This window comes from Aptenodytes patagonicus, chromosome W (assembly GCF_965638725.1).
Source record: "Aptenodytes patagonicus chromosome W, bAptPat1.pri.cur, whole genome shotgun sequence".
NCBI lineage: Eukaryota > Metazoa > Chordata > Aves > Sphenisciformes > Spheniscidae > Aptenodytes > Aptenodytes patagonicus.
The window spans coordinates 218,176-281,585 of NC_134981.1; the positions used below are offsets into that span (position 1 = coordinate 218,176).

A 63,410-nucleotide genomic window follows, 5' to 3' on the forward strand; every position below is an offset into this window, starting at 1 on the left:
ACTCTGTACAGATGCAAGGAGCATCATAGGATGCAAGGATCAAGCATAGACTTGATCTATAGTTAAATCAAGAGCTCTGCTACTGCCTCCTTGGCCTGTGGTCGGTTCACTTTTGGCACAGCTGAATCTAACATCTTTTTAGAAAATGTCCTGGCCTAAGTGAAACTGCTTCTGGAAGGGTCTGGGAGCTCTCATAAAGCCAGATTCCTCAGCCTTAACTCAGGTGAGGTGAACACGGAACGGCAGGGGTGAAGATGAGGAGGGAGAGCAGGAACACCTTAAAAACCTCTGTCTGCTTCCAGATTGAGGTATGGCTCTGTTCTGAGAGCCACAGCTGTAAAGTGCTGGAAAGCTTAGAGACTGATGGTAATTCCTCTACGGAGGAAAGGTCATGTCGCTTCTGTGCCTTCCCAATGCATTTTAATTCCTAAACAGTTCTGATTTTTTTTTCCTCAAAGTTTATCTGCAGCTTTTAATTTCTTGTCACCTCAGTGTCTTGGAACTATTTATGACTTTTCCATGATCTCTCTTCTGTAACTATATTACCTGGGAAGATCAGCAGTGTTGCACCAGCAGCCGAGCTGGCTGATAATAATATTCGTTAACTATTTGCTATTTGCTTAACCTGCACTGAAGAACTGAGGCTAAAACACTGCCTAGGAAAACAAAAAAGAAATTATATATGTGATGGCACTTGAAGGCCTCAATCATAGCACCATATAAGACGATCTGGCCCCTGGTCACTGAGTTCAGTGGAGACAAATTTGGCCTCTGGCTGTAGAGTCTGCTATTTGATGCTTATGCCTTGACTTTTATGAGCATTTGGAAAGTGCTTGACATTACATGAGTGGAGCACATCATGTGTGGGAAACATCTTGGTGAGGTAAACCGTCCGGAGCAATGCTGGTGCTGCTTGATGAAGAGATGTCTCTCTGCATATAAAGGGCTCTGCTCATTTTGCTAACAGCAACAGTATGTAAATGTAATGACCAAGTGGTATTTTGAGATGGTAGCTCCTCCAATTACAGCCTGATTGCATTCATTGGGGAGCGCTCTGCGTTTTAACTGAGAAAGTGACAGTCACTTAAACCAGGAAATATTGTTGTACTTGACCTTCAATATGAATCTGGCACACAGAGCTATGGCAATGTTAGCCAAGTGGCGGACGGACTCAGAGAGAGCAATACTTATAATGCAGTGCCTCCATACCCGCCATCATATTAGAATCATTGAATACAAAATAGCAGAATTTGAGAATATAAAATAAATGAACTGGATAAAGGCTTCTGCCAAATCACATTAGGGGACATATCTGTGAAGGATACAATGCTCACATTAGTTTGCTAATAGCCACATTACTGCTCCAAATACATTTTTTTCTTCAAAGTAGAAACCACGGGGTCAGAGAAGAAAACTGTAGTGCTTCCAGTTCCTTTTCCAGATGAATTTGGGTCATTTCCAATGCCTTGCTTTACTAGGTCTTTCCAAAACACCCTATAGCAGTGGAAGAGAGCATGGTGCTTCAGCACACGGCTCTGTTCTCGCCCCTGGCTGGCATCAATCATCCTGGATGATGTTTTCAGTGGCGATACGGATCTCCACAAGTGTCAAGATCTGCCGGGACTCAGTCTCGCTGCCGACCCCAGTGATTGCACTGACGGGCAGGTTGCAGCCACCTGCACCGAGGTGGTGCAGGGCTATCCTGCTCAATGGTAGTCCTCTGGGCCGGGGAGGGCATGTCGCCTGAGCCCCTACTGGGCAGTGCCTTGCGCAGGCACACCCACAGCCTGCCCAGGGGGCCTGTTGGTGGACAGTGACCTCTGCCCGCCACGCTGCGGGGGCACAGGCAGCCCAGGCAAAGTGCTGGCTAGGACTTTGCACAGTGGCATTTTGCCCAACAACAAATGTGAGGTCTGCGCTCGGTCCCCATGTGGCTTGCTGGAGGGCTTGCCACGGCCTGGCATCTTCTGCAGTGCAGGGCTGTCCTGTGAGGACAAGGTCTCCCTGTCCTGTTGGCAGCCCACACGGTCCTCTTCTCGATGTTTCCAGTGAGCTGCACTGCAAGGTGTCTCACTGCAATGCCCTCAAACGGACCATTTGGCCCTTAGGAAGGAAAGCTATCTTTTTCCCAGCTATGAAAGAAATAACATTAAAACCAGTTTTTGTACAGTCACTGTTGAGGAGAAAATACAATTTTTTCAAAGTAAGGAAGTGCTCAGGGAGGAGACAAGAAGTGCTCCTTCTTTCATGCTCCTTCTGCATCCACCTCTGGCTACAGAACCCAGTTTGTATGCAAAGCCCAGGGACATAGGTCGGATATGCTTGTGCCTGCTATGTTTGCCATCTTCTGTACTTATTTCTCTTTTCACTCCATTACCCACCCTTTGTCCTTCCAGGAGCCTAGACAGATAACCTTTTAGTAATAATCTGAAATTTAAATACAAAGAATTGATTCCTGAACTGCCCTAATATTTGAGAAAGGTTTTAAAATAAAATAGGTTTTTCTGTGTCCCATTATTGGCCTGGCAGCTGCGTGTGTATGCTGGGTGTACTGAGAAAGGTAATATTAACAGAATGAAAAGGTCAGAGTTATATAAAAATCCTTTTAAAACTAAATAGGCCTGCCGTACTGAATTCCCCACAGATACACAGAGGTTAAGAACTGAGAACATTTGGGCCTTTGGCAGGTCAAGTTGTGCATCTGTAAATGCCCTCCAGAAATAAAAAAAACAGACAAGTCTAGAAGTACAGCGATTGTGGTCAGCCAGGTTCAACTTCTGCTGTACCTAACTCTGCAAGAAGGCTGGCTGGCCAAGACAGGGCTAAATACCTCCCTGAGCAAGTCAAGACCAGCCCTATGAATACCAGGGGGTACCACGGAGGCAAGTACTAAGGGGCACCATGCAGGGGTGGGCAATACATACATGCATCATGCCCAGTAACCCTATAAACAAAGGAAGCAGATACACATGGGAGTCATTAAAGGGGCCATGCACTGGACAACACATATGCATTCATTTAATTAGACATATTTCTAGCTGAGTTTAGAGGTACAGCAAAGTGCATAGCTGCCATGTGTACTGTTATCCTGGGGTGGGGAGAGCATGAAGGATTGGGGCTGCAGACACCCCTGTGGCATGCTAGACTGAAACAGTGGATGCCACGCTGAGAACCCATACTGCATGGGAGGGGCACAAATGGGACTGGTGAGGGTCTGGCATTGCACCACAAGCATGGCTATGGGGTGAAGAGAGGACAGACAGCCCAGGAGTGCAGGGGCAGGCACCTCCTGGCCGTTGGGTCAGGGCCATCAGGGCTGCAGAGGATGTCATGATGGGAAGATGACTTGCAGATCTCAGCTTGCAAGAAAAAGCTGCAACTTGGATAAGAAAGAATCTAAAGCTAGCCTGCCCAGATCAGACCGAAGGTTTTTCTAGCTCAAGCCCTGTCTCTGACAAAGCCAAAACCACTGGATGCCTAGAAGGGGCTGTAACAGGGAGTTCCAAAGCCAGAGAAGCTGGTTTTGTCTTTAAAGAGCCCTGAGTGGATCTTTCTTCCATGAATTTGTCTAATCACTTTTTGATTCATGTAAGCTTTTAGGATCTGTAACATCCCATTGCAGAGAGTTCCCCATTTTAACTACATGCTTGATGAAGAAGCGCGTCTGAACTCTCCATCTCATGTGGATGCTCCCATTTCTCATGCATGGAACAGTCATTCCCTGTTCATCACCACTATGGCTTTAGTAACCTCTGGCATATCTGCTTGGGCCATCCCTTACTCAGGCTGATGAGCCATGCCCCATTTTGACAGTCCCCGTGCAGAAGTCCTTCCAGTATTTGTCCTTCCACGTGCCTATCCCAGGTCTGCTCTGTCTTTTGAGGTGCTGGTGGGGAATTCAAGCTGAATAAGGTATTCCTTATGCAGGTGTTCATGGATTTATTTAGTGGTATAACTATGTTTTCTATTTGTTTTTGTATTCCTGTCTTAATAATCTATTTGCTTTTTCAATTGCTACTATGTGCCAGGCTGACAACTTCATAGCACTAGCAATTGCCACTCTAAGTCTTCTTTCCTGATTAGCAATGGCTGGTTCGGGGTCTGCCATTTGGTATGTAAACTCAGACCTGTTTGTTCACTTCTGAATCATGTCGCATTTTTCTACATTGACTCTCCTGTGCCATTTTTTCACCTTTTTCAGTGCTGCGATGTCCTTTTGCCGTGCTTTGCAATAATTTTTCATTTTTACTACCCTGCATAGCTTAGTGTCATCAGCAACCTTGTGACTCCCTTTTTCGGACTGTTTCTGAACAGCACAGCCCTCAACCCAGACACTTCGGGGGATTAATTCAAGACTACTCTCCACCGAATAAAAGTATCATCACTTCAAGATGTGTGCGTACACACCCCTTGTCACTGAAGTGCTTTTGTCTCTTGTATTCTTATGACTAAATCAAGTCTTATTTCAGCTGAGCAATGAAGCAGTGCCAACAGCCCAACCAAACCTTGTTTGAGACCCTGTAGCTAAATCACACTTTGTGACACTGTATGTGTGAGGGTGAAAAGCAGGCTTCCACCTGCATGGAAGTCAAAGGCCTCTGACCTTAGACTAGTTGGATTAAATTAGTAGACTAGTTACCCCCCATGCAGTAACTGCTGCCAGACCCGATCCATCTCAAGATCGCATTATTCCAGGTTCTTGCAATGTGAACAAAGACACCCTACAGGGCAGACATGAGGTCATCTGGTTTCTTGCACAGGTATTACTCTATCAAAATAAAAGATGGAGGAATCCTTCCAAAATGTTTGTATTTCCTATAAATGCATTTCTTACCATTGCTGAAACCTTGATATTCATCATTTTCTGTGGCATTGAGTTCCACTGTTTAACTGTATGATAGAGTTAAAAAATGTGTTTTATTAGTTTTGAATGTTCTGCTCCTTGTGGGGCATGGTTCTCCTTGTCACATTGTGACGAGTCCTCTGCACCACCCACCACAGCTGTGCTTCAGCCTGTTCCTTCTTACCCCCTTTCCTCTGAGCTGCAGCCTTCCCCATCGCTGTCCGTGGGCTGGTCCCTCTGGCCGCAGGCAGACGGCCTGGGCAAGCTGGGCAGCCGGAGAGAGAAACCACCGCCTGCCTGCAACACGTCATCCCCTCTGTGCACTGTCCCCACGCCACCGCGTCCACGGCACCATAAGGTGCAGAGTCCCAGTGGTGGCCAGGGCTCGCACCGGCACGGTGCACACCGCGGGGCCCAGGCACTTGTCTCTCGCCACCAGGAAGCTGTCCCAACGCCAGCTGGCTGTGCCTGCTACATGCAGCTGGTCTGCCGAGTCCCCTTGGCTCCGTCGGTCTGAATGCCCAGCAGTTGGGCTCAGCAGGAGGGATGCACCGTGCTCGCCTCTCCTCCGAGCCCTAGGGCCTGCCGTGCCAGCTTGCTTTTCCCATAGCAGAGCATTTTGCTTCCTGTGGTGTCGATTGCATGCAATGAGGTGGCTCTGGCTGACCTGGTGTCCCACTTCCCCTTGCTCATTGTTGCTTCCTGCCAGTCTCACAGCCTTTCTCAAGGGCATTTTTGTTGCTGGCAAACTGAACGTTTTGGAAAGCGTCTCAGTATGGCCCAGTGCACAATGGAAAGGGCTAGCTCCATGCTGCCTCGCTGGGCTATTGTAAACTCCCATGCTGTCATTTTCTGTTACTTTCCCACTGATAAGTGAGTGAGTGTCCCCATGAAGATGCATTCAAAACTTGCCACAGTGGTTTGTGTTTGGGTTTTTTTTCCACATGTTCTACAGCCTCACTGACTTGTTTCCGTGCCGTTTCCCAAAGACCTCACAGATGCATGGCCCTGAGGGCAATCTGAGCCAGGTGGCATGGCAGCCAAGCACTGCCTGTGTGCCCCGCTGCTCCGGGGTGAATCGTGCACCCACCCCAGCATGGTGCCTGCCACCCGCTGCACCACAGCCAGCCCTTACAAACCTGTCAGCAAAATGTCTGTACACTGTGAAATGCAACAGCTGAGAGGAGCTCATCCACTCTTGAAAGCTTTGCTTTTATACACTAAAGCACACTTCAGTCAGCTAAACGGGAGCACGTTTGACCATTTAGCATTGCCAGTGTTAACCAATATTAGCAGGTGAAAAATTAGTTTTATTTAGGCTTTGCTGGCAGGCGGGTCCGAGCCTTGTTGTGCAGGGGCTGCGCTGATGGCTGTCTCGGGTCCAGGGCAGGCACTGGCTGTTGCCCTCCAGCTGGGCGTGCCTGCCCCTGCCCAGCTCAGCCCTGCCATCCGCCGCACCCAGCCCGCTTGGCCTGGCTGCGGGTGCTGCCTGGCGCTGTCGGGACACACTGGGTGCCCACACTTCAGGCAGCTGAATCTGAACAGGAGAGGTGGGACTGGCTGTGGCGCCGAGGAGCACAGCTCCAGTTGAATAGTCACTACGTTCCCGAACGGGTGGTTGCAGTCCTGGTCAGGCAGTTTCTCTGTAGCTGGATACTTGGGAAGGGGTCTCAGTGAACTCTCTACCTCGCTGAAGAGCAGAAGGGATTCAATGGGAAGGCACACAACGGGAGGAGATACATATATATATACATATATACCTGTCAGGCACTGCCTCCATGGACATCGGAAATCCCTGCGTTTGTACAGGGTGAATAGAGTGAAGCACCCATATATTAACCCCAGACCTGACACTGACGCTTTGTTCTGCCTGCCTAAATGCTCCCTGAAGCCTTAATTAATTTCTGTTCTAATCCGCTTGCTAGAGTTAATGTGCAATGTTAAGTACCTCTGTGTTCAACCAAAAGAGTGACTGCAAAACAGTGGAGGTTAAATGATCCCTTTCCTACCTCACAGTGAAGTTTTATGAGGTTTAATCCATTATTGTTAAATCCTCAGAGGAAAGAAGGTGTAGAAAAGAGAAGTATTAATGTCATCGTTGTAATTGACTGTCAGTGTCACAACATTAATTAAAAGCAAACAATTCAAATGTCAGATCTCACGTAAAAATGTTTAAATATTTTCTTTATAATTTACAAGAGGAAATAATGCCTGTAGGCATGCAAACCGAGATTTTTGCCTTTTCACTGGTGTCTCATGTTGCTTTACAACGTGCTGTTCACCTCCTGGTCTTCAGGAAACCATCTTCCTGTTAGAAAGGCCTGCCAGACTTGTGGCTCCACATACACAGTGCAGATCAGAGGGTGCTCTGTCTTCCAGGGTCCCTGGGGTACTTGCAGTGGCAAAGGAGGCTCAGTGCCTTGAGCATGCTTGGAATTGGGAAGCTCCCAAAAGCGGGTGGCCACTGCATCAGTGTTGGCCTCCCCAAGTCTCCCAGCCCTATTTGCTCGCTGCTTAGGCGTGTCTGGTTTCCATGCCAGAGCCTGGCTGCAGCTGGGACTGGTGGTTTGGGTTTGCTTGTTGCAGAGGACCAGGTATAATGAGCTGCCCTTGATGGGGGTCCTGCTGCATGCTGTGAAGGAGATCTGCCTTCCTATCGCTCCTGTCTTTCCTCCCATTCCCACATTTTGGGAGCCTCTCCAGAGAACTCGTAATTTAGGGCTTGCTTTCTGCTCTTGAGGGGAACACCCTGAACTCACAGCAAACATACACCGAGCTGAAGTTGCTTTAATTTGAACAGTAGCTGTGAATGTCATTGCTCAGGCTGTGCCCCAGCAGAAGCCTTGGAAGCCAATCTCCTTTTACGGTTACAGCTACTCCCTTTTCTGCCTGCACAAGCAAACAGCTGGGATGGAAAAGGAGGAGAGGCCACAGATTAATTTCTTTTTGTTCCCTTTACCGTAGCTCTCCAGCAGCTCTTCTCAGGTTCCCAGTGTGCTGTAGCTCTGCCCAGCTACTTGCTGCTGGTTGATTGGTATGCAAATGCACAGAAAATTTCTCTTACACTTTCCCTTCTCTGTGCCACCCTTGCTGGCTATATTGCACCATGTTGTCCCTCAAAATCCCTTCTGTATGAAACACATGCCTTGCAGCAAGGATGGTGGCATTACCCCCCTGCTCAGCAGTGAGACTCTGCTCAGCCTCTCCTCCAGCAGAGAAAGTGAAACCTTCACTGAACCAGCAGCTGGATACAGAGAGGGCCAGTGACTAGCCACCCTCCAAGTCAGTAAAAAATTAGTTCATTAATAAGGTACTACACTTCCAACGTGCCTGTGCTGTATTTGGGGCCACTACTTGCTTTTACTTTTCCATCTGATAAGCACGCATGTCCCCTGAGAGCTGGATGGGCAGGGAGACAAGACCAGCACACTTAGGACCATGACAAACTTACACTGAGGGGTTTTGCGCAGCAAAGGAGCCGTAATTTCTGAAAGGGTCAGCCAAATAAAATGTGAAACTTTCTTTGCCCAAGATCAAGTAAAATAGCAATAAACAAACAGGTTAGTCATTACCAGGAAATCTCTGCTTGGACAAGACCAACTTCCAAGCAGAAGAATCTCAAAAGGGAACCAGCAGAAGCATCACTCCTGGAGTAATGCTTGGACATTGCAAATCGGCCCTGGAAAGAGAGAGAGGTACCCAACAGGCCTTTTTTATTACTAATATCCAGGAATCTTGAATTACTCAGAAGATAACAGAAGGAAAATCCCCAACATCTGGAGGACTAGGCAAGAAATGCTAGGTGAGAAACATTATTATATTAATTGTCCCACTAAATCTTTTTTTTCATCTTTATTTTTGCAGGTCTGGTGTTTGGAAAAAGCCATGGTCCTCAGAAGAGCTCCTCCCCCTTTCACCTAGTTGAGTGGATTTCTGCCTGTCAAAAGGAACCATTTACCTGGAAGAAAAGTTACGCTTTCCTGCCATACTCAAGTGTGTATAAACTCTGACACAGAAATGGGTCTAGAGATTACGAGGCAGTTCAAGACCCACTATCCCTTAAACTTTTCAAGAGATCACTACGAGAGTTAAATCAATCCTCCAGTTAAAACTGAGTAAGGCCTACTGCTAAGTAGCTGAGCTCCACTGAATGGCTGTGGCAAAATGAACTCCCATGCGGACACGTAGTGCCAGTCATGGGGGCAAAGGCAGTGTGGGACCTTGCACTGCGCACATCTGACCTGGGAAGTGGGCTGTGGCCACGGAGTGATTTCACATCGTGCCCAACAGCTTTCAGATGACTTGTCAGTAACTTTTAGCGTTTTGCCTCTTGGCAGCACCAACAATGACATAAGTTACTGGTTCACAGCATCCCTTGCAGGTGCAAGACAGTGAAAAGGGAAAATAAACAAAAGTATTAATAATGGCTGTGAAAATTTAACTTTTATTATCTGTTCACTGTATACAAAACACCATTCTGCATAGTGATAACTCATTTGTTGTACAGTTGACAGTGCACATCAACAAACAAGTGTTAAAGAGGTATACACTTAATGGAAAGGGCAGTGATGGCCAGTGTACATTACACGCTAAGATCCTGCGACGCCAGCTGTATGTTTTAGGATGAAGTACCTCATAACCACTCCATATGTGAGTAATATAAATGGGATAACAAGCATTTACCCACGAACCAATTTAAGAATGAGGATGAAGAGAGAAAGCAGAACTAATGTATCCGATACACAATTTCCAGAGTGATTAAGAAGTTTTACAGAGGTGGCTGAGAAGGATCCATATTTTTTCAAACACTTCCATTTTTAAAACTGTTAAAATTTAATGATAAATAACAGAATCTCACAAATCTTTAGGGGCAAAATGCTCCACATTTATTTACATATGAAATGTGTTTAATACAGTTGTAATGGACATAGTGTATAGTAACATCTGACAGCAGCAAGACTTTTAAGAAACCAAACAATTACTACTGTATATCATGCAGCTATCTATATATACACAATTTGTTTTAAAAAAAGGTACAAAATTTTTTTTTTAGGGATACATACAAGGTATAAAATGCAAAAACAAACCAAAAATATAACTCTCACAGAGAACTATATATGAAAGGGACAGTATGGTACCTTTCTGTACTTTGTGAAAGCGTAACTAGTGATATTAGATACAAGTTTGAAATGGCTGAACTAGCTTCATATGGCCTGTGCTAAAGCTGAAAGCCCCAATTATACTTACGTAGGCTGGTGTGTTAGCTTCTTGACAGTTGTGGTTGTATGTAACACTGAGCACCAGAACATTTGGCATTAGCATACAGAGCTGGGAAACACCAACCCCTGTAGCAAGGGTTAACTATTTTCTTTCAATAACCAGAAATAAAGGAAAATACATAATGCTGTGTACTCACTTCTATATAATGTTTAATAAATTACATGACAAAAAACATCATCAGTATAAACCTATTCCTCTAATTACATCTTATGGTTAAATCCAGAGCAGCCCAGCCCTTTTGTAACAATTTGAGCTTTGATCACAAGCACCTGATGGCCTAAAAAAATCACTTCATGATACATAGAGTTGTGCAATTATACTTTTCAAAAGTACTTTATCATTCTAGGGGGTCTGCACCTGTTCTGGTGTTGCCACCTAAAACCAGCACTGCATTTTACATATGCAGTGGTACTTTTTCTTCTTTTTTTTTTTTTTAATATATATTTTTTAAGAGAAAGTTTAAAAGCTTCCTTAGACATTTAGAAGCACAAGTTCTTAGAATTTAAAATCTCCCCTTAGCTTGCTTCCCGTCCTCACTCCCCTCCAAGCGCTGCCTTCTGATGCACTTCCATTAGCTTCTTTCAGAAGCATTCAAATAAGAAACAGTTTAAGAGAACCTAAGGAACTGCCCCAGCATTCAGAACTCTGTTTTAAAGAAACTTACTAGAAAAAAAACAGAAACAAAACAGAAAAACGCAAATTTTCCACTAGATACCAATACAAACACATAACAAAGAGTATAAAAGTTATTAGTTTAAATATATACAAACTCTTTTCAACTCAAATACTGCTTCAATGGTTTTGAGGGTATAGACAATGAGGTGAAGGGGACACTTTTATGCAGAATATATTGCAACAGCCTGAACAGTACTGTTAACACTATTATACCTTGAACTTTCTGTAGCAAAAATGTCATTAGTGTTCCAATGTGGAGAGAGATTTCTGCGTCCCAAATAATCTGATCACTTTTCAGCTGAACTCATTCTTTTTGACTTAATGAAGGCCATGCCATGTGTTCTCATATGAGTGTTTAAGGCCGCTTCAGTTTCAAAAGTCTTTGCACACACTTTGCATCTTCTGTCTGATGCCATACTGTCAGATGATTCATCCTCGTGATTGGGTTTATTTTCTTGCTGATTATCCTCCCCAGACCCATTTTGTTTTGATACTGGCTGAGGCTCCTTCAGCTTATGTACAATGAAGAGATGTCTGGACAGGGACACGTGAGATGTGTAGCAGAGTCCACATTCCCTGCATTGGTATGAAGAGCCATCAGATTTATGCTGAGGAATATGTTCATGAAACTGGAGAAGATTTTCTGTTGTAAAGCCACAAACAGCACACTTGTGAACTTTAAAAACATTTATCTTTAGCTTCTTCAATGGCTGAGTGATTGCACCTCGTGGAGGCCTGAATTCCAGTACAGGTTCTTCCAATTTACGCTTTGGACTAGGAACCTAAAAAAAAGCCATAAATGGTGTATCATGTAAGCATAAATACACAGTTCTTTTCATAACTATTTGTGACTTGCAAACTTCAAAAACTTTCCCTTGGTAGATTCCAGTACAACTTTGATAAATACAATATTTGAAATAACACAAGCAAATATATGTTGTGCATGTTGGAAAACTAGGGGTTTTCTTTACTGTAAATTGCACTTAAAATTTGCTTTGTCACCTCTGACAGAGCTACAGTATCTAATACACTGTATAAACTTGAATAAATATTTGCCAGCGTAACTGCATCCAAGTACACACACCAACGAGACTTCAATTGTGTATAGAATGTAGAATATCAATCTAGGAACTTTTAAGCACTACCTTCTGGAACTCCATTTTAATTACTTAATATTATTTCATGCCTGAAATTTGACTTGATGGATTATCTCCTGATTGTTAGTAACCAAACTAACACATTGCCAAAGGGTGAATCAACATGCACAATTTTTTAAACTAACTAAACTGATCATTTTTTATATTCTCCTTGTTGTTCTTCTGACATGAATATTCCTCAAGAATCCTCTGCATCCTATGTAGCTCAGAAATGCTCCATGATGTTTATGAAGACAATGTATACAGCTGCCATATTTTCAACACTTAAGTAAGAAGACAATATGTTGGGCTGAAAGAGAGTCATGTAAAGGACAATAGTACATTTTAAAAAACAGATATGTTTGCGTCTCTGCTGTCAGCTTTGGACAAAGGTGAAATTCTTTATCATACAGCACCCAAAACACTTTAAAAATGTTGTTAATCTCTGCATGTACCAAGTCTTTGAATAGCGCTGTCATCTTATTTTTGCTTTGCTCCTAACGCTCATCATCAATAGAAGAATAGAATAGAATATTTCAGTTGGAAGGGACCTACAATCATCATCTAGTCCAACCACTAGCCTGACCACTTCAGGGCTGACCAAGAGTTAAAGCATGTTGTTAAGGGCATTGTCCAAATGCCTCTTTTTAAGGCACTGACAGGCACGGGGCATCGACCATCTCTCCAGGAAGCCTGTTCCAGTGTTTGACCACCCTCCCAGTAAAGAAATGCTTCCTAATTTCAAGTCTGAACCTCCCCTGGCACAGCTCTGAGCCATCTCCATGCGTCCAATCACTGAATCCCAGGGAGAAGACCTCAGCACCTCTTCAGGAAGCTGCAGAGAGCAATGAGGTCACCCCTCCAGCTGCCTTTACTCCAAACCAGCTTTACTCCAAACCAGTTTTGCTGCCCTCCTCTGGATGCATTCAAGGACCTTAACATCCTTCTTAAATGGTGGGGCCAGAACTGCACACAGTACTCCAGGTGAGTCCGCACCAACGCCAAGTACAGCAGGAGATCCTACTGTATTTCAATCATCAAATTGAAAGCAGTTTCACTGGAAAATTTATATCAAATAAGCTCAAGGCTGGGTATTTGGAAGAAGGTCATATTGCTTCTACGTAACCTGTAGCTTTTCTATAGCTATGAGAGGACCTGGTTGCAGAGGATTTGAAAGGTGCTCTTAAAGCAAACCACTAAGGGGTAAGTTATATTCTCCATCATTCAGTGATCAAACCAAACAGAAAGTCTTTCCAAAAACATGTTCTAGTTCAAGCATGACAGAATTTGTTGCAGGAACCTTTGAGACATTTTTTGGGCTCTACTTCACAGAAGATCAGACTTTTATGGGATCAAAATATCTGCATCTATTTAAAGATCCTGAATGTGTACCCACAAAAAAATTCATTCTCAGTGACTGAATGAATCTTCTAAGGGATTACCTTTGTGTCTTCTTTTACTTCCCTTTCTTCCATATTGGTTGATTCAGTCATTTCTTTCACATCAGGGTCTTTAATGCCATGCATCAACTGAATATGTTTTTCCAACATTAACCGCTTGGTAAAAGTACGTCTTGAATCTGGGCAGTGCCTACATAAACACAAAGCAGACAGGCACAGATCCAAATGTCACGCATAACAGTAAGTCATAGTATTCTGAAGAATATAAATAGAACTAGTAAATAAATCCAGACTAGAGTACAATCTATTAAAGATAGCGACAATATTTTTCCAATCAATTGCACAGGTAAGTATTATAAGAAAATGAGCATAATTACAAAATAAAACTAGAAATGTTTGAGCAATTTATATTCAGAGCAAATGAGAAGTTCTCTGAAGATAATATCCAAAATGGTACAAAGTGTGAGTCAGAATAAAACCTGGGAGCATCCAAGTTTGTTTCTTAGACCTCTGCTAACATCACCAAACTGTACATTGTATTAGACACTTTCCCAAGTTCTCCTTAATTTAAATTTCATAGGGAAAGCAATCACCTTCCATGTAGGATGAATGCTAGCTCCAAATGACACTTAATTCTGCATTCAAATCCAAATACTTTATCTCCTTGGAACTAGTAATTCCTTCTCAGCTCCCTTTCCAACCTTAAACTAACCAGCAGAACAAACTTGTCTTTCACAATCTGTGGTTTGTTCTCCCACACAGAACCAGCTGCATCACTTCTAAACCTCTCGTGCTTTTGGGGAGTGTATTTCTTCTGAGCTCCAATGTTCTAACATATTGTACAGGTGTCTGGAGGAGGGATGGCCAAACAAGAACTCTAGGGGAGAAGTTAAAACTGTAATACTCTAAGTCTCCCTCCTAAGGTTTTAACTTTTTAAATGCTGTTTCATTGAACTTTATTTAAAAAAAAAAAAAGAAAAAAAGACAGTACTGTGGGCATTCTGAAATTAAAACAGAGAACCACAATAAGCTTTCTGCTCCAAGGGTATGCAAAAAACAGGCACTCGCTGCTTGTCATATACTGAGAGAAATAGTGTCTAGGCTAGCCAGCTCATGTAGGTTGAAGTACAAATTAAGGGTACATTAGAAACAATCTGATGCATGGGTTGTGTCAGGCAAACACGGTGCAGGGAGACAGGAGGTTATAAAGCACTTTGTTGGAACGCTATGCATGGCAGTCTCAAGTTTCCACACCACTGGGCCGTGTAGGCCTTGTGCTTTCCGTAACAAAGCAGAGATCATACTACGGCAGGGAAGGGACTGGTAAGATCTCAGCCACAGAGAATGGCTGCTGCTTGCAGCTTCCTTTTCAGACCTTCAAACTCGGTTCCACAGCATGCAAACACATACATAACTACGAATGAAGAGATACAAGAGAAAGTTTGTTTTATATATCTTATCTGATGGACATGGATTTTTCTATTAAATTATGTATTGTCCCTCCAGCCACTTAAACATCACTAAGGATTTTTTAGATATTACACACTGTTTTATGTATGAGAAAAATACTACAAATACTAGCCTTTGTAGATTAGAAGAGTGGGCTATATATTTGAGACACTATTGAAAACCAAGTTCACCTCTGTAGAACTATCAGCCATGCAAACTCTCAGCTCAGTAAAGTTTCAGATTTGCTTGCCAAAGCCCCTAAAAGACAGCAGACTTCATGTACATGCATTCTCAGTAGCCTGCTATGTTTTATGCATGCAGGATAGCCTAAATAGTTTGGCCTGTCTATGTATCTAAATACCTGATTCATTCGAATGAATGGGACACTGGCTTTCATACAATCAAGAAAAGAAATTCAACTAACAATGTTTTTTGTTGGTTTGTACTCTGTTTCTAAATAAATAAAAGTAGAACTTACGAGCACGTATAAACCTTCCTAATGCCTTTGTGCTTGATACGATTGTGACGACATAAACTGTGGGATGAACTGAAAGATTTGTCACATTGTCGACATGGATGTTTCTTCATTTGCTTCAAAAAAAGAAGAAAAATACATTAATTAAAAATGCTCAGTAAAAGTAGTGCATGTCTTGAACCTTTTAATAATCGGAAAGAAACATCACTTACCAGTGTCTGGTACTATATCTTCAAGTACACACCACTCCTACAGCAACACTGCAGAAGTCAGAGGACCTGGACTTCTTTCAAAGCAGTGTGGCCAGCATGAGTTACACACACATCTATCACCAGTTGTAAACCGGTGTCACAGACCGTGGATGAAGTGAATTTCTTCCACCAAAGAAGCAAGGAAGATCAGTGGATTATTTCTGGATCAGTAAAGGCAGTACAGTGAGAGACTTGCTTTCACTATAAAGTAACCTTTCCCTTCCCATCACCAAATTATGTCTGTGTTTGCTGATTGAGAGAGCTTATCAGTCACCTACAAGGAGGGGTGAAGAGCACATAATAAGGACCAAAGCAAAACATCACGAACGCTGACACGCTAACAGGGCTCAGAAAAGTCAGGAAGAAATGAGAGGTATGGTCCGATGCCAACTTGAGGGACATCTGTTTGGGGAATTCTGTGGGTTTTATATTACAATTATATTAGAGTGGAAAGAGAAAGAAAAGGAAGGAAGCTGAAAAGGATGGAGTGGTCTCCATCTATGTCATTCCAGCTGAACATGGCCACAGGAGCTCTAGTATCTGAAGAAATAACATCTCCAAAACTGCGGACTATACAAGCCCCAAGAATGAATGAATGACATGGTCCTATCCCTTAAATTCCATCAGTCCTAGAATTCAGTTCAAAGGGCACGTCATATCAACCTGAGTAGCTGCAGTAAGGAAATGGAAATATTCCCAATCAGATTTCCTGCTTCATTTCACAGGTAACTAGATTATTCAAGCTCATATCTGTAATTTTTGCTGTTTTTGCAGTAACAAGCAAATCGAAACAACATTTTGGAAATTAAATCCAAACACTGACCAAACAAATCTAATTGAAGACCTTTCCAGATTACTTTTCATAGAATCATAGAATCAAGGTTGGAAAAGTCCTCTAAGATCATCGAGTCCAACTGTCAACCCAACACCACCACGCCCAGTTTACTTTTCAAAACTTTTTTTTTTTACTTTTCAAAACTTTTGTAAAAAAGTAAACTTTTTCCAGTTTACTTTTCAAAAATCCAGTCAGGGCCAGGATCCCACACTCATCATTCAGTATAATGATTCCTGCCAGAATCAACATGTCCTGGGTCTGAAAAAGAAATGGATTTTATTGGAACCTCCCAAAAGAAATCCGGATCGCGTGGACCCAGATTTCAAGTGTTCCAGTCTGAGGGAGGGCTCATGCCTGCTAGTCAGGTACAAGTGAAGGAATGGACAGTTTCATACAATCAGTCAAGTATCTAGAAGGAAAATCACGTTCATTGGATTACTTTTTCCTGCTCTAGCAGTGATCATAGTTTTCCTTCATAGTGTCAATAACATTCTCTTTCCTGCATTTACTGGGAAACTGAAAAAAACAAATAATATAATTTTATTCTACTATTCCAACTGAGGCCACTGAGCAAAAGACTTGGATCAACACTTGAAATGGGACCCTTCTTGACTCTTCTGGAGAATCCACCCAAGACCTGTCCCTGTGTTCCAAAGCACTCAATAGCAAAGATCTTCTTCATGGAATAATGTAAAGGGTTTGGCTCACTTATTCTTACCGTCTGAGGAAGTGACAAATTCCTAAACCATGGAGATGCACAATAATCCACATGGACATTTTAATATGACGTAAGTCATTCTCTGGTGCCTAACATTAATCCGTAGTAACAATAATAATAAAAAAGAATTCTCAGTCCTAAATACTAACAAGCTCAAGCCATACAGAAATGCTTAAGGAACTGAAAAACATCCATCTTATATTTGTGCTCTGAGTGCTGAACTTTATATTGATGTTCATACTCTCCCTAATGGCTACATTGCTCAGGAACAGCTACAGACAAGCCAGTGGAGATCTACAGAGGTGACGTCATTACCAAAAATTATCATTCACTGCAAAGTTTGGAGTGAATGGTAGAAGGCTTGTACACAGGAAAAAGTGATGTCTGGAATGGCTAAAGGAGTAAGAGCTTTTACAGTGAGATGAGAGACCTTTTCCTATCAAGACCAAAATCACATGGAGTGTGGGGGAAGGAAAGAACAGCCGTTTTGAAAGGTCATTCATGCAAATGTGAAGCAGCCCATTAGGAAACACGATATGGTAATTTTATTGGGGCTAGTCAAAATAATGCTGTTAGAGGCGCAGTACTGTTCAACCTAGACTTTTTTTTCACGTTTAAAGGCCAATTAAAATAAAAGGAAATAACTTATTTCGCTCTTAATTGTTAAAGGAGGAAACCTGACAGTGTTTACACGTAGTGCATACTCATTAATGCTAATGCATTAATCAGTACATTTTGCAGTATGGTTTTGCAGCATGCTTATGACTGCAATGCTCTGGGAAGAATTTATAAAATAAAGTAAAATGTGAAGTCATATTAGGGCTTCTATCAAGAAACAGCCCTGCACCATGCTGTACAAACATACAAGCTCAACCAAGGCAGCCCACGTATCTTTGCTGAGGCCACAGCACAGTGTAGATGCATCAAGCGCCTAGTCAGAAAAGCAGCACGAGGATTGTGCTCAGTTGGACCCAGTCCCTCTCAGAGCACCAGGGGCACTACTTGGGGTAACCATCCATGACACCACACTTGTTCTAAATTTGTTGGGAAGATTCTGGATAGAGACCCAAATAGGATTTTGGATGCATTAGTTTCTGCAATGGCAGCCAAAACCAAAAGAACTAAAAAATTAGTTCTGTAATTAGGTGCAGCAGGACCTGTTGTACAGCATCTTGTCTTTACAGGAAGAAAGAGGATGTTCAATTAGATGCACAGCAAGTCGGAATTGGTAAAGCAATTCCCGCTTAGAAAACATCTGTCCTTTCATAGAAACACACCTACACACAAGTCCTAGGAAGCTCAGTGTATGTCTACCTGGCTGAGTGCAGACATACATGATCCAGTTTCAAGCCAGGAGTTGTACAGACTTGTTAGAACCACCCTTTGTCTGAGCTAATAACATTTTTTTTTTTTTTAAACCAGCACTTTTAAGATCAGTCAGAGAGTCACAAATTTGGCTACAAATTTTCCTACCTTACAGCTGGCTTACCTTCAACCAGCTCAGGAAGAGGATACAGAATCTGTCTATCTGTCTGTGTAGACATTTCCCAATAAGGTCTGGAAACTCAAGAATCTGTCCAAAGAGGATATACATGGCAATACCTCTCCTATGAATATCTCTGAATAATCCAGCCTGGGATCAGCTAAGAAGAGTTACAGCTCCAGACTTTCACTCTGATCCTGTGAAAGCAGCAATTAGAAGTTTGAAACTAATTCTCTTCAAATACCTTACATGACAATGGACTTTGTGAATAGCTTATTTAAAGTTTTTAACAAACATTCTGCATAGATCATTTTAGAGCATTTAACCCACATCTATAATTCTTAAGAAAAACAGACTATAAACTAATTGCATTTTTTATTAAACCCGTATCACATACTTAGTTATCTTATGCTCATTTCTAGTCTCTCTACAATAAAATGTATCCATAAAAGTTTAGTTTTTGAATATAGTCATTTTGAAAGCTAACAATTACTGAAAATTTCGAGAGGTCTGGAAGGAATGTAGCAACTGGTCTTTATCATCCATTTCTGAAAGACATGGAGTTGTATTTCTATTCATTTTAATATATATATGCCTCCCGTGTTATTCGAGGAACTGCTTGAATAGGGATAAAAAATAGCACATAAATGTAAGCAATGAAACAGGCCTTTAGGTCAGTATTTGAGTGCAACAATTATCTAATATTTCATAATAAGGACTGTTCTTGAGGTAACATTGCACATTCTTATTAAACATCAGCGATAGAAAGATACATATTTAAAGCTAATATTTAGAAGGATTATCAATGTGTTACTAACCTTATTTTACATGCCTTCTGTCACTTTGCTGTAGATGTGATCAGAGATACCATTCTCTAGTTTGCTCTGAAGTGACAGTTTCATAGGGAGGTTGTGTTGTTTTGTTTTTAAGAATTGCATCAATGTAAAATGCATCTGGTCTTAAACTTATTTCTGTTTGCTGGTAAAAGCACTGATAAGTTAATATTTGGACTAACAGGCAAAACAGAGTGGACCAACAGTTTATATGCTGCTAAAGAGACTGATTTTGACAGAAAATTAAGCTATGATTGTGTGAGTGTTACAGGATCAGAAACAAGTATTCAGTGCATAGGCATGCCACAGGAACTGTAACAGATTTTATGGAGTTTCTTTATAGACACTGCCTAGCAGAAGTGTCAGGAATACACCTGCTAGGCTTGAAACTGAAGTAATTAACAGTTCTTCTGTGACTTCACAGAATCATAGAATAGTTTGGGTTGGAAGGGACCTTTAAAGGCCATCTAGTCCAACCCCCCTGCCGTGGGCAGGGACATCTTCAACTAGATCAGGTTGCTCAGAGCCCCGTCCAACCTGACCTGGAATGTTTCCAGGGATGGGGCATCCACCCCCTCTCTGGGCAACCTGGGCCAGTGTTTCACCACCCTCAGTGTAAAGCATTTCTTCCTTATCTCTAGTCTAAATCTACCCCCCTTTAGTTGAAAGCCATTCCCCCTTGTCCTGTCGCAACAGGCCCTGCTAAAAAGTTTGCCGCCATCTTTTTTTATAAGATTTTTGAATATAGTCATTTTGAAAGCTAACAATTACTGAAAATTTCGAGAGGTCTGGAAGGAATTTTATTTTCAATGGACAGAAATGGACAGAAATGCAAAAATAGTCTTTTAAAGCAACTGGAGAAATCAAATGGAGACCACATGATCTCAGCTGTTTGTCTACTTTTCATGCCCTCAAGCTGTAAAAGGAGAACCAGGTAAAAGAAAATGCAGTTCTGTGAATCATAATCCTTTGGTTTTGTGTGTTTCATTCCAAGGGGGACTGGCAATGTAGCTACAGGACTCTACAGCAGGAAGGCTGAAAGAATGGAGTGGGAGTTATGAAGGCAGGAGGAAACATGGAAATAGTCTTCTGTCAGTCAGGCTTGGGTGCTATTTGCTTGAAGTTGTCATAAGAAAATTAGAGATGACACTCAGTAGTCTGGCATTTTCAGCTTTTCCATAAAATGTTTATAAACAGAATAAAATAATTTGCACAACAGCTTTAGAGATAAGCACTGTAATTTGAAGGGATACAGAAACCTCTGGAAATGTGCTATCATTTATTATAGCATATTAGCATCCTGAAAACGACAGATTTTCACTCAGGATGATTCTTCTCCACTTAGACAAAATAAGTCTGTTATCCCTTCCAGTTCTGCTCTTAGATTAGCACAGTACATTAGTTTAATTCCCTGCTTCCCAACTGAGGAAAGAATCAGACCATTTTCACTAGCACACAGCGAAGGACAGGACTGGATAGCAGACGACTGCTGTGTCTCAGCATCGGGCTGGAGCTTGCTACAGTCTGTCTCAAATGCAGCTAAGAAGGTTCCATCTTAGGATCAGTTTCACTATTGCCTACCTGCCAGTCTTTTTCATTTCATTTATTTGGAAAAGCTATGGGATGCAGCAAGGACATCAAGCTGCCTTTCTGCTGACTTGAGCATTCCCATATTTCACTTTCAATCCATTTTAAGTAAGCTATCTCAAATTCAGCTGCTTTAAATACAAAATTCAACGTTCAACTCAGCTGACTTGTTGGCTAAACCTACAAGTGTAAGATTTGAGCAATGGCTCGACCTTAGAGTGAGTCTACCTTTAAAATGAACTGCTGTTTGGCACTCGCTGGACCAATAAAACAAGACTCCATTCCCTGAGTCTAACAGTTAATGAATTTTCAAGAGAGAGAGGGAACTGAGAGGGCACAAAAGAAGACATGAGAACCTGGGTCAGATTAGATGACTTGAATGAAATACTGGAACATCTTTCACTCTTCCCATCTTGAAGAGATTTTGGTACTGGATGAACAAGCCTACAATTAAGTAAGAGCGTGTGGATTTTCTCAGTAGAACTATGTAGAAAATGACAAAAAGTAACCAGCCAAAGAAAGAAAGATGAAATAGATATAAGAATAAAGAACAACAACAATGGAATTAAAGGAATTATTTGCAAAAACACAACTGAATTTGGAAAAAAATGGCTTCATATTGCAGGTTTAATTAACTTTTTTGTAATTGAATATTACTCATTTACCTTTCCATGTTCTTTCCTCATGTGAGAGATGTAAACGTCTCTCTGAGTGAAGAGCCTATCACACTCCCAACACGTCCAGCCAGGATTAGCGACTTTTTTAGGCTCTGCTTTCTTTATGGGAGAAGGAGATTTCTTCTCCAACTTTTCTGTTCCGTTGACAGATTTTGTGTCCTCTTTGTTGTGACTGGCTGAGTTCTGAGTTGTGGGTTTAGTACTGAGAGGCAGATTTATCCCCAGGTTTGGTGGCCCCTCAACACTTTTCAAAGTTCCATGCATAGACTACAATAAAAGAGAAAAAAAAAAAGTACAAAACTAACATAGATGTATACACTTGTATTGACAAAATGCAAAGACCCTCTGAATCAAAAGTCTTCATTTACTTCTTTGTCATACTATTATTAGATCACATTCTTAACTTAAAGAAACATGATTAAGTAAAGGCAAGGCCTAGCATAAAGAGAAACTAGCCAACAACACTAAGAAACACCATCCGTAGCTAAAGAGAAGTCTTCTTCAGTGGCTAGATATTTTCACAAAAAAGAAAGACTTTGTAGTTTAAGTTTAAACTGTTGTTTAATAGGGAGGAAAAAAGGGCTCAAGAAGTACTTTAAGTTAAGTTTAATTTCTCACTTTACTTACCTAACATATTAATTGAGCATCTCCATTTCAAACTACGTGACTAGAGATTTCCAAGAAGGAAAGGTTTTTACTGACAAATTTTGGCTTGGCACATTGGTAAATAAGACAAGAAAAGGCAACTCTGGAAAGATCAGGCAACTATATTGTTTATGATATATTAATATTTTATGTTGAGGCTGAGCTAAGCCCCGTCTTACTCCATGCTCAGGTTACGAGCACCCTAACTTAGGGCTACATTGCTAACAGTCCTTAGAAGCAAAGGTGTGCAGGGCTAACGGGGTCCCCAAGACCAGGGGACAGCTAAGAGGTGTGTAACAAGCGTTTCTCAAGCACCCTGCAGCTCTCAGGTAGTGACCCTTCCTCACTGATTTATTTCTAGACTTTAAGTAAACAACGAGTAAGAAGGGAATAACTCCACCCTCTCCTTCCCCAATTTCTGGAGCCAGTGTCATATGCTGGTGTGATACCTCAGCCTACCAAAAAGATGACTAGTTCAGGAAGACCTGGGCTTCAGCGGTGTGTCTGAGTTTCATATACGAACATGGACACAACAGGAATGAGTCAGCAGGCTTCTGGGCCAACAAAGATGATTGCAGCCCAGACTTAACATACTGCTGAACATGGATCCACTACCAAGGTCTCTTTCACATCTAAAGACTTGCCCTTTACAATGACAGTGTTCTAATCATCTCACCTACTGACCTTTATTATAACTCTCCTGGATGATGTGTCTAGCCATCCCAAACATAATTATTTTTCCTACAGGTAATCTCAGAAACAAAAAAACATTCAATACATTCTTGATTCTCAAAATATAAGAATACAAATCTGATACTCCAGTATAATACTTCAGTATGAAGTTCTTTTGTAAATCCTGTGGCTTTTGGGACTACCCGCTGGCTCTACAGCAAATATCAACCTGATCTGTAGAACATGTTCTTCTATTTAACAACTTTTAAAAGAAAAGCCAGTAATTTAAAAAACTAAAATGTTATTAAAAAGCAAAGCACACAGGACCAACTGACTGCCTCTAAGAACAAACTGAAGTTGGGTAGTTAAGGAGGAAGTTGCCTTCAGTATCCCATTGCACCAGGACAAGAAGAAAGAAGCACAGGGTAGGGGAGAAGGAGGTTCCTATACTTTTCAGGCAACTGAAGATTGACCTGGAGATTCCATCCCAGCTTAACTTGTCAGCATGTAAAATGTTAGTGCTCAACTTTCTAAATGTCTTTTAAATACAATACTTGAAATTTAGTTTCTTATTTGAAAATAAACAAAAAGCATTAAAGCATAACATGGAGTCACAGTGATCACAGCACATATCACCAGCAGAATGGGGAGCGTTACACCTCTAGTCCAGACCTTCACCACCTGTTCTCACTGGCTGTTAGAAATTTTCTTGCTACAGGAAAATGAGACATACATTTTGCCAACAAGAAACATTCACATCTGCAGGAATTATTCTAGGTTATTTTTTGTAGCTTTAAATAAAATTCTTCTGAGCTTCTTTCTATCCCTTTCTGTTCTATTTTCATCTAGGTCTTCTCTGCCTTGATGGTTTATGTCTAGCCATACCAATTACTTTTTGTGCAGCTGGGCTGAGCTCTGCCCTTGTCTGGCACTCGTCCTCTCCCTGAGTCCTTTTCTGTTTTTATCTATTACTGTTTTTTTAATTCTCCCTTAACTGAAGTCCAATTTATACTTTGCTGCTGCTGTCCCTACTACTATACACACATCCTAAATGTAAAAGCTCTAGCAATTCTGAATAAAAGCAGTCATACTGTTACTGCACGTGTATGTTCTAATCCTCTAATTTTATTCTCAAAAATGTCTGAATCGTTTATAGTGAAACATGCTAAAAAACCACAGGTTGAAAGTACAAACACTGGCATGGAACACTAAAGCCGAAAGAGTTAAATAGTGCCCAAATCGTAAGTAACTGAGAATAACTTTATAATGAGAGATGCTGAGCAACCCTAATTTATGTAAGAATAGCTTCTGGCCCTAACTACAGTCAGATCATGCTCCTAAAATAGTTGTTTTCAGGTCTTAAAGAGTAGTTACGTACAGTTATAACAATACTTTTACAATAATACCTGAGTCAAGAAAAACTAATTACGTAAATAAGACATACAGTGCAATATATGGAATTTGCCTGTTTACCTAAAAAAAAATAAGCAATACAAGTAGATTAAGGGAAATAGAAAATAGGACTTTGCATTGCTGTATGAGAGGACCATTTAAGATATCTGGCATAAACGTAAGACGATTCTTACAGTAAACATGAACTAGTTCAGAAACAAAGGAAATATCCAGTCCTTCCAGTATTTCTGAACGTCTTGGGTCAGCCCTTCCCTATCTCGTCCTCAAGTTTAAGATTGGCTTGAACACCCAACTGTTTTTTCAAGACTTGCAATCTTGTTTTCAACACAACTTCAAGATTTCTGAGGTTACAAGTGCCATAGTTGAGACTAAAATGCAAAAAGATGGTTTTAGCAGACAAGAAAGATGTCTGGTTTTCCACTATTCTGTATACAAATTTTACTAAGTCTATGTGTCACTGCAAGAGAAACCCATTGAATTAAGTGCTACCATTCTGGATTGCAATACTTTGCAATGGTGTAAATAACTTCAACTGTTACCAGGCACCAGAACATGTTAATAAGGCATAAGGAATTACAGCACTGCTAACAGATTTGCTATATATAAAACAAGGTAACACAGCATATTTAACATACACAGCCAACAAATTATAGCCAGGGGACTGCTGATTCTTAATAACCTCATTTGCAAGGATGACAGTAAATCTTCTTCAGTTATAAGGGTATTTATGAGAAAATCCACTTCAATTTTTTTCCAAAGCATGCATGTGTTCATGTTCGTATGTAAACACACACACAAATAACCTCTACATCTATTCAAGAAACATACTGGTTCCTACTGGTGAGTTCTGAACATCAAAGGTTTGATTTTAAAATGTACTCAGCATTCTCAACTCCTAACAACTGGAATAATACTTAGAATACTGTAAATAAGGCTCAATACTTATTAAGATTGGACTAACTTACTTCACTATACCCATTATTATTTTGATAAAATGACCTATTGAATGCAATGAACTGAGATACTCCTGGTATACCAAAATCAACATTCATATAGAAAAACTGAGTTAGTGATTACATCATAGATACACTGAAGATGACACGAAATATAACATTTTAACATTTGAGAACATTATTCACAGATTACTCTTTTGGAATTATTAACATCTCTCTCTTTCAGCAGTCTTCTTGTTATTCTGTGCCTTTTTACAGTATTTTCTCACAGCATATATTGCATGACAAATGGTATCTACGAACGAAACAAGAGAAGATGCCTACACACCTTGATATGATCCATCATAAGCTGTTTCTGTGCATATAGAAGAGAACAGTCTGGACACTTGAAAACAGACACCTTCTGGTTTTCAATGTGCTGATCAAAGTGGCGATAGAGCAAAGGTTGTAGAGTAAACACAGTGTCACACATAGAGCATTTATATATTATTCTAAAAACAGAAGTACAATAAACAACGTCAGTCATGTTGATGATCTATTTGCAAGAATCATGATGTTAACTTTTTTCCTCAGCAGAGATAAGACTTGACATGTTTAAGCAATCATTTCACACTGCCTGAAAAAAGTTAAAATTAAACTAATTCCAAACATCCTCCAATTTCAAAATATGGGAGCAGTAGAAAAAACCACAAAAATAGAAAAAAAAATTAAAAAGTGCAAACAAGAATCCAGAAAACAACAGCATATGCCAGTTACATATATAACACCAACATCTGCTTAGGATACTCTGAAAGTTAAGTGTCTTCAGTTTCTGAACTCACATTATAACTAAAGGACAATATACCTGTTTCAGGTTGTAAAGGCATTATGTTTCAAGGAAGTGATTGATTTGATCATAATTGGTAATATACTTCAAGATAAATTTATTTTTGGCAATGTATGTGGTTTTGAACCTCCTGAATGCCAACCCTAGACTCTGTTAATGCTCTGAAGCTGAAACTTCACAGGATGGTATTTCCCTGTTTTGCAATTACATGCCTTTAAGAATCTGTCTATTGAAGCAATGTAGAGACACCACCAAAACCACAACTTCCTCTCTCAGAGCATATGTGACTTTCGAAATTAGTAACCTAAATCTCCCATTCTAATAGGCAATATTCTAATCAAAATTATAACAAAAGCCATTTATGTTTTAGTAGCTGTGTAACTGGTGAAGCAATGCATCTATTAATATAATTTCAAAAGTGCTTTAGAAATAGATACACTAATTAACAAAGAGCTAGATAAGTACTGGACACTAAAAGCATAGTCCCTGAAAATGAATATGATAGCCAAAATTCTGTATCCCAAAATCCTAAGAAAGTTATTAAACAATCTGAAAATAGTCGTATTTTTAGCAGATTCTTGTCAAGTGTCTGTCCAACAGACAAAAAGTATAGGGAAACCAGAAACATAATCCTCTGATCTAAATGCTGCAACAACTACTACATGACAATAGTTTGAAGCTTGTTTCATTTTGCTGATGATTTTATAATGAAAAGTATAGTTTAAATTGCATTCTACGTAATTATTTACTTGATACTTTGCTTGTTGTTTTTGCTTATCTGCATGTTTGATTATATTAATAATGATTTCCCTGGCAACTAAAGGTGAGTAACAAGATTAGCCATTCAAACTGCAACCCTTTAATGTATCTGCTTATAAATAGTAAATAATTCTATTCTTTCAGAAACACCATACTTTTTTTTAACTTGGAAAATGAATGAAAGGAAATGACATGTGAAAGAAAAGTAACAACGAAATTTGCCATAGATCATCAGATGAGAGAGAAATCTAATCCATTAGCCATCAGTAGTGGTAGTACTTCAGAAAAGTTCAGCTAAAATAAAAGAAACCAAACAACAGGTCCTCAGTACAATGACAGACGCTTCCTCTGCGAAAGCAGTCTTCCTAATTCCATCAATTAGAGGTTGATCTCTGTCCTAAAGAATGACTTTTCATTTAAAAAAAAAACAAACCAACAAAGCCTGCTTGCTAGAATGCTGAATTTTCTCATTATCCACATAAATGTTACAAGTCCTTTCTATATCCCTCTAAGCAATTACCATCAATAGTACATTGTTCAAGAGCTCTAAAGACCACTCTGCACTGTGTTTTGAGATGACAAGAACAGGGACATTGCTTCAATGTCCAAGCCATTCAGTGAGTCCAAATATTTGAAATAATGAAAAATAGTACACTTAATCATATTAACTGTGAAAAATATTATTTCTGTGGTATATCAAGTGGTCCCAGTTTCTTACATATACTAAGATAAATTTATTTATTCACACAGCATCCTCTGATGACCTACATACTATTGTACTGCTTTCTGTGGTGAACCCTCTGCATGGGATGACATACTCTGCACAGGCACAGCAGAACATATACCTGCTAGGTTCACCTATTAAGCATGGAGTACTTAGAAAGGGGAGCCCCCTCCCCATCCTCTGACCCCCCCACAGTACTGTTCATAAAAGCTTCTTAAACATTATTCAAAACAAGTATTTTAGTTTCCTACATTATTACTGATCTATATCCCTTCAGAATCCTAACTTATTGGATAATTCCCGTATGAAAGGTGTTAAAGATCTTGCCAGAAATAGGACATGCTTCTTGATAATAATTGTTAAGAAAGAAACCCCAGGTTCTTAAAATGCAGTTTTGCCTCATGCACCTCACATCAATATAAACCCATGTATCTTACTAATAGTTTTAACTGAGATCATAAGAGACAACTTCTCGGGAAAGAAGTCAATGGATCACCACCCCAGCAGGCCAGCTGAATTGCACACAGACAGAAAGAGAGAGAATGTGAACCTTCTCCAGGCACAGTGCTATTACAGGCACACTCTGTGGGATGCACTGTTTAAGCTCTAAGGGTAGAAACAGCCAAAGGATTCACTATGCAAAGGATCATTTCCCTTGGCCACAGCACATAAAGCTACTGAGCATCTAAGCATGCTCCACCATCTTGGTCCCATCTCAGCAGAGCAGCTAGAGATAATTTAAAGCAGTGATTTTACTGTCAGCCCTCTTCACTCCATCCAAGAAAAAAACCAGTTTCCTCAGAAAAGTACTCGCTGCAGTTCTGTAGTGAATCTGCTTGTAATGTCACAAGCTAGAGAGCTGGTACTAACCACACACATTCCCTCATCCTGGGGCACCAAATATTTTTCTTCTGTCCCTTATGTCCTGTCTCTTATAACACTGTCTTACATCTCCATCAGCAACTTTGTCCAAAAGTCAGGAAGCATCAATCTTGATTACTAACTAAGCAGGCAAACAAGCCGAGGCACAAGACTATCACAGCCTTGTCCCTGGCAGGGTGATTTTCACCCTTCTGGTTCATTGCTCACATACCACTGCTAACATCCAGAATCCCAGCATTTTGGTGCCTGTTGCCAAGTAGTCGATCCCATGGCTAGGTGCTAAAGAGAGACGAGTAAAGTTACATTGTTCCAGGTTAGCAAGATGTAAATAAAGACTGGCAGAATTAAAAATAATTCTCTGATTATTTCATGATGTATATTTCTATTAGAACCATATCTTGCAAATAAAATTAGACACAACAAAGTAGAAAACCTGTTTTGTCATCTGTGGTGGAACTAGACAGTGATCTCAGCTGGAATGATTTCAGGTCTGTAGTATATAAATTTATCATCGCAGGGTTACATAATTTAATAAAATAAACTATGATCTACTATATGCTTCAGATTCTTACTGTATCTAAAGTAAAGAACAGAAGACTACAGAATCGCTGAGGTTGGAAGGGAGCTCTTGAGGTCATCTAGTCCAATCCCTGCTCAAGCAAGGTCAGCCAGAGCAGGCTGCCCAGGACCACGTCCAGTCGGGTTTTGAATGTCTCCACAGACTGAGACTCCACAGCCTTTGGGCAACCTGTTCCGGTGTTTGACCACCCTCACAGTAAAAAAGTGACTTCTTGTGTTCAGGTGGAAATTCATGTGTTTCAGTTTGTGCCCATCGCCTCTTGTACTGTCTCTGGGCACCACGGAGAAGAGTTTGGCTCCCTCTTCTTTGTGCCTTCCCATATGGTATTTATGCACATCAGTAAGGTCCTCCTGAGCCTTCTCCTCTCCAGGCTGAACAGTCCCAGCGCTCTCAGCCTCTCCTCACATGAGAGATGCTCCATTCCCTTATTCATCTTAAGTGTCCCTTTGCTGGACTTGCTCCAGTGTGTCCATGTCTCTCTCACACTGGGGACCCAACTCTGGGTCCAGTACTGCAGCACTGCCCCAGCAGCACTGAGCAAAGGGGGAAGGATCACCTCCCTCGACCTGCTGGCAATGCTCTTCCCAAGCCCTTAATCACCACATCCCTGGATAATGCAGCACTCACGAGCACTGACAGGAGAAAGTGAATCTACTACAAAAAAATCTGACATCTTTCTGAATTTATCACATATAAAATTATATCTCTCTAAAAACAGGAAGAGCTGAACATATATTTTCTATGTAAGCTAAAAGACTTTACTCTGTTTTCACAGAAGCAAAAGAACTATCTGGTAGAGATCCAGATTTCAGACAGGTCTCTGAGAAAAGACTGTACTTGGTTAAATTCATACCAACATACCTAATAGTATGGGTTGTGACTATACCCACTTCGAGTATTTCTTTCAGTCACATTCAAAAGCATGATTTTCAATCCTAAACACATGCAACTGAGTATGCTGGTTTGTTCTATAATTGAAGTAGTCAGTATTTAACATGTAACAGCTTAAAACCCTGTCCAAAGCTTAAAGGCAGTTATGCTTAGTCAGGACATAATTTACAACCACCTCAATTCAACAAGACACTTGAGTAAGGCAAGGAGTTCAACTGCAATCACACCACCGGGGTGGTGACTCAGTAACTGCTCCTGCCCCACAGTACACACCAAAATAGGCATGGTACATGCACTTTTTCACTTTTCAAAAATCAGGTTAACAAATTCACATATTATCTTATAATAAATATAGATGTTATCTCACTGGAAAATACTTTCATGTCACATAAAGGATGTTTAGCGTTTTGAAAGCTTCTGCACCAGCATATGGTATTTCTCCCTCCCATATTTTTTTTTCTCTGAAAAAATGGTACTTGTGGGATAATATACTTTGTACCAATAGTACAGTATATATCCATAATCTGGCTTGATAAGCAAGAATTTCTCCAATATCCAAAAAGAGATCAGCCATGAAAAATATCTTAGTGCCGTTTCTATGAAGTTACACTGTTTACTGAAAAAAGAAAATCACATATAAGCTTTGGTTTCCCATAAAACCCGTGTAGCATCTTAGGTATACTACAGGAGAGAGCTTCACAAAGTTGAAAGAGAAGACAGCCATCCATTTCCCTATGTTAAAATAATCTAATTTCATCCCACTGAGAATCACTGCACATAAACTTCATTTTTCATACACCAAATAGTTTACTGTATCTGTTCTGAAACAACCATTTGTAATGTAATTGTAAATCACACAGTTCCAGTAAATGCCAGAGGCACACAGCCATTTACCCAGTGAGCCCAATTCCTGTAAACAAAAAGTGTGAACCAGTAAAGAGTCCCTCAGGACCGGACTGGCCTCAGCCCACTTACAGGACAGAAGTAATAAGTCTTCCCCAGCCACCCTGATGTGCTGACACACTGGGCCTTATTTTCGGCTGCACCTCTGTGACGCCCAGAGGAACAGCTAGAAGCCAGGCTCCATGGCCATGTAGAGTTCAACAACATCTGCCTACCAGGTGAGGTTTGAAACTCACATTCAAGTGTCAGACACCTTTTATATACTCAATGAAAACTCAAAAGCTTCACATTTCCAAACACAGAAGGCTACCGTACCCTTCTTTTCATTTTAAAATTTTTACTTCAGAAGAACAAAAATTTAACTGAACTTAGGTAATCATATCTATGGTGTTATATGACTATATTACATTCCTTCTTTTCAATAATGGATTTGTTAAGCTTTCGAAGTGTACACCAGACATATGCAATGTAGATGCTAGGTAATACAATACAGATAAACCAGCAGCAGCAGATTGGTCAAATGTGAATATATGTCCTCAAATACAACAGTGCCTGTCAGCTCTACTCAGCGCTGGTCAGGCCACACCTGGACCACCGTGTCCAGTTCTGGTCCCCACAACTCAAGAAAGACATGGACAGACTGGAGAGGGTCCAAAGGAGGGCCATGAAGATGATCAAAGGGCTGGAAAACCTGCCCTATGAGGAAAGACTGAAGGAGTTGGGTCTCTTCTCCCTGGAGAAGGCTCAGGGGGACCTCATCACAGTGCTCCAGTACTTAAAGGGCAGCTACAAAGAGGACAAAGGGTCTTCTCTTCACTAGGAGCCACATGGAGAAGACAAGAGGCAACGGATACAGGTTGCACCAGGAGAGGTTTCATCTTGATACAAGAAAGAAATTTTTTACAGTGAGAACAATCATTCACTGGAACAACCTCCCCAGGGATGTGGTGGAGTCCCCATTGCTGGAGACTTTCGAGATGCAGTTGGACAGGGTGCTATATAATCTCAGCTCAGCTCAGCTCCCTTTCCCATGAAAGGCTGGACCTGATGATCTTTTGAGGTCCCTTCCAAACTGGGCTGTTCTGTGATTTTAACACAGAACATTACAGCAGATAAACCAGAATTTGAGCAATGTCACAAACATTTGATGTCAACTTGACCAAGATATATGAGCAATATCCTCAGAAACCAACTAATTTAAACAACAAAAACATTTCCTTTTTAAATTGCTACTGAGTAGCAGAAATACATGTAGTTAATTGTACCACAGGTAGAGGAAAACCACAGGTCCTGATAGCTTGAAATAGGCCTTATTAAATGGTCAATGCGAACATCTTGAGTGTTGGTGTCAACACCGTATTACCTACAAATGCTTGTGAAATGGAAGCAAAGAACTCCAAACCTGCGAAGACTGGGAAAATCTTACTAGTCACTCTGCATGCATTTAAGACAGCATTTGGATTAAAACTGGCAAATTTAAAGAAAACACCACTTCTTAAGAGGAGCACTCAACTATGAATTATATGATTTATTAAAATACAATAGTACTTCATAAAATTTTATTTTAGTCTTTTCATAATCAAAATAAATTCATAAAAGAATACAATTATAAGCACATCTATATGGAAGGAAAACTAATGCAAAATACTTAATTCACGAAGTTGATCAGAAACAGTTCAGCAGATCCAAGCACAATTCAAGAAGTCTTCTGCAGTTTTCATATGTGAAGTATCTTACACAAATGGTGCTCTTAATCTTTTGGTTTTCTCTAATGAAAATTATGGGAATCGGAAACAAGTTTTACATTAAATGTTGGTATTTCAAAGCCTCTCACTGAAGATACCATCCTGAATTAAAACAAGGTATCATTTGTCACTGGGTGGAAATGTGTTAATTTGGTATCAGACACAGTAAGTTTGTTGCCATTTTGCTTTAATGTAGGTTTAAACACCCTAAAGAATAAATCTCCTGTTAATATGGTAGAAGAAACAGTGATAAAACAAATTCTTCTGAAATCTGGTTATTACGCTACATGGTACCTTGTTTCTCTCATCTGCCTTCTATTTTCCTGAGTCTGCAAGTTGTTAAAATGTACTAGTGTGCTCTGTGCACTCCAGAGAAACAACATGGAGTTAAATACTTGCGTATTTACTCTCAATACTGCACTCGTACCAACAGAGGAGAAAGAAGACAGAAGAAAAAGGCCTGCAATGAGAAGGCATCAGGCTAAGACCGATGAGATTTGAAGCCTGACTTTCACATGCATCGGCACCTGCAGCTCCCATTGGCTTCAGCGGAGGCCTTGAATGTTCAACATCTTTAAAACAAAGATCCTGAAGCCGAGTTCCTAATTGTGCCCTGTGTTACCATCATCAGTAAAATAAATAGTTATTTATGCCCAACTTTCCTAGCTACAGAACAGAATCAGTTCTGATTTAATCCAGAAGAAAGAGACTATTTATCAGAAAAAAGCTTATATAAACAGCTCTATAAATGCACCTATTGATTTGGAGGGGCAAGGCTGGAAATGATTTAAAGGCTGGCACCTCTCAATAACACACTGGAATTGCTCTCCTTGAGACATGACCGTCTCAGGGAAGCAAAAACCTAGCTCACCACTCCCAAAACCTACGGCTTTCATAAAGAAAAATCTAGTAGACAAAAAGAGGAGAACAGATCCTACAGGAAAAACACCGCCCCAACAAGTGAGCGGCTGCCTGACCAAAAGAACAGGGTACCGCAGGCAGCTGTAGCCCATGAGAATTGCCCGAGGTCAGGCCAGAGACAACTGCCACTTCTAAAACCATCTCTCACAAGTACACACCCTGACCCCTGTGAACTGATGCACTGAAAGAACCAATTTTCCGAATTCTCCCAGATGACTATCCATGAGCATGTAATAGAAAAAAAATAAAATTGCTTTTTCCTACCTTTTCAACCAGATGTTACGAGAATCACTGCATAAGCCCTGATGAGTCTTAGCAGTTCTTTTTGGAATCACATTATCTTAATTCACAGTAAAAATGCAGATGAGCTAAGCAAAAAATAAGAACGAGCAACACACTAGCTGCCTGTCCGAATAATTTTTGTAATTACTGTATTACTCTCTTGTAGCACGCAGTGTTTAAAGAACTGCTATTGCTATGTTAATGGAAATTTAACCTTTGCCAAATAAATTGCCAGCTAAAAACTCATGAAAACATTACACAAACGCCACACGTTACCAACAGGATGACAAACTGTTGGTTGTACAGTACGTGACTTTTAAGATTGTAAGCACAGGACAGAATGCAATTTCACAATGCACATATTAAAATGCAGGCAAGTGCAGTAGAAGGTTAATTTTGCTTACTTTGGTTCGCCTATCTTGATACCCGGGTGTTGTGTATAGGCATGGGAGTGTGTGCTGGGAGCAGATTTAAATGCCATGGGACAGATAGGACACTTGTAAAAGACTTCACAGTGAGAACCTTGAATATGAGACTTGAGTGCCGCCACATCAGAGTATACAACATTGCAATGCACGCAGCTGCAAAAAGAGTGGAAAAGAGTCAGTTCAGCGTAGCCCAAAGCAGTACTGAAAGAAATGGAATCAACACTGATTTTCAAGCAAGTGCAAGAGATAAACATATATATACAACCGGATAAAACTACGTTATTCTGTCAATTTAAACAACCCAGTAAGAATCAACATAAACAGACATTTGCATATCAGAAAGTAAGAAAAAAGAAATTTCCCAAATTTAATTTGAAAATCTAAGAGATATGAAGTCAGAACATGTTTTTATGGCATTACAACAAAACAGATAGAAGGGTCAACAGAGGAATATTCTATTGATTGTAAAAAGAATGCTTAAAACCTCTGCAAATTTGTAAAGAGATTTTACAAAATGCATTTTTATCACATGCAGTGGATTGTACAAGGTACGCCACAGCAATTTAGAAACTACCACCAAAATGGAAAACCAGTAAGGAAAACATTTCCACCATTTCCCTTGTTTAGATTTAATGAAGACATACTGTTAATGATTTTCTGTACATGTAATCAAATCAGCACTTGGATTTAAAAAAAAAAAGAGTAATTTAAACTCAAGACAACTAAACCAAATCTCTACAATCAGATCAATCTATCAGATTGGAATTCTGAAAATATTTTTCAAAAACATACTTCTGCTGTGTCGAAAATTTGTGACCTTCCCGCATCTATTCTAAAATAAAATGATTAAAAAATTGAATATTAGTACATAAGAATTTCCATACACAATGGTCCGTTTTAGTGCCATACATCTCCAGTACTAAATGCTACCAAGTAAGTCCAAGAACATATTGCAATAAGAAATTACAAAATAACCTGTCAAATGAACACATTTCTTATTGACTAGTATTTTACAGTGAGTTTTATAATTTAAACATAGAAAGCCTCTACCCTTCCAAATTTTTGGGTTGCATCTCTTGCCTCCCCATCCCATCCTATCTGGACTTTATTCTCTAGTGATGCAACATAATAAATGATCCTCAGCATCCACCATTGTATATTAAAACAGTTCTTAAGGACCAAGCCTTCCTTTCTTGGACTGCTATAACAGCTTTCTTGTTTTCAACTTGGAAGGATGCAATTAAACTTAAGGTTGAAATTTTCAGCTGATTTAGTTCAGACAACTAGCCTAAATCGCTGAAATCAAACTGAACTCCCTCACAGAGGTCCTTTGGAAAGGCAAGACTGGTTATGCTGTTCCTCAAGTGAATGCACCATGGTGATAAGGAGATGCTGAGGAGTCTAAGAAGGAAGACAGTAACTTTCCCAGATATTGCTTTTCTTTGCCTAGGTATTTTTGGTTTAGTCTCACCATATACAGAAATTCTGACTTAGTGTGACATGAGATGTTTATGATACATCTTGAAAAGTTTAGTAACTTTAGTTTAGATTCATAGTGAAGGATTTATGAATCTTCTGGTGTTACTGGTACACGCCGGAGTCCCTGAAGATGATTCCATGTACAAACCCAAGAGACACAGACTAGAGGGAAGGAAAGTAGAGTGGAGGTAGCAGATGTAAGAAATGTAGGACAAGACAGACTACTGCTTGGGAGAAAAGAATAAAAGAGAAGAACCCAAAGAAACGTGAAGAGCTGAGAGTTGTGTCAGGCCATGGATTCAGTCTGAAAACAGATTGCCACAGCAGCTGGTTTGATGCAGTAAAAATGCTTTCTTCCTTTAGTGGAAGATTTCACAGCCATCCTAGCAAATGAACTTGTGGGACCTTAAGGGGGAAGAAGCTGCCTACTGGTAAGATTTTAAATCACACATCTCCAGTCTGACAGGGTGAAGTGGAAATGTTTTAGGAGTGCTGAGCAAAGCTCGGCTGTACGGGTTGCTCTTCTGATTTCTTGCTGTGCTGCCTGCCATTCAGTGTGAGTAAAATTCTAAGACAAAACAATTTTTCAAGCCTTTCAAAACTTAACATTGCCATGAAATGCCTCTGATCCCCATTTTCTCAGTGAGTTGCCGTTACACGGAAACATAAGAATTAAAGGGAAACTGAAGAGCAACAAAGAAGAACCAAAAGACCAGGCTGTTTGAATGAGAAAGGTAATTTTCAAGCAATGTAAAGCTGAGGAATCTTGACCTCCCACAGAAAAGAGAGCAACCGGATAGGTGCAGTATGCCCATCAGCATCCCAATAATAAATTCTGGCAGTAAATACTGAAAATGACTGTTCTACCAGAGAGAACAATCTAAAATCCAGTGTTTTGAAAAAACTCAGAAGGTTTTTTTAAGAACCTGAAATTAAGAAAATACATCTGAATTCTCTAGACCTTATAAACCGTGAAGTCCTGAATCTGACATTTTATGGCTGGATGAGATTAGCTAATATGCTGATTTATAACATACAAAAGCGGATGCCTAAAACAAAGCAGAATCCTAATGTGGTATTTATTCCAAAATTTGTAGTACTAATAGCATTGTTGCCATGACAACATTAAACCCATGAAGCTGTATTCTACAAACAATGCTTATGAAAATGGAAAATTACTTTTAAAAGCATAAATTATACATAAATTGACAACAAAAGTAATCATTATACTGACCGAAAACCAACTCTTCGGGTATAATGCAGGCAGTTCTTAGTGACATGAGTCTGGAAGTGGACAGATCTGCAGATTGCTCCACATTCAGGACACGTGTATGGAGATTTATGCTGATGAATTCTCTGGTGTGATGCAAAACTGCACTGGTTAGGAAGCAGCATCTGGCAGATATTGCATGTCTTCTAAACGATAAACCAAAATAGATGAAACAAAAGGTTTGGTTCAGCTATACATAACGTCTTGTGTCAAACATTGTAATATATCAAACAAAAAATTAAATGTTATGACTGTGATGTGAACCAAAAGAAGTAGTCAAGTACTAAATGCAGGCCCTACTGACAAATCTTGTAGGACAGAGCTGGCAGATACTGGCAACCAGACATATTGGCATTCCGGGCCATTCTGACACAACAAAGCTCTTTCATATACCACTGACCATGGGAGATGCATGTTGGTTTATATAAATTTTACGTAGGTGCCTCACAAGATTACCTTAATAGTGCAAGGGGCCTAAGTACAACTTGAGAATCAAACCTTATGGTTTTAACTCAGTGCACCACATAAAGTAAAAAAAAACCCCAAAACAGCAAATATGCTATCTTCGTTTTCTTTGATCCTTGCTCCTGATGAATTCTTATGGTAATATCCATAATACCAATAAAATAGAATATTATCAGGCAGAAAGTGCACAGATAATTTCAAAATATATTTCTCAGGCTAGAATACAACATCGGCATTCTATCAACATACGGTGCATCTGAATGAAAACTAGAGATATATAAAATATTTACAAAGCTTTTCTTTGCAGGGCAATCTTTCTACATGCAGGAGTAACTTACTAAACTAATTCTAGTATTTTGTTACACAAAAATAATTAAAAAAAATCTTCAACTACATGTTGACCATATGCCAAATCAGAAACACTGAAATTCTTTGGGTGCTTTGTGCCATTTTTGGGATGAAATGCAAATGATGCAACCCAGCTGTAAACAGGCTTCACTTTTGCTCACAGTTGCTTTCCATCACTGGAGGGCACAAAGAGCCAAACCTGTGAAAGCATTCCAGAAAATGTTTCATTTATAATAATACATCTCTCAAATCTCTAGGCAGATAGCTGACATCCTGTATGGAGCTATGCTTCTGTTTAACTTTGATCATGGAAGCTGCTTCACTGACTTCAACAGAAACTCTCATGGTCTCAAAGTCAAGCACAAATACAAGTCTTTGCAGAACAGGACTTTAACTCAACTTCATTTCATAAGACTTTGCTTTGTAAGGCTTTTCAAATTATTATTTCTTATGACTTGGGACTTATGAATCTCACCAGTGACTTATGAAGATTCAAAAACAAAACCAAGACTCCTTCATGACATGGGTATTTTTTTAACATGAGATTTGCATATTTTTAGAAATGTTATCCATAAGAGTCTTGCAGATGTATCGATGTGTACATTTTTCAAGAACACAGAACAAAACAAGATCTCCAGAGCTGCATTATAAATTATTTACTAAGCCATGTATGAAGAAATCCTGAAATAAATAATTAAGAAATAATAGTTTCTTACTAAAAGACAGGTGCTTCACAAAAAGTCACCCCCTTCTTCCAATTTAGGCAACTCTCCTTCAAATCTCTTCTAAAAACCAGTAATATCCAGATCATATAATAGCAGAATCAAAGCTACCATTGTAGAAGAAATAGTACAGTGTTACAAATAGCTTTCATAGGAGTCTGACTTACTAGTATTGGCAACTATACCAGTAAAAAAAATAACCTGTGCCCGTTTAATCAACAGGAGACACACACTAACTCCAAAGACGGAAGGAAAAAGTCTTTATAGTCACTGCAAAAAAGGATTTTTTTTTTCAAATAGAACACTGTTTAATATCAAGGTCTAAAGTAACTTCTTAACTGCCTTAGCATTTTTACAATATTACTGATATTCTAAGAACAAGTATATTTTTGTATTACAATCTGTACACTCCATTTTTATTCTTTTTACAAAATAGCTTAATCTAAATGCTTTTTTTGAGGGTGCATGCAAATACTTTGACTCGATTCTTTTTTTAAAAACAGTAATTTTAAGTAGAAATGTTAACATGAAACATCTTGTGGTCACACACACAGAAGCAAGAAGTGTATTTTCATATGGTTCACTTTTAATGTTTACTTTGTGAACATTGTGGCCTGCTATGTTTCAACACAGTCTCCATCCAAACATAGTTCTCAAATGTCCCGAGGACAGCAAGATGGTGAAATGCAAAACATTAAAATAGAGGAAGTTAAGCAAAGAAAATCTACCGTTACTCAAATTCAGGTTCAATATTAGCACTACTGCCAGCCAAGATTAGTAGATAGCATAGATACATTTACTACCCTTGCGGAAGGCTTTACCTGAGGTTAACTATATGCGGGGATTTGGAACTATCAGCCTGATTAGAGCCTTTGTGACACAGTAAGTCTGAAATTGTGTTCAGACGCATATAAATACTCACTTTGAAATGCCAAATATTTGTCCCCAGTTGACCAAACAGCTATGGCCAGAACCACCGACTCATGCCCTCCCACACTGAACAGAACTGGTTTGGGATGTTAACTTTGTCTTCAGCTCAGGCTTAAAGGCCAAATCCTGACTAACCACAACTCTACTTAGAATGTGCTTGCCACATTTACTTGGCTTCAGTACCATTCCTAAAATCTATCTTTTACCATTTATGTATTAATAAGCAGCAACATAATACTGGATAATCTGGAGTATTATTGGATTACGTAAGAAAACAGCAAAACAGAACTTCTTATTTCAGTAATAGAAACATATGGGGTTTTCACAGTCCTTCCAAAGCCTTTTGTCTGCAGCACTACAAAAGGAAACCGGGATGCTATGCCACGGAAGAGCCATACAACATTCCAAACCCAACTAAGGGAGTATCTCTGATTTTGCAACAAGCAGCCTGCAAGATTCATCTGTAATGCTAGTAACTCAGACTGACACAAAATGCCAATAATGCTATTCATTAAGGCCACTGGTTTGCTATTTTGATGAGTACAGTAAAATGTTTAATTGTAACTGATTACAGTAGAACAAGAAGAATCTACTGTGAAATTCTGAAATTCAGCATGTTTGCTTACCATTTTATTTTGGGCTTAACGTGGTATTAACTTCCAGTTCTCTCATTCCAACCCATACCAAAATAAAACACAGTTTGTGAAAATCATCACCTGCCTGCATTTAAAGTCAAAGTTTCAGAAAAAAAAGGGTTAGAAGAAAAAATGGTGGAGGTGGAAAATAAAAGATATACAAGAACTATGAGTATGAAGGGAAATGAGCTATGTAGTTTCCACGGAAGCTATACACTTATATCTGTAAATAAGACGACCATTAACATTAATTAGCCCAGGTTTGCTACTTTTTTTTTCCCCAGTAAATACATGAGGGTTTCACTCAGCCAGGAAACCTGTCAGTGAGTGGTCCCATTCCCTTTAACAGGAATATTAATGGAAGTAAAATATTACAGAAAGGTAACAACTTTACAGGGAACATCTTTTAATTGCTAGGGATGTTTTACTATTGTTTATTTTAAAAGAAATATTCTACCTTCGTAACAGGAGTTTAAGAAGAACAAGAAGTAACAGCTACTTACTGCTTAGACTCATAGAAAACATAAAACAGTATACAATTTCCATTTCAAGAGCAATTAGGTGGGCACTAGAAAGAATGGTAAGCTGCAAATAATAACTATTTTCCTATTAGTTGTTTGCAAAGTCCCAATGTTTATTTTTATTCTTTCTTTCTTCCTTCCTTCCAAAGTTAAAATACCAATTTCATCTAACTTTCCTGTCTCCTTCCCCCCAAAATAATGGTAGTTTTGCAACAAAAAAGCCAGTGCCAAGCACTAAGAAGGAAAACAGAAGTCAGAGTATTTCTTGTCCAAGCTTTTCAAGGGGTAACGTATAATGAAAAAGTGTTAAAATGTTTATTAATAAATGCGTATACAGAGTCTTTCTTCAGCAAACACTACCCTTGCAGCAATGCTTGGAAGAAAAAATGGACAAAAATATAACAAAAAGAAAGCAGGACGTATTGCTCTCACTAAAGCAACTGTTCAGTTAAAACAGTTTTCATGCTGGGCATTTCAGTATAGCTACAACACTACAGTGTGTAATAAAATGCAACATAAAAAAACCAGCACAGAATTGAAAACTGCTGCTTGATATATGAAAAGGACTAAGAAAAATATTTAATTAATTTTTAAGAGGATATTTCAACAAAGAACATTTAAAACTACGTTTATTAAGAGTGTTCTTTTAAAATGGAACAACATGAAAATAGCTTCTTTTCCTCCAGTGCTTTGCAGCAACAAGGCTGTTTTTTTTTTTTTTTAAACCTGGAAATCCATGGCCCGGTAAGTGGGTATTAAGGCCTTTTTCATACATCAGCTCTTAAAAGAGAGCAAGTTTCCAACAAAAGACACAAACAACATTGATAGGCAGTAGGCAATGCTGACTGTTTTCTGTAGCTTCATGAGCTTTCCTCCCTGAACAGCAGTATCTGTGTACCCATACTTATCTTTCCACCTAACTGCAGTAATATTTTGACATTCTATGATCTCAGTTGCTTTCCCGTAGTAAATCACCAGGGTAAACAGTATCTAACAGGACATGCATAGAGAGCAAACTTGGCAGCAACAGGGCAAAAGCACCAGACAGAGGTAGCAGGAAAGGGCAAAAGGTGTTTCTACCAATCTGTTTAGTTTACCTGTCCATACAAAAAAAGGCCCCCACAGAAAGCAAGTACATCACTTTTTTATCTTTGTTCTTCTCTATTTGTTTCATTTTATCCTTACCTCATCCTCCCAACCTATTCTCAGTATATTTGCCTGTCTCTCATCCACTTGCTTTATCTTGGTGCCTTCTTAATTGCTTGATTTTATAGTATCAAGAACAACAGGGTTTTCACAAGGACTACTGGATCTTATCATACCAAATGATAACTAATGGACCTATTATGGAAAAAAAGATAAATCTAACACCAATAAGCACCAGAAAAGGAGTTAGCTAAAAAACAATTACTGAGTATTAAATAACTCAAGAGCTGGTGCAGAATATACTCATGGTCAACCATTAGATACTTTTCAAAACTGAAGCAAGATCTAAGGACGGAATACATTCTGCTAACTTCTTTCTGACAAAAAGCTTAAATAAACTCGCTTTAGGTAGGCACATCTGTAGCATCTTACAAACAGAAATTCACTCACATGGCATTTCACTGTGAATCCAGGCAATTTCAGCCTAAGTCCGCTAGCCAGTTAGTAAAGTAGGAGCTGAGGCAGAGCCACATAATCCATATAGTCAAGATAATTTCCACATTCAAATCTCTTTACATTACTATTTGTAGTGGTGGGCACAGTGTAACTGCTTCATGGCCACAGAATAGGTCTTAAGTTTAGTAAATAGATTCTGACAGGAACCTGTCTGCACTTCTATGACTAGTGGATTTTTTCCTAACTGCAGAACTTGAAAACCTTTATCCTGCACATTGCTGTGCAATTCCCAGGAATATTCTGGGGCATTCCTGTCTTGATCAGTCTGAGCATGTTTGCAGGTTTTCAGCTTCCCACATAGCAAGAAGCTGCAACGCCAAGCTAAACTGAATGCTTTGAAACACACCAGAATCCCTTTTAATTGGCACGCCCCAACAGAAATCCAACTATATCATTTAATTAACGATCTTAACTCTTATAGGATTATAAAATACATCGCACACTGATTAATATTAACTTTTATTGAATGATGTGTTTCTTTCAGGTTAGGCCACATACATTAGTAAAGAATTTTAAAATGGTTTGTAAGTTTAACTCATTAGCAATCGTAAGAGGAAAGGAAAACCAACACAAATAAACAAATGGTCACACAGCAAGAAATGCATGCTAGTGAACATCACTTTTCACTTCTGTTTAAGAAAGACCTGAAGAAAACAGCATGCGTATCCTGTCAACAGAATCAGTGTGCCATTAATTCATTGCCTAGAGTCACTGTAGGTAAGAGGAATGCCTAGCTCACTTACGGTGCTATATGAAAATAATAAAAACTGAAGACAAATCAAGAATGTATCACTTAAACGTATCATTCAGATTGAATAGGTGGGCTGTTAATGAGGGTGCCAATTAAGTGGATTCCACAGGATACTCAAATTCCAAAGCACAGAATCATTAAAAATTCTTAGTAAAGACCATTATTAATTTCGGTATTATAATGTTCAGCTGTAAGAACGCTAATGCTAAATTTTAGTAAAAATATACAGTGTAAATTTCAGACTTCAGGGCCTAAAAAAATTCTAAGTAAACTCTTATTTAAAAAATGTTGACATTCACTATGTAAGGGCTTGCAAGATTTTTTGTGGTTTTCATTTATACTTTTAATCATGGAGGTTCAGATAATTAACAGCTAAATGAAAGTAAAAACATATCCAAAGTCTCCTAGGCTTATAGATGAAACATTGGAATTTAAACATATGATACTCTACTTGTCCACTTGTGTCTGCAGCCTGCTGGAAATGAGTTGCAAGAGATGTCTCATCTTGGAAAACTTCATTACACTCCAAACACTTTAGACTATGTCTACAGAGTTTCGATGGATCTTCATCTAGTGGCATAGCTGGAATGACAGGTGTACTTGCTGGGGCTGATATTACTGTCCCAGTTATGCCAGACTGTATCTTTGTTACAGTATGCGTGCCAACTCCCACAGGGCTTTGAAGCATAGATGTAGCAGTATTGCTTGAAGGAGATGCTATCATTTGATCTGCTGGGACTGGTTTTAAAATCAGGTGTGAACACTGCATTACAACTCCTTTTTCCTTGTGTCCACGAGCATGGGAAAGAAGACTGCATTTATTGTAGAAAACTAAATTCTTTGTACAATGATTACATGTCACTTCAATTCGCACACTCCTCCTGTCATAATGCTGGGTCAGGCTCTTCTCAAGAGCAAATGAGTCGCCACACTCCAAACACTTGTAACCTCGTGTTGGTAATGATATTCCGGCATTGGCAGGGGGACTAAGGTTTGGGATGTAAACTGGTACAGGATTGACACTACTCAGCACCTTATTGAATGCTTCCACTACAGAACTTTGTAGAGATGACACCACCTGGACTCGAGATACTTTTTTAGAAGGCTGTGAGGCTGCTGCAGAAATTATTGCCTGCTTTATTTGTTGCTGAGGTTTCGTTAGCACTTGGCGGAGTTCAGAGGTGGTTTGAGCACCTTGAGGCAGAAGATTAAGGTTGGCAAGATGAACTGTCTTTGGCACAAGTTTAGCACTGGCAAGGCTTGATGCTGGCACCACAACAGTCTGCTGTTGTATAGCATTGGCAGCCTTTATAATGGCGCTACTGGCACTCTGCACTGAAGCAGCAGATATTACAGTGGCTTTCACTGTAGTATTGTTAGCAAGCTTCAAATTAATAACTTGTGAACCTGCTGTTTTAACTGCTGAAACAGGGAGAAAGGCAGTAGCCACGGGTTTGATTGTGACCTGTTTTGGTGCAAGTTCCGCAGATGCAACTGCATTGGTGACAACTGTGGACTGGAGAGGAGCTCTAGGAGGAGAGGAAAGAACAGCAGCAGAAGTTGGTGAGGACAGGAGAGATGTCATGGAAGTTACCATAGAAGCAGTCTGCTCTGGCTTTTTACCAGAGTCCAAATCAACTTCTGGCAACACTCTAGTAACAGTTCTCTTGATCTCCCCAGAAGAAGTCTTGATGGTTTTTATGCGAACTTTAGGAATTGCTGGTGTTGACCCTGCAGGAGAAGATGGAGACCCTTTGCTACTGTTTTCGCTTGATACACTTCTGGGACTATCGGGTGGTTTGATAGATGGCTTTTTAGCACCATCAATGAGACTCTGAGATTCAGGTGATTTTTCAATAGCCCGGGGACTTTCACTCATGTCTTTTGGTAATGGAGAAGATTCTCCTGAATTAGACTGTAAATCTTTACTGGTGTCTGTAGCTGCCTTTTTAGCACTCAGTGCTGCAATTGCAGCAATGCATGAAGAAAGCTTTGCTGATGACTTTGCTTTGGACTGTGAAATGCTGGCAAGATTTGTTTCACTTTTTTCAGTACTCAGTTTTCCATCAAGTACCCTGTTTTCAAGAAGCTGCTCAGAATTGTCTTTTAGCAATTTGTCCTCTGTTTTTCGAGCTTTAAAAGGCTCATAGACACTTAAATTCATGGAGTTTGTCTCTGTCTCTCGTTTAGCAACTTTATTTTTATCTATACTACTTGAAACTGGGATTCCAGATTTAATCAAGTTCTCCCCTCCAAGTGCCTTTAGTTTGTCATATTCCTGCTGAGATACAGATCCTGCCAAGACATTTGCTCTGAAATTTGCACGCATCTCCTCTTTATCTGGAGGGTCATCTACCTCAATTTTTTCATCATCATCAAATTCTTCAGCACTTGATATTGGGCTAAACTGGTTGAAAGCTGAATCCTTCAGTGTAGTCTCAGAAGCTGACCCATCATCTTTAAGTGACTTCCCTTCATCTTTACTGTAACTATCAAGAGCTGATGACGTTAGAAAGCCGTTATGCAAGCCATTGCCTGTGGAATGGTGGCCATCCTTGTCCACTCCTTCGGAAGAATCAATAGTACGCACATTTTTCACAATGACACTCACACCAACATCAGATGATGACGGGGTATGAGAATCTTCATCTGTGTGAGCATTTTGTTTTATGTGGCTTTCATGGTCATCATGTCCAGATTCAATAGCTGCTTTTGGATCAACCATGTCTGGTATGTCAAAGGCTGCAAGAAGGTCATCGAAATCTGGGGTCTTCATATCCCCCATGGTCATGTATTTGATTGTAAGCAAATCTGTAAAATAAGCAGAAAGTCACCATTTCAGTATTTTAAGCTCTAATAGCACAGTCTTACACAAAATAAGCATATGTTCAAGAAGGTGTTATTTCACTTCTGAAGTAATATTTTCAGAAATTATACATCACAGAACAGTGTTACAGCGCAAGTGTACAGTCAAATTACTGCACCAAGAGCTATAGTAATCCATCAACTTCACAGACTGTAACCTACTCATTTCATTCTAGGCACAAATTTCTCTTCAGTGACTTTCTTCCTGTCCCCTCTCCTACACTCCCCTCCTATTCTCTCCCACATACACTATGATTACAGCAAGATACCTAGACTTTCATGAAAATAACGTGAGGCACTTACAACTCCTCCTAAGTCTAGATTTTCCTTGACATTTGCATTACCAACCTGATGAACCTTCTTGAAGATGGTTACAAATGTGTTTCTACTAACACTTTAAGACTGTTGCACTGTTTTCTATAAATTAAATTGCTTTATAAGAATTATGGAATAAGTGTCTCCCAATGTTCACAATGAGTTTTTTCGGCAACTCTAATGAAGGATCTGCTGTATCTACACCACTCCTGACAGGTGTCTCACTTACTTTAAAGACCTCCCATAACAGAGATTCTACAACCTCCAAAGTAATTTATTCCAGTCATTCACAATTTTCACTGTTGTATGTTTCCTACTGCATAATCTGAATCTTTCTTGATGCAATCTGAATGAACTACATGTGGTTCTATTCACCCATCCTCTTTGCAACAGCACTTTACCCTAAGACCATTATCTCCCTTCAATCTTCTCCTTTTTAGGCTAACCAACTCCCCTCACAGGTAACATTTTCCAGATCCTGATTTTTTTGTTCACCACTGGCCTCTATTGTTGGTTTTTTTCCTTCCAATTCCCAAACCAAACAGGTAACTCAAAACTAAAACTTTACAAATGCTGTGTAAAAAGAAAAACTAACTTTGAGTATACTTTTAGATTTAAATCCTACTATGACATTTGCCTTTTTCCACAGACGTTTCAATAATATGCAGACGTGTGCAGGGGAATCACTTGTAGAGATCAAAAGAAATCAGTTACAGAAAGCACAGATACTTTTTCATTCTCTTTCATAACCATGCACAGGTATGATTTGTATTGTTGTGACAGAGCTGTTTTTAACATACTTTCATTGTTCAGTAATTATCAGGCCAAAGCCAGTATTCAATGTGAAAAGATACTTAACCAAATAAGTGTTATTGTTAGAAAGTGCCCATTTAGGAAGCATCCTGTCTGTCCTCCTGCCTTTATAACAGCACTAAAGGACTGGAAAACATTCTTATTATATAGCTCAATGTTCTGTCTCCAGTATCAATTAACATAGGCCACCAGAGAACCACAGTATGACTAACTGCAACAGTGCTCTCCAAACTCCTCATATTACCTCAGGTAAGCAAGAAGCTACATGCCCCATGGCAGAAGGTCTGTTGTAAGCCACTTGCCAATGGAGGTGCATCCTACAACTTCAATAGCTCACTTCCTCCTCCTCTTAGGTCATTATCTTGAGCTATGGAGAGAAACTACTTGCTGACTGTTGAATTCAGCTGTAACAATGCTAAGAAAAACTAATCAAAATACATATATGTTTAAATACATATTTTTATGTATATCATTATCAACACAGGCAGCACTCTAACTGTTCCTGAGAAAGATGCAGTTTATTAAAATGGCGTAATCCCTTTGCTTGATAAAAATCTAAGACTTACGTATTCATCAACACTGGCTACCTGGAAGTCATTATGGACTCTAAGAAAGGCAACTGAGGAAAATTTCTCAAGGATACTGGAATACACAGACATTTCATATAATACCTTCAAACTATATGTAATAGTTTTGAAAATTGTTTACACGGTCCACTTAATGGTTTTGTTGCTTTGCCTAACTTATTAACTCCTTTTCATTACACCAAGTCCTTCTGCAGAACTCAGCATGTGATTCTCTAGAAAATATGAGTATACCATTGCAACTGATGAATTTACTCTCTTAATTAACTCATAATTCCTTTACTTAATGGACAATATATAGTAGCCTATCATGGTAAATGCTCATTATCAAGACTTCACTACTGTCGTAAAGCATAGGGTTATGATCCATACTTATCAGACGTAAGATTGTTTCATAATGCTGGCAATCCTGGTTTTACTATTTGTTTAATTATAAAATTTTAAAATCCACTTATTCAAAAGCAAGTTTCTAGCCCTCGTGCATTTAAAACTAGTAATTGGGATAAAATGAACATAAAGATTTAAGAAGAGACTAGACAAGTAACCAGCACAGCTCAACTCTCTCGCAGTATATTCAGAAGCTAACCCATCATGTTCAGCACATGTAGCAGTAGACACCTTCCTATACCAAAGCAAGATGATTATCAAACTTATGCACAGTTCTGCAGGCCTGGATTTTAGTCTACCCTCTGCCTGAAGGATTTCAAGATCCCGTGAAAGGGCCACAATTACAAAGGCAGTTATCTAATAAATACAAAAATACATACACACATAATATCAAAATTACAAAGAAAGTTCTTATAAGAATTAAATGGAAAAGATTCCAGAGACCAAACCATATCAAATCCATGTAAAACCACACAAACCAACCCTTAATTGACACAGTTTTTCATGATTCGAGATACTAATTATTTGCACTCTGTACATCTGTCCACAGGTGTCTTTTTACAGTTATTATATACACTCAAAAAGAACTAGAAAGTCTTCCTAGTCTAAAACTTCCTCTAATTACATATACTGGAGTTTAATTAACATTTACCAATAGCAATGAATTAAGTAAGGGCCCACTTACACAGTATTTTATGCAAGTACGTTTAAGAGCAAAACTGCGTAGCAGAGGAGATACATTTGTCCTTTACTGAGAAACTTGGTTAGGCTAATTCCAAAACAGGAAAATACCTCAGAAGAATTCAGAGGTTTGCAGAGCTAAGATCATAAATTTATCCATAGAGAGCACACTGCATATAGTTGCAACTGTCTGTCAAGTGTATGCAGAAGGAACAACTCCCATGGTCTACCAGAGCATGAGTATGGAATGCTTTCTTCTATGTGGGGGACCCAGAATTACTACTGCCCTTATGAAGAATCTCTCTCATTCTTCAAACTTTTAAAGCAATCTAAGTTAAACAAAAAGGGACAAAAGACATGGCCAGTCTTGATAAACAAGTAAGCAAAGTTGTAACCTGGACATTTTATTCATCTCTTCCTCACTATTCTAGTATACCATTTTAAGATTCAGTATATAAACTACGTTTCTACCACAACTGCCAGGACTCTGAAGCCGCATTCCTCCCTTTTTTCCCCTCTGAAAATCTTTCAGTAACTCCTTCCCTTAAGGATAAAACTCCGCCTTTTATCCAAGATCAAAATCAACTGACACCTTGGCTGCCAGACAAGCTGTTAGTCTATTCCTTCTCTGGGCCAACATGATGCCTCTAAATACTTCAGAACAGGAAATGAGGCAAGTTCCTGGTTCCCTAGGAAATCGTGATTTTCCAGGAACTGGAATTTCTTTGAGAACTGCTTTTAAAGTGCTGAGAGCAAAGCTCAGTGTCTCCAAAGAGACACACAAAAGTGTAAAAACCTAGCATCAGAGGGCTGACATTAAGACGATCTTCAGAACTGAACTGAGAAACAGTCCACAAGGACTGTAATCAAGGATACATTCCTCAGACTAAACAAACAAAACCGTATTTAAAGAAACAACCTGCAAGACTCCCACCTCCTCAAAAATCTGTCTGAAATAGAGGTTTTTTTCATTTTTAGTTTCTAAATAATAGAAACAAAATTCACCTCAACAGAGGAATGTTAACTTGAAGCATATAGTACGAAGAACAATGGATAGATGATACAATAAATTAAACACCCCTAATTTTGTGGGTACTCACATAAAGAGTTAGTTTTTAGATTTACTGACTCTGTCCAAAGTGCTATTTAATTTTCAGATGACAGTCTCCCTTTGTAACATTCCTTTTCCTTCCCGTGGACTAGTTCCATTTCCTGCCCCTCGACCTGGTTGTCTGCTGATGTTTACCAGGAGAATGCCAGGAAAAGCCTATCACTTTTGTTGTAAGATTTGCAACCTTTAAGGTGCTTGAATTACTTGAAAAAAGTTATTAAAGAAAATCAGTTTCTTTAAAAATTCAAGCATTACTTTGCTTACTGATTATTCAATGATAAAAGTAAGTAAAAAGGAAGAAAATTCTGGATATGGCCAATAGGAATTACACAGCTAGAGAGCCACGGAGCAGTGAGGTGCAATGCTTCTGGGTTCTGTTTTTTTGATGGTGGGTGATAGGACTTCTGGGAAGATATCAATTAGTCTTAAAGACTTAAGATCGCAGACTCTGAATATACTTACTTCATGATTTCCATTAATCTCTTTGGTGCCAACATCCACCCCTATGTGTGCATCAATATCTTAATGAAACATAAGGTGCGAATTAAGTTCTGGAGGATAAACCAAGACTGTTTTGTTCATGCTTTGTTCCAAGCATGTGTGCATGACTTTCTACATTTTTCTTTCTTTGGAAATGTAACTCCTGAAATAAGTGCTTCCTATGAACAGCATGAAGAAAATGGCACAGGTTTTAGCCAAAGGAAGATACCCCTTGACTGTTCCACTATCTTACTTTTCCCAGTTAGCCTTTTTACTCCAGTTCATCTGATAACACATTCCAGTGAAGCACTCACTTGGCTAATTATGTCAAAACAAGAACCAGTCCATGAGAACTCTCTACTGACAGTGGAAGAAGCAAGCAGGACAAGAATTTGATGCTACACCCATGAGAAATAGTTAAATTCTTGTAAACCTTTTGGGGCCTTCATATCCTGGCTGTTAAGATGGAAAGCCTAAGGATGTATTCAAAGATTTTAAAAGGCTGATCTCCAGAAAAAGGGGAAAATATCTACAAGATGTAGTGCATCCAGGAGCTTCTGCCCTATTATCAGGGATTCCAGGGACCATTTTGAAATACTGCTTTCTTACAGCAACTATTTGTGTAGATGTGAGGAAGGCTCAAATATGCAATGACATATTTGAGTAAATAGGTGCTTCTGAGGGATTAATAAAGGCAGTTTTGTTTTACTACATGGAATTTTTGTCACTCCTCCTCAAGCCCTGTATCTATACCTGTTCCAGGTGGAGGGACTCTAGCCATATGAGGAAAACCAGACAAACCTACCCTTTCATGTACTCTGCCAAGGTGGGGGGGGAGCAGACAAACACACAGAAGAAAACATTTTTTTCTCACTTTCTAAATATGATTTATCTTTTAGCTTGGGCTTTAGGACAGCTGCAGACGGGGCACATATTCTCCACAAGACCAAGCTGCCTATAAATTGCTGCTGAAATTAAAAAGTACTTTTTGGTGCAAAGCTAAGCAATTGCAAAACTCAAACCAGACTCGTTTGGGGGAAGTTCAACAGCCTAATGAAGACAAGAATCATCAGGCAGCTCCCAGACAGGTCATATCTCCAAACTGCTCAAAACTCTGATTTTTGTCTGTCAGGTACAAGAACAACTTCAAGCTTTCCAGGCCTAGCAATGACAAATAATCCTCCTCCCTTTCCAATACTTTTCCAATTAATATTCTCTATGCATGAAGGCTTCTAACTATCGTTTCTGGATCACAAGCATGGTCTCACATGCTCAATTTTTATTCTTTTATTTCACCATTAACCTTTGAAGAACTGACCAACTCTTCCTCCTTGACACTCACCTTCCTGCTAATCCAAATCTTCATTGGTCAACCACAAGTCTGGTGACTCTATGCAATTGCTTTAACTGTCTGTACTAGCCCTGTCTTTTCTACCGTATTAAATTTAAATTCCTACCCTTGGCCTTCAAATCCCACATAATTGTCTATACTTACAATATGTAACTCCATGCTTTTGTTCAAACAACTATTCAACTTAAGCTTCCCTCAGCAGCAAGTCTGTTTATTATTTAAGGAAACAGGAAAAAACCCAACTTTAATTTTCATCTACCTATGGAATTCATGTTCTTGTGACTACATTCTTTTACGTGCCCTAAACTCTTCCTACAGTTTTTACCTCCATTTGTACTATGTACAGTTGTGGACTGTTCACTCTTTAGGGCAGAGACCTTTTCTTTTGTATGTTCTTCAGAGAAAATCAGTGTTCTTTTCAGTACTGTGAAAACAAGAGACACCACTTTTCAGTGTCTAGCACATGGTAATGTCTTGATTCTGGAAGCATACTTCTGGTATAACCATATATAATAACTATTCTGTTATAGTTAGACTGGTATAAATTCTCAGTTAGACACACCATTCCAGAACAAAATTCTGATAATCTGGTATAATTACTCCACTTCTAAACATGAGTAATGATGCCTAAATAACATCATGCTCATTCTGGAACAAAATGCCTACACAGGGAGTAATACGAGCCTAACCACCATAAAAGCTTTTTTTTTTTTTTCTTTTTAATTTCTGTGTTATGCCAAGAAATTTCATCTGGTAGAGAAGACTTAAGTGATTCAATCAGAATTACAGAATTACAGTAATATATATCCTAACATTAGGCAAACATGCCAGCCTAATACACAGATTGTGAGCAGTTCATTAGTTATTAAACATATATTAGCAATTATGACTGACTAACACTTCCGATTATTTACTTTGAAAGCTAAGTATCTGAAAGAAAGACAAAAGCAATATGCTAATTCAACCACCAAACCTTCTTCAGGAAATGAGAACCACATCTCAAATCACAACTTGGTGTGGTTTTAAATACTCAGCAGGCAAGTAGGATATGCAAGAGGCCACTTTAACCACAATCAGCAATGCCTATCATATTCACATAAAATACAGGTTGCTTTTCGCTTATCAAAGGTCCCATGACTTGTTACTGTTGCAAAACTCAGACAGATTCCTGCTTCCAGAAATATATCTTCCATAACAGGCAGCACTTTGATTTCTTAGGATAAAGGTCTCATTTACCATCCATAGTATCAGTAAGGTCATGCCAGTCCTTATATAAACATCTTTATGAAGTATGGGGTGTTTTACAGTTAAAATTTATACCAAGCAATCTCATATTTCAACATTATACACCGTTATCTATCTGCATTCAAAAAAAAAAAAAAAGGATAATCCAATTTGTCTCCATGCGCGAGCCTCAATGAGTAAGAGAAATCTGTATTTGCACTTCTGGTTTTCTAAGAGAACATTCTACCAATTTTCTTCCTCCTTCCGCCCCCTCAAAAAAGCTTTGGAGGGTAAGTATTAGCCCAGTATTTCAAGTATTAAAATTTTAAGGTTTTTTTTACTCAATGCAGTAACCTTGCTGTTGATGGTTTCAGAAGAATTTCAACATTTATTCTTTACTAACCCAAAAAAGTTTTCAACAGGCATTTCACAGAATCTCAGGATAGCTGAGGTTGAAAGGGACCTCTGGAACTCCAACTTCTCTGCTCAAAGCAGGGACAGCTATAGCAGGACCCTCAGGACGTTGCCCAGTCAGGTTTTGAGTATTTCCAAAGATGGAGACCCCAAAACCTCTCAAGGCAACAGGTTCCAGCGTTTCATCACCCTCACAGTAAAAAGTATTTAAAACATTAATTAGCATTCAGACCTACTCACATTCACTTGCCTTACCACCCACTTATAACGATATCTAAATGCATTTTCAGAGTGCACCATCAAATGGAAGCAAGCTATGGAAGCTTATCAAATCACTGCCCATATGCTGCTGATCCAGAGCACAATCCCAGCTCACACCATGGTCAGGCAGAACATTTTGGAATTGGGACAGGGTAAGAAGCTACACAAAGCTCAGCTAGTGGTTGTGATTTACAATGCTGTCTCTGCGGCCTGTTTCCACAGCAGACGGTACCGGTTCACATTTGACTTTAATCTACTTTCACGTGAGCTGTACAATTAAGATGCTATAAACAAATCTGGATGCCGTAAGGAGGAAAAAAAACTTGAATGCCAGCCTTTCCCAACTATTAATCCAAAATATTGTTCAGTATTACACACAAAAGACAATATTGTTTTAGAATAACTGCTAAACTATTTACAAAACAATAAAAAATTAACTAACCCATTCCTCCATTCCACTTTTATTCATCTAGTTCTAGAATACCGCAGAAGCCTGTTAATTCACACACTGGCTGCAAAAGTTGTTTTAAACTAGCAAATGCTGAAAACAAACAAGCAATAAAACCACCAAAGTCAATGCATTACCAATGTATTCTGCTGATTTGAATAAAAGTGCAGTTTGGTTGTCATTGTTTACAATATTTTTAACTTTTCAATTCAGGAGTGTCTTCCATACAAATTTTGGAAGTTCAAAATCACATACACCAAGAATGAAAGCAATGGTAGCAAACTACATTTGGGATAGCAGAAAATGGAAATTATGGAAAAAATCACAAAGATATTGAATGGCACTTGCATGATGTTCATGGTGTATTGCTATAACCTGGCATAGAGACAGACCTACAGTGCATGTGCATGCACATTGTCTTTTCCTGGTAAACAAAATAATTTGGGAGTCCCCAGAGGCCAGGAGGATGATACTTATCTCCACGCACAGAATGCAGATGCAGTTGCAGCCAGACTAAAACTTGAGAATTTATCTTGCCTTGTTTGCTGTTAATTCATACAGGCAAAACTTTTTCCAATCGGTTTGCCCATGGATTCAGGTTTAGAGCCTTAGGAATACAAGATCTCTGCAGAGTAGTCTCTTATTCAGTCTTTAATGTGAGGTATGGCAAAGTGCTATTTGTGCTTTTCACTTAGCTGAGTTTTGCAATTATGGATTACCAAGCCACGTCAAACCCACAAGTGATATATCCCCAAAAGGAGCCCGAGTTGTTTTACAACTGTAAGCATGTTACCACTGTTTTCAAAACATATCCAACCCTATAACTGATTATAAAAGAGTGGGGAATTGTCTTTGTCCTCTTTTCTACTATATCCTGCATCTGATTATGGATCCTTCTTACCTGACCTGTTAAAAGATGAGCCCTTTTCCCCTGCAATAGGTATCATTAAGTAAAGACAGTTCTTGAGAATTTTTGTTTGTTTTCTTAAGCAAATTTCCACGGGGGTTTTTTGACAGCCAGAATAGAATTACTTGTAGTTTACGACTCCTTAGAAGCCTCATCTTGTAGTCTACCTCCTCCATTTTTTAACTTTCTTATTTTTTTGTAAAATGGGTATCTCAAGTTCTCTTTGGGTAAGAGAAAACAGGAAGGGAAATAGAAGGGGCATCTTCTGAAGTCCGTCCATTTCCTCTTCTCACACCAGCACTGAACTACCTCTAGCACAGTTTAAAGAGAACCACATGCAACTGGTTCAACATTCACTATTATCAGCCTTTGGCTGGCAAGAAGAACAGGGATATTTCAACACACAAAAAGGTTTGGGGCCTAGCAACTTCCCGAATTTCTCCTAAAATGGAGATGAATTCATGAAAAGCAGGTAAATCCCCATACCATTCTTTTTGCACTCTACTTAAAAATGAATTATAAAAAATGGTTTAGTTTTGCACTTCTATATGTAAAATGGGCTGGGACAGTAACACGTGACTAATTCAGATGTGCAACAATAACGAATACAATTTTGAGATTCCCAATTTAACGCAAATTCGAATCACATTCTAAATGGCACTTGCTTCCTGCCTATTTCCTTTAATGTACTTTTTTTTAAGTGGATGGCAATTCTTGCTCAAAAACAGCGTGAAGCAGCTGCAGACAATCTCAGTGAGAGCACTCCAAGTCAGGCAGGGCCCGCCTGTGCAACACTAGCAACAAACAGGCCCTAAAACATTAGGGTCAAGTTTTATTTTTTTTTAAACATACATTCCCAGCAATCTGTATGCATATTTATGTTTTAACACACGTTCATACTTCTAAGAAAACCAAAGTTAGTTAATTCATTCAAAAGAGGCTTGGAACTTGATAAATCATTACCCTTATTCTCGAGATCAAATACCTGAGACAAGCCTCAATGCAAAATGAGATCATGATTGCTGATACAGAGGACCAACCCTCCAGCATTAAGCAGCATTTTCTGCTGGAAAGCTGGCCTACGTGCAAAATCAAAATCTCCTGGTGAAGAGCATTTACAAATATTATTAGACTAAAAAAATAAAACTCACCAAGAACACTGCAGACTCCAGCATCTATTCAGGTTTCTCATCTTACAGTCTACAAAAATCCCTGCAAATTCAAAACCTCCTTTGCTAAAAATAAAAATTCATAGTACAGATCATGTTCAAAAATCCAAACAAAACAGATACATTGAATTTTGTGACAATTCAAGAACTTACAATTTTAAAACTGCTTACTATTCTGGTAGAAAGAAAAAAAATATCTAAAAGGTGCTCTCATGTAACACATGAATTTTAGCTGACACTTGGAAAAACATGCATCATCAGCAGCAATAGATACTATTCCTATCATGCAACAAGAATTCATGTTGGCAAGCATAATTTTGCTACAGATGTCTATAGTCAAATATAGAACCTCTGCATCCAAATTATGAAAAAATATGAACAGAAATCAGCACAGTGATCTGTTTTTGTTCCACCACACAAGCTATTTACTGCCCTATCAAATCTGAGAAACAACACATTGTAGCTGCATTAAAACCCACAAAAAACATAATTTCAGGCTAAACATTAGCATGCTATTTTCACTTTTCTACAATTAATATCTAAATACCTTACATAATCTACTGCAGTCAGAAATAAAAAGGTTCGCTTGTATTGTCACTCTTTGATGCAGGCACCCTGCCTATCACCAGCCACCATACAACTTACCCAATATCCACAACCTCTCAAGGCTTTTAAGACTGTCTACTTTATTCTGCTGAGCACAGAGGAAAAGACCCTCATTTCACACTAGAACAGAACATTTTCAATGTTTTGCCTCCATATTTATCTTGATTGTAGATTACCAAAGCAGCTAACACAGCCAGGACTGGTCAGATTTTTTAAAAATCATACTGGTTAAGATTCTAGAGTTGCTGATTTCCTGTTATAGGAAGTAACAGTTCTAGCAAAAGAATCCCCAAGGCAAAATGTTTAGTGTTCCAATGTGCAAGCTCTAACAGCCTTTGTTCTTCCCTTTGCTATATTCATTACTGCTTTCTCTCTCCCCCTCTCCCTCTCTCTGAATCCTTCAGCTTTCACTGTAAGATACAAATGCCAGCTCAAATCTAAGTACACATTTATTTTTTAGATGAGAGAAAAAAAAAATCCTATCCATTATCCATCGCTTTGAGTTAAAAGTAGTCATCCCTCAGGAGCTGATGCACTGCCCATCCGGTTTCCTATTCTTATTTCATTACTGCACAATATTATAATTCATGCCACTAATAACCCACTGGAGCTCCATCAAACCTCTAAAATACATCTTTCCACTTGGCTGCTGCAAAGTCCTCCCTGGGTTACAACAGTTTAAGAAACACCATCCATACTATTTATATGTTTTTTTTTTTCTATGTAGGCTATATTAAGTACATGTTTAACACTGAAGACCTTAATTCAGAAGTAAATATCGGGTTACTCAGATATGGCCAAACAAGCAACCTTTGAATAATCAGAAAGCAAATTCTGAATGTGTAACACTAATACAACACAGAAGTTCACTGCCATGTGGTCCACAATTTATAATTGTCACTCAGAGGCCTATTCCATATCACTACATTGTGAAAAAAATGTATATCTGGATAGAAGATATTTCAATGAAAATACTGCATTTAGCCAAGACATCAGCAAGTCTTTACAAATAATAGCTTTAATCCCATTAAAACTGGAGGACATTAACAGCATTTCTTTAGTAACACTTAAACAATTGTATCCTTGCTAATGTGCCAAGTGTGCAATCAGGAGCCAGATTTACTTTTCACATACATGTACCTTCATGCTATTGTTATATTCATACCCAAAACACCACATCTCACCTTGTGAACCTTGACCTTTGAAAGATTTTTTTAGCCAATGCTCAGTTACTGCCACAGATGCATTACCTCTGCAAATATGAAAGGGTTAAAGGCAGCCCCAATCAATAGGCCTACAAGGAGAAAAAAAAAAAAAAAAAGGGAAAACGAGTATGCCTTACAGCATCTTTGCAATGCTTTTATGCACAATTCTACAACAATATTGTTTCCTTTTGGCCTTACAGAAAGGCACAGCACCCCCCCCTTAACATCTCCTAAAGCAGAAAACCACAAGACAGCACCCTGTAAATAAAAGAGCATGCAAAGCAGCATTCCTCAGTCACAAGCATAACTACAATTACAAATCATTCAATCAATTTTATTTAGTTTAGTTTTAAAATAGACTGCATAACCAGTGTCCCACCCTTGCAAAGCAAAAATATTTTAATAAGGGTCATAAATCTCAGCTCTTGCCCATTCCTTAAGCATAAAAAGGCACGAAAAGCCAAAGTAATCTCAGTTACTACAAATATGTACATTTATATACAGAATCCTTTATGACTATATTAGCCACATACCAGTGCTGTGTGTCTAAAGTGTGCATTCACATACTGTTTTGGGATGGTATCTTTCTGCAAGCTCCTCTGCTTTTGGCTGCCATGAAGGGAGGAAGCTATCCCACTGTAGTAGCTCAGTGACTGCATTGTGTTCAGGAGCTGATCTGCCTCAAACCAGTTCCAGCCGGTTCTGGTCACCCTACATAAAAAGCTATGGCAACCCTCGCTCAGTTGCCAACAAGTCCCTGAAAATCGCAGGGGCTCTTTTTTCTGTGGTGGTGGGGACAGCTGCAGCCCTGTCCCCCTGCTCCCCTCGTGCCCGGCCCACGCAGCCCCCTTGCTCCCCAGTGCCGCCCCACACGCTCCCTTCCTCTCCTCCCCCACTTACCTCCCACAACCTGGCTGAAAGCTGTGAGTGTGTGCGTGCCTGTCTGTAGCTAACAAAGAGACCGCAATAAAAATCCTCATAGGATCTCTCTTGCAGCACCAGGCAGGCTCGGCCACAGCACTGGGAGACAGACTGCTAACCAAGGACTGCTCCCCCCTCTCTGCTCCCCACAGCACAAGGGGTGGCTGCTGATCAACGTCACATCTGCCCCCTCATGCCCACGGCCGTGGGGTGGCCGATCAAGGTCTTCTCCCATCCTCCCTCCCCACTCCTCGCTGCATCTGGGGCTGCTGGAATGACATTTTCTCTTCTCTGCACAGCATTACTACAAAGATTACCCACACACGCACCTCCCTCCCCTCAAGAAATCCATTTCCGCAGCAGCGAGATGCCTGCAAAATAGTTCCTTTGCCCCCTCCTAGCAGCACCGAGTTGGCTGCTGAGCTGATTTTTTTTTTTTGCTATTCAACTATCCTTGAGGCACTGAAAAGACGAAAGCTGCAGACCCATGCCTGACCAGCCCCCCCGCCTTCCCACACCCACAGCTGTGGGGGAGGCCAGGACACAGCTCTGCGCAGCCTGCTCAGTTCCCACCCCACAAAGATGGCTGCTGATTACAGCCGTTTGCTCGGTCCCACATCTCTCTCTGGGGCAATTCCTCATCAAGGTCATGATTCCCTACGGTCCCAAAGTCCCTCCAGAGGAGGGCTCTGCACCCACCTTTGCCCATGGCAGCTCTGCTCCTAGCCCGCTCCCCCTTTTTTCTCTGCCACCCAGGGCCTTCCTCCTGTGTGGCTGACAGTCACCCCAAATTGAGACATTATTCACCCGGCTCCTGTTTTGGCTACTCACCCTTGCACTGGTAAAACCAGTAACTACCTCCGCCTACGCGCCAAGCCCCATCCTCTCCGGGATCTGCCGTGAGATGGCTCTTCAGTAAGGCTTTCCTCCAAGCCAGCTGCCACGCTAGGCTACACCAACCAGCCCCTCTGCTCTCCGGGCTGCACCTGTAACTGTTAGCAGAGGTCTCGGGCACAACCCTTCAACCCCCCTTCCCTTGCGGAGAGAGCTGAGATCTGGCACTTTCTCCACATCCCTCATCCCCACCCCATTCTGGGGAAAACGACCATGTTCTTCCGCTGCCTCAGCCCCGTATTCTCTGCACAGGCGGCTCCAGCCGGCCCTCCCTCAGCCCCTCGGCCCGGGCGGGCTGCTCCCGCCTCTGCGGGCCGCCGCGGCCCCGGGCACCTCGCTGACGGACCGCGGCCCCCTCCCCTCAGCGCGGCGCCCGCGCCCCCCCCGCCGGGCCCGCTTGCTCCCCGGCCCGGGGTCGGCCCTACCCGAGCGGGCCTTGCCGAGCCCCGGGCGCGAGGAACGGCCCCCGCTACGCGCGGGGGACGCCCGGGGAGGAGAGGCCGCGGCCCCTCCGGCGGCCGGGAGAGCGGCCGAGCGGGGGAAGAGGGGAGGCGGCAGGACGGCCACGTCCGAGCGATCCCCTCCGCCCCGAAGCCGCCGGCCCTGGCGGCCCCGGTGCTCGGCTGGCCGTGCGGCTCCGGCAGCCGCCGCCCTCGCAGCGCCCCGGCCCCGGAGCGGCCCGAGCCGAGCAGGCCCGGCAGGCCGCTCCGCCGCAGCCTGCCCGCGGCGCGGCGGGGCCTGCGCGCAGGCGAGGCGGGAGCCGGGCCGGGAGGAAGGCGACCCCCACTGCATGCAAACTCCGCACCCCCATGCAAACACACCTGCTGCGGCCGCGCGGCCCGGCCGTGGCTGCTCCGGCCGGCGGCCTCAGGCGGGCATGGCTAAGGTCCGCGCTGCCTCGGCCGCCTGCGGAGCGGCCTGGCTAAGAGATGGTGGAACATAATGGCAGGGAGGCTCTGCCGGGACTGAGGAGAAGGTGGGGGTGGGGGTGCCTCGGCTTGCACAGATGGGGGAGACGCTCCCGTGTGATTCCGTGTGAAACGGCTCCCTGGAGTGTGCCGGGGGCGGGGAGGGCTGCCGCTGCCTCCAAGCGCTCCGCGGGCAGGCGCCGGGGCTGGGGCCGGGCAGGTCGCGGCCTCCCGCAGACCGGGGGGGTTCCCCGCTCTGCCGCCGGCGCCGCCGAGCCCAGGCGGCCAGGGAATCCCGCCCGAAAGGGAACGAGTGGTGCCGGCGGGCGCTCGGGCAGGGCAGCGCCAGCGGGCCGGTTCCGATCCCTCCCCGGGTCTCCACCGCGGCCCTGCCGGCAGGGACGGGGCAGGCCCGCTACGACGCCGCCGGCGGCCCCGGCCCCGCCGTGCCCGCGGGAGCCCCTGCCCGGAGCCGCGGGGTCCTGCGCCTCGGGGCCCGCCGGGCCGGGCTGGCAGCGCCGCTGCGCTCTCCGCGGCCGTGAGGGTCTCTCTTTCCCTGAGCGCGTCACGCCTCGCAGTGCATCGGGGGACAGAGCCCCAGAGCAGTGAGGGCAGACCTGCTGCCCGGTGGCGGGGCGGGCGGGCGGGCGTCCCGCCCGTCCCCGCTGGGCCGCGCGTGGCTCCATTGCCAGTGTCTCGGTTCTAAATCGACGAAGGACAGGAGAAATGACACATTGTTAAATCAGATGTTTCGTTTGCTTCACGAGTGTGGCTCTGCAGCACGGCTCCTCTGGAAGTTGAGGGGTCAGGACGCTGTTCTTGCTGCTACTGCAGGTGTGACTGCGCGGCATAGCCGAGGGACACGGCAAGCCTTTGTGGCCTGGAAGGCAGCAGGACTGCGGGCTGGGCTGGCGGTCACCTTCCCTACCGCACGCTTCAGAGATGTGAGCCATCTTAACACATTGCAATGCTTAAAAAACATCACAGCCTACAACTTTGTCCTGTATTGATGCTATCGTGCTGCACAAAAAAAGATTAACATGAAATTATTAGGTCCTTCCTGGAGATAGTTTGATGGTTTTGGCTATTAAGTCTTGCGACAAGCTGCATTTGGTAATAAGGCTTTTGTTTGCTGTGAAGCAACCTGATGTTAATGCCATCATTAAAAATTTTAATAGGAAATTTCCTCCCTTTCTGTCCTGGGACGGTGTATTTTACAAGTGTGCAGCATGATTTCTAGAATTTGAAGTTTCACTTGTGAATTACTTTATTGGATCTTATTGATGGCTTTAAATATGTAACACCCCTCTCAAGTTTATGCTATAAGCTTGATTTTTTACAGACTATATAGACAATAACAACGTATTCTGGTTGAAATAATGATGTTTATTAAAACCTCTTACAAGCCAGTTGGTAAGGCAGCAAAGTCACAAAGGCCTACTGCATTACTATTGACACAGCTCATGGGAGGATGCCCCACCAGAAGCTGTGTTTACAGGTATTGATCAGACAGGCTCATACCCTGGCTGCTCGCACCCCAGCAGATGGGACTTCACCAGGGACAAATTCCGACTTGTTCCAAGTAACCAAAACAGCAAACTGCTCCATTGCCAACTGTGGCAATCAGTGAGTCTGACAAGTTTATAGAATTTGAACATAATAAATTGATTTGGTAATTTATATAAAAAAATAAATGAATTGTGTTCTGCACTAGTTTTAATTTTCAAGAAGGGTCATGAAATTCAGCTTGCACAAGCCTAGGGCTCATCCTGCGAGTGACTTGTAGAATTAGGCTGTAATATTTATAACACCCTATTTCTTCCCAATTAACTAGTAAACTGATTTGATAAAAAAAGTGAAAACTACAGTCTGTTTTCTTACATTGCATTTCTGTGGTCAGCTTGCATAATAGTATAATGAAGATGGCAGCTGCTACTGCTACTTTTGTATTAATATCTGAAATGTTAATTGATTTCACAGTTTATACATGACGTAAAGGTGCATGCTGTCTTTCAGATAGATTTACTTGTTTTCCTTCCAGCCAGGTGTCCTTGACATCTCCATGGCAGAAAAAGTCTGTCACCCTAAGTATTTGACTTTCAAAAATAAAATGGAGAGAATTTTAAATACCGTTTACAAGTGGTGCCAGGCTGACAGCTCTTCTCCAATGGCTTTTTAGTTCAAACACACAAAATAACAGGCAATTGCAATGCAAGCGTCCCTACAGTGTCACTTCTGCTTTGTGAGGCTTCAGTAGGTTTTTTAGCATGTTGACCTTACACCTTAGAGCTGAGATTTAGTCCTTAAGTCACCTCAAGAGTGTTGTGACTCTGCAGGTAAAGCTGTTTTGGTTAGCTGCTGGGGAGGCAATGGGTGGTTTAGGTTACTCCAGCATTTCCAGAGGTGGGAACTGGAGTCCGTCGCCTTACCCTGTCTCAGCAGCTGGGGCTGTGCGGGGACATAACTTAGGTAGTCAATTAGAAGAGTTTTGGTTCCCCACAGCTGCTGAATCTTCACCCTTGAAGTTTCCATCTGAAAGTACTTCCTTACCATGTTGCAGCCAGCTAGAAGCACCATACCATGGCCCTTCTCTGTGGGTGGGGAAGGAGAGGACCCTGAGGATGGCTCGGAAGAGGACGGTGGGCTGGAGGAGCCCATGCCATCAGCAGTGAGGCACTCTGGCTACAAGCAGTTGCTGGCAGCACACAGAGTTGACAACCCAGGTTAGCCTAGGACTTGCTCTTCTGCATCAGATGACGAGTGACCAAAATAGAGGTCCCATTCACTCCCCCACAGACACTATACCATATAATCCTT

General features: G+C 40.6%; 1 protein-coding gene across 7 annotated transcripts; it reads right to left on the minus strand.

Moving 5' to 3' along the window:
- Positions 1-9,267: 9,267 nt before the first annotated feature.
- On the minus strand, positions 9,268-60,601 carry LOC143171886 (zinc finger protein 532). Of its 7 annotated transcripts, none has more exons than XM_076361048.1 (10): positions 60,507-60,601; positions 59,623-59,783; positions 43,501-45,860; positions 36,980-37,161; positions 34,243-34,419; positions 25,654-25,816; positions 21,631-21,909; positions 15,262-15,374; positions 13,377-13,524; positions 9,268-11,580 (listed from the first exon to the last, which is right to left on the minus strand). In XM_076361048.1, the coding sequence occupies exons 3-10, from the start codon at positions 45,838-45,840 to the stop codon at positions 11,086-11,088; spliced, it is 3,897 nt and encodes a 1,298-aa protein (XP_076217163.1). In that variant the 5' UTR covers positions 45,841-45,860; positions 59,623-59,783; positions 60,507-60,601; the 3' UTR covers positions 9,268-11,085. The 7 variants fall into 7 exon arrangements, with proteins under 7 accessions (XP_076217163.1, XP_076217157.1, XP_076217158.1 ...); XM_076361042.1 differs by lacking the exon at positions 60,507-60,601 and adding an exon at positions 57,850-57,959 and having other exon boundaries at positions 59,623-59,684; XM_076361043.1 differs by lacking the exons at positions 59,623-59,783; positions 60,507-60,601 and adding exons at positions 57,850-57,959; positions 58,438-58,652.
- Positions 60,602-63,410: the final 2,809 nt, after the last annotated feature.

What these genes read in the sequence shown, in the direction of transcription:
- LOC143171886 (XM_076361048.1), bottom strand. Translation starts at nt 45,840, where the DNA reads ATGACCATGGGGGATATGAAGACCCCAGATTTCGATGACCTTCTTGCA. An exon ending in CTGCAGACACAAGTGGACAA is followed by an intron (nt 37,162 to 43,500) that starts GTAGAGTATCAT and finishes TTTATCGTTTAG; the next exon opens with AAGACATGCAATATCTGCCA. An exon ending in AAGTAAAAGAAGACACAAAG is followed by an intron (nt 11,581 to 13,376) that starts GTAATCCCTTAG and finishes GCTTTTTTTTAG; the next exon opens with GTTCCTAGTCCAAAGCGTAA.